At 58.1% G+C, this 68,996-nt stretch overlaps 2 protein-coding genes across 3 annotated transcripts in view; one reads left to right on the top strand and one right to left on the bottom strand.

Annotated features, from left to right (window-relative positions):
• USP31 (ubiquitin specific peptidase 31) overlaps positions 1 to 10,450 on the top strand; it is a 37,548-nt gene extending 27,098 nt beyond the window's left edge. Inside the window, exons 16-17 of one of the 2 annotated variants that reach the window (XM_075104543.1) lie at positions 2,676 to 4,234; positions 9,153 to 10,450. In XM_075104543.1, the coding sequence (XP_074960644.1) occupies positions 2,676 to 4,219 (1,544 nt within the window). In that variant the 3' untranslated portion in view covers positions 4,220 to 4,234; positions 9,153 to 10,450. Of the gene's footprint in view, positions 1 to 2,675 lie in introns of both variants that reach the window. The other variant, XM_075104542.1, reaches the window with a different exon arrangement.
• Positions 10,451 to 46,563: 36,113 nt separating this feature from the next.
• On the bottom strand, positions 46,564 to 61,314 carry HS3ST2 (heparan sulfate-glucosamine 3-sulfotransferase 2). The gene is made up of 2 exons (XM_075104541.1): positions 60,596 to 61,314; positions 46,564 to 47,883 (listed from the first exon to the last, which is right to left on the bottom strand). Exons 1-2 carry the CDS (start codon positions 61,081 to 61,083, stop codon positions 47,265 to 47,267), a joined length of 1,107 nt encoding a protein of 368 aa, XP_074960642.1. The 5' UTR covers positions 61,084 to 61,314; the 3' UTR covers positions 46,564 to 47,264.
• Between the last annotated feature and the right edge of the window lie 7,682 nt (positions 61,315 to 68,996).

The raw sequence follows: 68,996 nt of genomic DNA, 5'->3' as shown, positions 1-68,996 counted from the left end.
AGCAAGGTCAGGCAAAATGGGAGGACTATAGGGATGCTGTTTGTCACTGCAGGGAGGAAACGGCTGCAGCCAAAGCTCAATTAGAGTAGAAGCTGACCAGTACTGAAAGGGACAATGAAAAGGGCTTTTTTAAATATGTTGATGGCAAAAGGCAGACCAGAAATAACATTGTTCTGTTACTTGATGAGCATGGTCACCTCACAAACAGGGACGCAGACAAAGCAGAGATGTTTAATGCTTTCTTTGCCTCAGTCTTCAACACCGATGATGGTGTTGAGAACCTAGAGAACCATGACTGTGGGAATGATAAACTCCTATTCAACCCCAAATGTGTGCAGGACTTGCTGCTCCAGCTGGATCCCTATAAGTTGATGGGGCCTGATGGGATTCGTCCAAGGGTACTTAAAGAGCTGGCTGATGTCGTAGCAAGACCTCTCTCAATGATTCAATGCTCCTGGGAATCTGGAGAGGTCCCGGTTGACTGGAAGATGGCAAATGTTGTCCCAATCTTCAAGAAGGGCAGCAGGGATGACCCCGGTAACTACAGGCCCGTAGTCTCACTTCTGTGCCTGGCAAAATTATGGAGAATATTATTCTGAGAGTTATTGAGAAACACCTGAGAGACAATGCAGTCATTGGTCCCAGCCAGCACGGGTTCATGAGGGGAAAGTCCTGCTTAGCAAACTTAACTTCTTTCTGTGACAAGGTCACCCACCTCGCTGACCAAGGGAAGGCGGTCAATGTGATCTTTTTGGATTTCGGTAAAGCTTTTGCTACTGTCTCTCAGGCTCCTCCTGGACAAAATGCCCAGCACACGGCTAGGTAAACACATAATGCAGGGGGTGAGCAATGGGCTGCGGGTCGGGCCCAGAGGGTCACAGTAAATGGGGTTACATGGGGCTGGTGGCCAGTCACCAGCGGGGTTCTGCAGGGATCCAGCTTAGGGCCAGTACTATTTAATGTCTTTGTAAATGACTTGGATGCAGGACTTGAAGGAATAGTAACCAAGTTTGCTGATGACACTCCCGAGGGCAGCGAGGCCCTGCCGAGGGATCCGGGCAGGCCGCAGAGCTGGGCAGTCACCAGCCGCACGGAGTTTAACAAGGGCAAGCGCCGGGTTTTGCCCCTGGGGCGCGGCAGCCCTGGCTGTACAGGCAGCCTGGGGCGCGAGGGGCTGGGGAGCAGCTCTGCAGGGACCCGGGGGCTCTGGTCAATGGCAGGTTGAACAGGAGCCACCAGCGTGCCCTGGCAGCCCAGAGGGCCAGCCGTGCCCTGGGGGACACCGAGCCCTGCATCGCAGCCGGGCGAGGGGGGGATTGTCCCGCTCTGCCCCGCGCTGGGGCGGCCTCACCTCGAGTGCTGTGGGCAGTGTTGGGCGCCGCAGGACATTGAGGGTATAAAGGTGCTGGAGAGTGTCCCGAGGGGGCCACGGAGTTGGGGAAGGGTTAGAGGGGAAACGGTACGAGGAGCGGCTGGAGTCCCTGGGTTTGTTCAGCTGGAGCAGAGGAGGCCGAGGGCAGCCCTCATGGCGCTCTGCAGCCCCCTCCCGAGGGGAGGAGGAGGGGCAGGGCTGGTCTCTGCTCTCTGGTGACCAACGCCAGGCCCCGAGGGAATGGCAGGGAGATGTGCCAGGGAAGGGTTAGGCTGGGCATTAGGGAAAGGCTCTTCCCCCCGAGGGTGGTGGAGCCCTGGCACAGGCTCCCCAGGGAGGCATCACGGCACCAGCCTGGCGATATTCCAGAAGCGCTTGGCCAAGGCCCTCAGAGACACGGTGTGAATTTGGGGTGTCCTGTGCAGGGACAGGAGCTGGACTCGATGGTCCCTGTGGGTCGCTCCCAGCTCAGGACATTTTGTGATTCTATGAACGAAAACTCTCAATCAAGAGCTTTTGGTGTTTGTGTTTCCTGGGTTTCGCTGCAGCACCTTTGCAGGGAGGCTGACGTGTTGGTACAGTTTAATGTAGGTACTCGTTGTCTGCTGCCATGCCGTAGCTGACTACTCCCAGAGAGGTGTGAAGACATGCGAATTCACTTGTGTGCGCGAATAACCCCTCAGTTCCTGGCTTTGCCTGGCTTCTCCACATAGCGCCTTATAATTCTTGAAAACGTGGAGTTTGGGGGATCAGTCAAAGCATTCTGAAGTGGGTATAGAGATGTCCCTGCAGAAGTGGTGTGGCAACGGTCAGATCTAGCCATGGTAGTCACATTTCTAAAATGTTTATTGTTGTACTTTGTGTTTGTAAAGACAAATTTTTTTACCTAAAGAGGTAGGAATCCTACTTTGCTTTTTACAGGATGGTATGGGAAAATAATCTTTCATCCAGAAAATGTATTTCTGGGAGTATAATCATAGTTGGTGAACTCATTGCTTCAAGGACTTCTAAGGTACAGAACCTGTGTTCGGTCTCTTGCTTGCGGGTGAGAAGAAAATCTGGATTTTCAGTCATAGGCTTCAGAGGGAGTTATTTCTGGGTGGCCACTAGCAAATAACAGTTGCTGAGTTCCTTATTCAGCTTTTATGCAGGAGGCTGTGCCTGCACCAGGCATGAAGAGATAGGCATCCAGCGTGGTGTAGGTGGGCTGCCTGACTCAGGGAAACAGCATCTGTGGAGGGGTGGAATAAACCGACTACAGGCTTGGCTTTCATACTGAGGCTGTCGCTTTCTTTCTCTGCAGGAGGATTTTCAACTCGCCCCTTTGTAAGGAGTGTCCAGCGTCAGAGCTTGTCATCTAGATCTTCTGTCACCAGCCCGCTGGCAGTGAGTGAAAATGGTGTCAGGCCCTCGTGGTCGCTTTCTGCAAAACTGAAGCTGCGCTCCAACTCTCCGTCGCGCTTCTCTGGAGATTCCCCTGTGCATACCTCTGCTTCCACTCTGGAGAAGATCGGGGAGGCTGCTGATGATAAAGTCTCCACCTCTTGCTTTGGCAGCCTGAGGAATCTCTCTAGCAGCTACTTGGAGCCCTGTGATAGTAGTCGGCGAGAGCACAGGACAGCTCGCAGAGCCCCCTTGGCTGTCATGGAAGGGGCATTCAGGGAAGAGTCTGTTGCAAGGACATCTAGCTCAGATCTTTCAGATGGGTATGGTAAAAGCTCTGGGCAGCCAGACAGGAGTCACCCTGCTTTGGACCCTTTTGATAACAACAATCAAATCGCCTTTGTTGATCAGAGTGATTCTGTGGACAGCTCTCCAGTCAAGGAGGTGAAAGCCCCCAGTGGGACAGGGCTGGCTGCAGAGAAGGCAGATGGTACCCCTAAGAAGGTTCACAGCTCCAAGGGAGTTACTGAGCCAGACAAAAGTTTGAGGAAGGGAAGGACAGTCTTATCTACCCAAGAGACCAAAGTCTCTCACTCTTCTCCTCCTCCACTAAAGAGTTCCCAGAAAGTTTCCCGGTCTAGAAGTAAGGCGGACTCCTCTAGGGCCAGTGGGAGACATGGGTCTCCTGCTCCCACTCAGGCTAGGAAGGACCATAGCACGAAGCCCCTTGAGGTGGCTGTCGCATCGGCTCAACAGAAGCAAAAGTCAGGTTCCTCTCCATCCTCCACAGCTGCCAAGAAAACCCCATCAGGCTCATTGACTAAGGGCTCTTCTGCTGGGAAGAGCCGGACTTCAGACCGAAGCCTCAGCAGAGAGGGCTCTAAGATAAGTCTGGGGTCGGACAAAACGAGCGTTACCAGCAGTTCAAGAACAAGCTCCCCGCGGATAAGCCACTCGAGGAGTGACAGTAGGGCAGTAGACAGCAAGCATGTGAGGAGTTCCTCTATGGCCAACCTGCGGTCTCCAAATGTTGGCATGCGTTCTGGTTTGAAGAGGGACAGCAAGTCAGAAGAGAAAGGATTGTCTTTCTTTAAATCAGCCTTAAGGCAGAAGGAGACTCGGAGGTCTGCAGACCTGGGAAAGACGACGATGCTCTCAAAAAAGACAGCAAGTGGCAGTTCCAAGTCAGGCAGTAAAATTGTGCTGGAAGACAAATCGGAGAAAGGTGTTGTCCCACCAGCCTCTCACACCAATGCCAACATTACTGCAAAAGAAAAACTTGCCCCAAAAGATGCCGCACCCAACAAACATTCTCTGCTATCCAGTCGCAAGTCCAAGTCTTCCCACCTAGATCCCGGAGTCCAGTCTCCTCCTTCCAGTGGCAAGCAGTCTGCTGACAAGCCGCTGAAAAAATTACCTTCCAGCATGCAGGTGTCTGTACGGCCTTCTCTGGAACCTCAGTGAAATGCTGCAATCCAGGTGTCTTTTCTGCTGAGAAGCTAACTTATTCTGAGCTTTTGTTTTTTTGTTTTGTTTTGTTTTTTTGTTCATGTGCCTAATGTATGTTTTGAGAAGTTAACTGCAAGTTGTTAAAGCGCCTTTTGATTCTGCCATCAAACCAAATAGCCACAGGCAGCCAGCACTGATGCAAGTAGTCTAGCTGGAGTCGTTGTTGAACACGAATGCAGCTGTCCCATAGCACTTGTACAGGAGTCTCTTTATAGAAAATGCAACAACTTCGTCAGATTCAAGGTTTGAAATCTGAAGCCCAGTTGTACTGACACTAGTGTGCTTTGTAGAGCTGTGAACTGATATTCCTTTGGTCTTGTTCTGAGCAGGCTGTGTCCACGCTGGTGTGTGGCCTTGTTCTGAGCTGTGGAGGATGCGAAGGAAACTGGAAAAGAGAGACTGCCGCTTCTTCATGCTCTCTCTCAACCCCCTCTCCTTGCTCCCCTCCATTTTTCAAGCTTTCTAAAGGGCAATATTTCAACACTAATGTTGTTTCTCAGGTATATACTCAGCCAGTATAGGAGGGACTAGCATTAGTGGATGGACAGAAATGTACCTGTGTGTCCGTGTGTACGCGTGTCTGTAACAGATTTTGTTGCGTTCCAACAGCAGAAAGGTTTGGGTTGGTTTTTTTTTTTTCCCCATGAAATGTAACGTGCATTTTTTTTGTTGCTGTGTCTATGAAGAGTTTTGTTCTGTCCATACCTAAGGTGACCTCTACCCTGTTCTCTTTAATTGCTTGCTTTCTTCTGAAACACTATACTAAGCAACAGAAGAAATCACTAAGCAGCAGCTGGTTGCCAGCTCGTGCCTGTGAAAGTGCTGGGCGGGAGATGGCTGCAGTGCCGTAGCAGAGCTGTCTTCATGCACCCGAACGGCAGCGATGCTGTCGGGACCCTGTTCAAACTCCCGAGAAGAAGCGTTTCCTAATGTGCTCAGATGCTTCATTGTAGTGGTGTGAATATAGCATCTGTTATTTATAGGAGTAATGTTTTAGATAAGCCAAGTGTCGTCTTGTCTGCTCTGCCTTCTCTGAGCATGCTTTGAACAAGCCTCTTCGTGCGGGTTGGAGGGGCTGTACCAAAATACGCGGGGCAGTTTTCACGCTCTCCGGAGCGCTGCTATGTTCCTCCCTTCAGCATGCTTGCCACCTTCCCCGGCGGGTCTGGCTAACACGCCTCTTAGCGAAGCGATCCCCGCTCTTGTTTGGGTGACAGTCTCTATCAGGGTTAAAACACTACATCTAGTGACGTCTTTGTTTACATGCCCTTCTTACAGGGGAGATTCCTCAAGGTCTTTAAGATTCCTCTTAAAAGGTGGATTCCTCAAGTCCTCTTACACACATGGTGTAATTTTTTTTTTAAATTTTATGTGTTTTTATTAATGTGCTGCTTATCCTTTGTGTACAGCAGCAATCTGTTGTGTAGGTCCCGACACGCAGCAGCTGGGCAGTGTGCTGGGCACGCTTGTCTTCTGAGTGCGGCCTTTGCCTGTCATACAGTTGTGTTTGGCAAAGCTTCTCCAGGCTTAGCTTGTGGACAGACCTATTTGTACGTCTCTTCTGTCACCGAAACAAACAGCCCTCAGAGAAGTCGTGACTTTGAACTAGTCTGTTCCGCTCCTCTCTTGAGCTGGTGTGTGACAACCCTGCGAGCAGCCTTGTCCCCACGTCTGCTGGGCACGTGGCTGCTCCGTGATCGCGTTTTGTGCTTGGCTCACCGCACATCTGCAGCAAGCTTTGGAGAGGAGTGTTTTGGGGATAGCTGACACCTTGGAGAAGAGGCAGCGTGTGTGTGGAGCTGAGCTGGGGGTGCCCCGGGGCTCTGGTCGGTGTGTGGCAGTGAGCCCACCTGCGGCGTAACCCTTGCTCTGTCCCCATGACGTTCTGCAGCGCTTACCTTCGTGCAACTCAGAAGCAATGCCAGTAGCCTGCTTTTTTTTTACAGTGTGCTGGACTCTGCGCCCTGGGCTATTTTTTAAGCGTGAACGCGACCGTCGTCTTGATGCATTTCTTCTCCTGGGTATTGTTTCAGTCTCATTTATTGCAGCAACAAGAAGGAAAGATTGCATTACTTGCTTCTTAAATACATGACTTGGATTATTCTTGGATTATTTTTTTTGTTACATCCAGCAGAGCAGATAAGACTTGCTTCACATTGTAGTACTTAAATTACTCCCTGAAATGTTGATGTTGAAGTATTTGTTTAAGGTTTTATCTGTATTAAGGTCTTGCACTGTGTTGGCTCTTCTCTTGTAACAGCTCTTCTAGCAAGAATGTAATTCTGGTAGCTAGCGCTAACTTGGTTTGGTATCTTTTAATAGACAGAACCTAGTTTTCTGTGCATTTTACCATGGGAAATTTGTGAAAGGTTATTTTTATCAAATGACATTTTCTTTTCATGCCATTGTTCGCTGAAGAAGTTTAAACTGGAAGCTGGTATATGGTTTTTGAGGTGTTTTTGCTCCTATACTGCATGCCTGGGCTGAAGGAAATTTGAAGCCATGTCCAAATTGGTATTTTAGTGAACGCCAGTTCAATATGTTGGTATTTGGGGCGTGAGAATGATCAATAGAGCTCCCATTTAGACAAAATGGGAGGTCCTGGTGCCAAGTGTTCCAGCAGCTGGTGTTAAAAGCAGTCGAATCTCTGCAATCCCATGATACGTAGACTAGCTCTCTTTCTGTCTATTCCCCGTAATTCCTGATGGAGGGTGCTGCCAGCTCCAGCACTATCTGCTCTGTGTATGCTGCCAAACGGGATTTCCTACCTGTCCCTCTGAAAAGAGCAGTTCTGGGGCACAGACTCCGCAGATGAGCGTGGGGTAGGCAGAAGGGGCTGTACCGACAGTGCCCTGTCTTAGGATGCTGCCCTGCTGCGGTGGGCTGCCAGCACATGGCGTGTGTTCTGGCTCAGGAGGGCTTGACTTAGGGTGTCCTCAAGCAAAATGTTTTGACTAACAAGGGTGCGCTGCAGTTCATGTTGAATATAAGGGACACTCCGGGCAAAACGTGCAAAGCAGGCCTGTGCAGGACCTGGGAAGTGCAGCCGCTGTTCCGTGGCCGCCTCGGTTCGGTAACAAAGCAGTTTGGAAAGCAGCTGTTTGCTGCCACTCTGCATCTACTTTTTGGTATCACAGATTTCCAGTAGTATATGAACTCCCTTGCACAGGAGAGGGCTGAAGGGTGTGGTTCCAGGAAACAACAATGTTTGTTATGAGTGTAAAGCCAAGCCTTGTTGCTGTTAAAATCATGGCTCCATCAGTGGCGTAGAGTAAATCTTTCTAAAAGTGAATGTAGGTTACTGCAGGCCCAGCTTAAAGTGATTTGGGGAAAAGAAACATCAGTCTTCTGTCCTTTAAAGCAGACTTATTTCTTAGCCCTTTCGTGCACGGGAATTCCTGTCCACATGTATCGCGTTGTCCAGATGTAAGGATGTGGCACGGTACTAGGGAACACACCAGAGTGGGATCCTCCAAGTCCTAGATGCCAGCACCACCTTGGCTTTGTGTATTGATCCCCGGAGCAGTGAAGGCTTGAGGCTGCTCTGAAGCAGCATCTGTACACGGTCACCTCTCTTCTTAAAATTCACATTTGGCTTCAGACGCGCTTGTGCCTGTGGAGGAGGTGGGCTCTGCCATCTTCCGAAGGTCACCGCTGGCTAGGGACGTCCACCTGCCCCTGGCTGGCGGCCCGTGGGGCCTGGAGGTCTTGTGGCTGGGCATCGGAGTGGGACGGGAGCGGCTGGTGCCTGGGTCTGCTTTGCCAGTCAGGCACGGCTGCGGTGCGTGGCCGCTGGCGGGGTGAGCTGTCCTGGCGTGCGGGCGGCGGAGTCTGGGACCCCGGCGCCGATGACCTGGAAGCAAAGGTTTCCAGGGCAGCCTCACGCGGGTGAGAAATGCCTTGAAAGGGGCAGGTCCAGCACTGTCCCTGCCCTCAGACAGCCGTGCGAGCTGCAAGGGAAAGCAGGCTTGGCGTCCTCTGAAGGGTTTTATGGTGTGTTTCCAATCGGCTGTGGGTTGAACTCACCTGCATCGGCCATGTAGCTCTTGTTTCACACCACATCTCCAGTCTGACACTTGCTCCTGTTCCTGGAATCAGCCCTCTGGGCGCAGGAAAGCAGTGCCTTCATTCCAGTGCTAGATTCCTGCTGGAGTCACCTAAAGAAATTATTTTTACCCTTTTTGGGCTGCGTCTTTTGGATAGTGTTTAGTAGTATACAAATTATAAGCACATTTTCAATGATGTGTATTGAAGAGGCACCTTTTATTTGTATTAATCACATTTGATAGACAATTTGGTGCCTGCAGTTCTCTGTAACTTGTAAGTGTCTCACTTTGGGTGTATAAATTGTTAACCCTTTCAAACTTATCAAATATGGCTAAATGAAAAAAAAAATAATGCTTAGGATAGAAAATTAGCAGCTTAATTACAGTACACTTATTCCACTGTAAGTGCCCTCATCCGTCTTACCTGCAGGGTTGTTTGCTTTCCAAAGCTGAAACTTGAGCATGATCAACCTTTTTTTCTCGGTAATAAAGGCAGTTTTGCATGGCAGTTCTCTCGCTGTACCCAAATGCATGCACTTACTAACTATGCAAGCATCTAATACAAACCATAGACCGTGCTTTCAGTATCAGAAGCTGCTAGGTAGGCTCTGGAGCGCTGCTTTGAGTCCGTACTTCTGTTTCTCGGTGCAGCTGCGTGTCAGCACATAGGAGCATGTCCCTGGGTTCCTGCTTTGTTTGCACATCTTTGATTCTTTCCTTTGCAGAATTCTGCATTACTGACAAGGCTGGAGTGTAGCATAACGTCAAAGGGATCTGAAATGTTGAAATGAGAACAAACTGGTTTTCTGTATCGTATTGTTTTTTCTTTTTTTTTTTAACAGGGAATACCTGATCAGTGTTCCGTATGTAGCCTGCCATTTTCCATGTAACTTTAATGACATGTTCTACGTTGTGAGAAGAGGCAGTCACCTGTAGCCGTACAAGCACTCAAAGAAAGAGATCTAGTTGAATTCCCGTGCTAGGGAACCGCCTCGCAGCACCCGTGCCCTGGCTGAGCGTGGCTGGGTGTCGGGCAGGTTCTTGGCCCTGCTCCCCCCGCGGGCTCCGTCCCGTCCCCTTGGTGAGCCAGCGCGGAGAGGGTTTGGAAGCGACATTCCAAATAATGTCACGGTTACCTTTTTTTATATCGTTGTCATTTGCCTACGAATCCAAAATAATTTGGCGGTATCTAATGTTACCTGTGGAGGGAACTGAAATTTAGTTTTAATCTGTGGTGAGATGAAAGTACTACACGGTTTTCTTAACAAAAGCACCGTAAAGCATTTACTATTAGGAGCTTTATTTTGTAAAATAAAAGTACCTGAAGACTTGTACAATATCTATATTAGGTCTAAAGGTTTAGGGAGTCTTCTATTTTTTTAAAGGCGATAGCACTCAATTTATCTGCAAATAGTGTTTTTTAAAAGACACAGATTAAAACTAAGTGTAAACACTAATTCCGTTTCACTCTAGGCCCTGCAGCACAAACGCGTTGCAAGAAAGTTAGTGTTAGGTTTGTGTGGCATTTGTGCAGTGCAATAAGAAACCCTTTTTAGGTGCTACATTGCCTTGGGTAGGGTGACGCAAGGGAATACAGGCTACAAGTGGCTAGATTATTTTCTTGTGGCCTTCCAAGTATTAATTTGTACAGATTTGCTCACCAACTGTGCCTCACCATTGGTTAAAATTGAATTTTAAGTCCTGTTGCAAGTGCAGTTTCTCTTCTGGACACAATGTCAGATTTTACACTGGAGTATCTACAGTTCTAAAAACTGCATGTCACATCACTGTACGCTGATACTGGGACGTGGGGCTTGCCCACACCTTTGATATTCTCTTCTGTATTTTAATGTTTTTGAACTGTACAGTAATCTGGAAAGCAGGCTGTCTTTACTTGGGGTTGAACATTGTACCATAAATTTTAAATTATTTGAGGACAAGTGCATGAGACTGTGTCAATGCCTTTTATTATTTATTTGTATGTTTTATTATTCAAGGTGTATGCACTTTTAATATGCAGAATTTATATTTTTATGTTAAAAATCATTTTCTTTCAGAAAGAAGAGTTTGAATATGAGGAATTGGAATTAAGTGCAAAAAGGGGAATATGTAATAAAATACAATAAATTTATTACTAGGCATGCTGCCTGAGCGAGTGTGTTTCCAGGTCTGCATCACCTCCCGAGAAGGTGGCAGCAGCTGTGCCCCACGTGCTCCCGCTCGGGGACGTGCCGCCGTGCTGCAGGAGCGGGGCGTCCCTCGGGGCAGGGTCGGTGCGTGGGGTGACGGCGGGGGGCTCCAGCGCTGCTTCTGCCCACCCGGCCGTGGCAGCTCTGCGTGGCACGGGAGCGGGGCAAGGGCTTCGTACCTTCCCGCTGCATCCTGAACCGGGCTCCTCTCGGGAGACAGAGCCCTGCTTTTGGGTGTAGACCTGTGTGCTGGGGAGGAGGAGACACGGGCTCCTGCCTTTGCCCCCCGCCCGCGGTGTTGTCCCCGATTCTCTCTCTGCAGACGGGCAGCCCAGGCCCTGCTGGGGCTCAGCTGGGGTTCCTGCTGCCGGCGCATCCCGAGAGCGGGGTGCAGGACCTGGATGGAGCCTTCTCCTGCTGGTGAGTTTGGTCCATGAGCCCCGTGGGCAGGGGGATGCCATCTGGCTCCTCCTTGGGGTTCGGGGGCTCATAGCTGGCCAGGCAGGGGTCTCCCCTGTCTGCCCGGCCATGCTTCGTGTCTGGGCTCAGCCTCCCTGTTCCTGCCCCTAAAGCCCTGCAGAAAGCTCAGGCCTCTGCTCGCAGGCGCTGCCCTGGCTCCTTTCTGTCCGTGGCGCTCTGATCTCCTCCCGTTGCTGCTGGCCCCGTGCCTGGGGGCGGCCAGGGCTGCGCCCCCCTCGCCAGTGGGTGCGAGGCTCTGGTGGGAGCGTCCCCCTGTCCCCTCGTGTGCAGCGCTGCTCCTTGTCCCCTGGCCGCTGTAGTGATGCAGCGCACGGCTCCGCTGCTTGGGGTTTGGTTCAATATTAGCCTTTTTTAATGGTTCTTTATTGAACTGAGGCTTAAACTGTCCAGGAGTGATAGTAACAGTGTGTTTAATTGCGTGCTCCTCTAGCTCTGTCCTAATTAAATATTGTTTTTCATTTAGCAGGGTGTGCGGCGGCGGCTCTCTGGCCTCGGAGGAGAGCGTGGGCTGCTGGGTGGGAATGCAAGCGGGCTGCTCCTGCGGCCCAGTGAGGAGGATGAGGAGGATGCAGCCAGGTGGGAGGAGGACAGGCGCTTGCTCCGGGACCTCTCTGCCTACGCGGGAGGCTGTGTCGTCCGCAGGGGCCACCCTGGGCTCGGTGAGCTGCTCCAGCGGCGGCTGCTGCAGGCATGGCTGGGCACCCGTCCCGGGACTGCTGGGCTGCCCGGCTCCGTCTGGGGAGGGTGGTTGGGTGTGAAATGCTTTAGCAACCCAGTGCGTTGTCTCAGCTGAAGAACAGGAGAGAAAAATGGAAGACATTGTGGTCGGAGCTGCCTGGGGCAGCTGCTGACTCTGATCCTCCTGCTTGAGTGAGCCATCAGACTGGTGTAGTAGGGGCTGGTGCTCGAGCTTCACAAACTTGCCTTGGAAAGTAAGTCTTGATCTTTAAGGGTTCCGCCCCCCCCCCCCCCCCCGCTCTCTCTTCCTCCTTCCTGAGTACGTATTTTTGTCTTCCCACTCTTTGAGACGGAGCATCACAGACATGCCCAAACCCACAGAAGCGGCACTCTAGCTGGAGAAGTGGGCTTGGAGCTGCTGGGGCTGCTTTGGTCTGGGTGGGCAGCGCCTGTCGGCCAAGAGCGTGGCCGGGAAAGGCAGTTTGGCGCACGCTCTGCCATCCAGGCTCCTGTCCCTGGCTGTGGGGCGCTCGCGGGGTTGCAGAGAGATGGCTCGGGTTGTGGACGCCTGCTGTGGGGTCGTGGCGGGCTGCTGCTGCTTGGTTGTCGCCCTTGCGGTATTGCTGGAGCAGATGTTCAGCTCTGCAGGGCGTGGGGTGGGATGGTCGGGCATTTCCCATGCGTTGGATTTGTTTGCAAGCTGCTGCTCGTGGGGTTGATCCGCTCCAGGAGTCGGCAAGGATGGGTGGGTGGGTGGGTGGGGATAAGGGGAAGAGTCTCTTCTGCTTCATTCCGGCCAGTTCTGGGGTGAGGTGGTTCTGCAATACACCGTTGGTGTGAAGAAGAGCCTCAGCCCAGCCTCCTTATGCCTGCAATAGCTCCTTTTCCCCCTATAAATCTTGTTGCCTTCCTGTGAGGGCTGTAGAACATCGTCACCTCTCCAGCGCTGGGGACAGCAGCGAGCTGCACCACGCTGCAGCGGAGCATGGATGATCTCCAGCTGTGTGGACAGAACAGGGAAAGGGGGGCTTTGCCCCGCAGCGCTGGCTGGAGGGTGTGGGGCTGCCGCCCTCTCAAACTCCAAACGAAGCCGGCAGGATCGTGCCACAGGGCCGGTCCCTGTCCTGCTGAGCTGGCGGGACCCTGCCGGGACCCCAGCACTGCCCCTGGTAGCAGAGCTCCAGCTAAACCGAAAAATACGCATACAAAGGACCACTCTGCCTTCCTCCTGACTGCACTGAGCTTTCTTAAATTGCAGCGCTGGCGCCTGTGATTGCCCTGGCCTTCCAGCAGCCAGTGCTAGAACCACAGCCCAGCTCCAGGAGCTGCAGAGCTGCAGCCGAGGGGTCCCTGGCTCCACAGCCCTGGGGTGTCTGGGCTCCCAGAGGGGGCTGGGGGTGCAGGCAGTCCATTTGCCCCTGGGCCTGCAGGGGAGGGTGCTGGGGGCTGCGGCTCCCACCCCAGTCTGGGGCAGAGGGATTCCTGGGGGGCTGTTACACCGGCTCTGCTACCCGCTGCAGCCTGGGACCTGCCTCTTCTCCCCGCTGGTGGGTCTCCCAGCTCGGGACGTGGGGGGTACGCTGCTCCCTGCCTGTCCGCCCTCCCCCGGGTCTGACCCAGCCCCAGTCTGGTTTCGGTGCCGCAGCCAGCCGGTGTCCCCAGCAGAGAGCACGGCAGCTCCTCGGGGGGACCCTGGCTTTTTCCTGGGGCAGAACTGGTCCCAGCATGGAGAAACCAGTTTGCCAGCCCCCCCGTGCTGCGGGCCCGGGGGTTGTGGCTGGGGCTCTGGGCTGCTTCTGGCCCATCCAGCAGCCGAGGGGCACAGCGCGGTGGGCAGGGTGCCATCGGCGTGGGGCACGGTTGCAGGCAGCTGTAAGCTTGGAAGCGACGAGCTGGCTGTTGGTGCGTGCTGGGGGCATCACCCATGAATCCCCCCGGTCCCCAGATCACGGATGTACCCCCAGCTGTTGCCCATCTCCCATCGCCCAGCTGCAGTTGTGGAAATATTGAAGTTTTACTTCTAGTGATACAAAAATCCGCGGATACTGTACTTCAAAGTCCGAACCTCCCCGTAAGAGGAAGCGGAGTATCCAGAAAGTTCCTGAAATAAAACTCAATAGCAACAGAGCCACTATTAAGCAGGCATCCTCTATTACAGCGCTGGGCAGCACTGGGGATTGATCCACCATGAGTGCTCCAGTGATTCTGTAAACTTCCAAAGATTATATGCTATAAAGTCATACATATTCATAAGGTTCCCGAGGATTCATTAACATATGTAAAAGCTCAAGCTGCATGCGTAGTTGTCTTTTTAGTGGTCTTTAGGGGTCCTCCAGTGGTCTCTGATGGTCTTCCTCACCTGTCCGCTGGTTGAACTTTGGGTTTCCTTTGCCCATATAGAGTCATTGAATTAGCTCCTCAGTCCTTTAGCCTTGGACTGTCACAAGGGGCTGATTTAAACTAGTTCCTCGAGTGCTTATCTCGGCACTGATGTCCCGAGTCTCTGTTATCAATGAATTTACGAGCTTATTCACAATCTTTTTTAATCCTATCTGGCACCAAGTTGCATTCTTCAAATCCCTGAAACTATCTTTGCAAGGGAGGAAACCACAAGAGAACGAGGATGCTTACAATAAGGACTAAGTCAAGGACTGTCAGGGGTTTAGTTCTTTCACTAGCTAGTTTACCAAAAGCTGTTACCCCTTGCCCTAGCCCGTCCCTGGGAGCTGGGGGGACGCGCGGGCACCACCAGCCCATCCTGGGGTCCGCTCACGCAGCTTTTGTCCCCGTTTCCGTCCATCCCGCTGGGAGTGGTGAGCTGGAGCCGGGCCTCCGGGGGCTGCCCACGGGCCTTGGGTGAAGGAGCTGGCGGCTACACGGGGCAGCCACAGCCTACGATTCCCGTCCTTTTATTGCATACCAGAGAGAGTAATTACTTCACGTCTTGTATGGAAATGGGGATGACAGTTGTCATATTAAATCAAAGGGTCATCACTTATTTATAGGTGATAATATTAAAGAGATATTAATATAGCCAAAGGCTTTGCAGAATTAGAGTTAATATATTTTTGTTTAGTATATTTGCCAATATTTCTTCAATCCAGCTGGGTTTTTATGGCTGCTTATTAAATAGAGAGCCCGCTGCAGTTCCCTGAACCTAGCTGGGATGGCGGCGAGAAGACGATTGGAAAACGCTTGAGAACTTTGATCTTTGAGTGATTAAATTTTACTGCCTCCTTGTTTATGAGGGCCTGATGGCAGGTGCTTTGCGCGCTGTGAAATGAAGCAAGGGCAGGTTAGGACTCGAGCGCTTATTAAATCTGGGTCAGCAGGGGAGGCTGCGTCTGGGCGTGGAGCTGGGCCTCGCAGATGTTCGGGGCCTCGGCTGGGATTACCGCTGTGCTAAACCAGGATTAGATTACTGCGAAGCGAGGGGCAGACTTCTGACACCCCGGGGAGGCGGGGGTGTCCCCGGGGAGCGCCAGCTGGGGGGGGCCAGCCTTTCTGCCTTGTCCCCGCACCCCGGGAGCCTGGTCTTGGGGCCGGCTCGGTGCCCGTCCCGCAGGGCTGCAGCTTGCCTGCTGCCGGCTCGGGGGGCACCGGCAGCCCCCCGGCACACGTGCAAAGCAGAGCCAAGAAAGCCACTGGCTGGGCTGGAGGACCTGGCCCGGCAGCGGCGGCTGGTTGTGCTGAGCGCGGGGGCCGGGGGCGCGGAGGATCGATGTGCGAGGAGCTGCCCGCTCGCTGCCTGCAGGCAGCTGCTGTCTGCTGGGATATTTATTAACACCCGGCTGCCTCTGAGAGCCAGAACAAAACCCAATCTTTGGAGGCCGTCAATAAATTATAACATATTAGGCACTGTCATCCGTACCCCTGGACTCTTAAATTTTGTTCTAATTAGAGTATCGCTTTTCCTTTCTCAGCACTTTTTCCCCTCTGCTGGGTATCGATCCTTTCTCTGTGGGGATCTGACCAACTGTTGACAATTTATGGTAACATAAAACTAGTACCTCTTATAGTAAAAACCCAGCTTTTAATAAAAACCGCTGACACCGGCCTCTCGCTGGCAGCCTAACCTGATTACCGAATGGATTTAGCAGTTAAGGCCGTGCCGATGCCCTGGTTGTTTTGCACATAGGGATTTTTACTGTAACGCTTAACAGGCTTTCAATGGTCATAATATTTCATAAATACATATGTACCTAATTGAAAGCTTTGAGGCCAATAGGAAATCCTGAGAGCGATCCTGAAGCCTCGCCCGGCCCGTGGGCGCCCGCAGCGTCTCTAGTGGGGGCCGGCGTAGGGCCACAGGGTTGTGTGGCCAAGGAAATCGCTCCTTCCGTCTGCTGGGGGAAACTTAGGTGCGGGGTTTTGTCATACGCAGAGAAGAGACTGGCAATATTTGGGAGCTGTGGTGACCTCCCCGCCCCCATTAGCCCCAGAGCATGGTGTTATGCTGATGAGAGACGCGCTCCTTGGCATGCCGGCCCCCGGGAGCTGCCGTGCCTTCGTGGCTGGTTTCGCACCTGCAAACCTGCGTAGAGGCTTTGCAAAGGCTGTAATGCCCCGGTCTTGGCTCTTCCCAGCGGAGGGCTGGCTGGCAGCTTGGAGCTGGTTGTGCTTACTTTCCCTGGAGCTGGGAGAGCTCGAGCACGCTGCAGGGCTCCCCAGCGATGAGTGGCACGCCGGGGTCTGCCCCGTGGTGCGGGGTGATGGCCGCAAACTTGGGGAGCAGAGGCTGGCCGCTGCCCCAACGCAGATGATTTCGTAGCTACTGGGGTTTGCTCGCCCGCTGAGGCCCTTGCCCGTCCCTCCCGGCTGGGAGCGCTGGTGCTCTTGGTGCTAGTCCTGCCCCCTCTCTTCTGGAGACGTTTAAACTGGGGAAACCAGCACATTGTTGGCTGCTGGAGCAATTTATCAAGGCACCGCATGGCCCTTTTTCCACATTAGTTTCATCCAGTGAAAAAATAATAAGAAACCACATGTCTAACATAATGGCCTGAATTTCTTAATAAACGAATGCAGTGTGGATGGTTGTATGTTTCCACTCGGTCTGAGCCAAACTGTGATAAATTGATCCTTCCTGAAGGTAATGAATATTTCTCAAACTATTCATCAGCCCCACAACAAATTCCTCTGTCGGCCCTAGCTGACATCCGATTTTAAACACTTCTTCCAGGCCCCTGTGCAGAGGAGTGGCTCCTTGGGAAGCAGGGACCTTATCATTTTTTAATGCACTGCAGTTCCTGGGCTTATGGAATATTTATAACGAGGTCGTTATTTACCAAACAAGCTGGAGTGTTTGCAGGAACCCCTGGTGGGGGGATAACCCGGGCATCTCCCGTGCCCCTCTCCTTGGTGGTGGGGGGTCCAGCTGGGGTGTCCTGGCCCCAAATGCCACAGGACCTGGGTCCCTGAGGTGCCCCTGGCTGCATGCCCCTGCCTGCAGCTCGGTCTCGTTCCTGGGGACGGCGAGGAGCTGGTGGCCAGCGGGCAGGGATGGGGATGGCAGGGCATGGGGGGTGCTGCTGCGAGCCGAGAGGTTTGATGCTGGGAGGCCTCCAAGCCCTTTCACTTGTCCATGATCCGGCTCCGCCGGCCCTTTTGCCGCTCTCTGCTGATGGATGCTGGTGGCTTTGGAGGTTGGAGCTGCTCGCGGAGTCCCGGACCCGTGGGTCGTCGTCCTGCTGCTGCTGCAAACCTGTGGGCTGGGCCGCGGCGTGGGTCCGGGGGGCAGGCGGCACGGCGACAGCCCAGCTCCTGCTCCGGGGCTGCGTCGCTCCCTGGGCATCCATCGCGCCCATCCCTCCCGCGCCTTCCCGCCCAGCCTGCGTCCGGGGCTGGCGGCGCCGTCGCGGCGTCGCACGGCGCCATCGGCTTGTTCTTCTGGGCGTCACCGATACTGTAACATCTGCTCTCCCTGCCGTTTGCCTCCACCTAATTCTTTTTTTATTGAAATGAGTTTAAATTGTCTGAGAATATATTAGATTACTCTTTCCCTGCGGTTAGCGCGCTTGTATGGATGCGAATAAACCGCACAGTTAGCCGCGCTTGCACGCGCTCTCGCTCCCTTTTTTAATCTAAAAGAAGCCGGCTCCCTGGAGAACTGGCGCGTTTCCTAACGACCTTAATGAGCTTCCATAGCTGGTGTCAGATTATCTAGAAAGGCTGTAACGGCGGGGCCGGGAGGTGGTTCTCTCTCTACCGCTGCGCCTCTCCGATAGCTTTGTACTCCAGACTGTAAATAAAGCAGAGTTTGATAGCTCAGCCTGGGTCCGCGATGAATACATTTTCTTCTTTAATGGCAGAAGTGTGTGTGTAGCAAAGCAATTCACGAAGCCCATATGACAGTCTTTAAGCATTTTAATATTTTGCAAATGATTTATCATTGGTAACGAGCAGATGATATACTCCACTTCAAGGGTATGGATTATCTATTAAAGTCCACACGTAAAAGGCATCTGCAAATGACATAGTGCCGCAGAAAACGGAAAGTACAACTTATCTTGTGTTTTACAGGAGGGGTCAACAGCTTCTGCCACAGCTCAGGAGATAACCGGCCTCCCCATTCGCCGCTTTAATGACGTCGGTAAATATCTGCCGTGGTGGGGTCCTGCGCCGTGCCGGCACCGATCCTGCCCCTGCGCTGCCTTTGGAGGCTTCGGCCCATTGAACCGGAGCTCATTTCGTGCCTGGTTAAGAGCGGAGGGTGGTGCTGGTTCACTCCCGCCGCTGGATGAGTTTATGGGCTGTGATACCATCTCTCAGGGCTCTCTCTGCTCCACGGAGTGCGGGAGATGTCTGCTTTATTTATTTATGAAGCAATTCGTACGGCGGGGCTGGTCGCACCGCGCGCTGCCGAGGCAGCTGCTCCGTCCCTGCCTGGGGGGCTGCGGGGGGGCTGCTCCCGTCGTGCTCTCGGCACACCGTGCTGGGGGGGAGCATGCATGTGTGTGCGTGTGCGCACACGCGTGTCTCGTTGCCACTGGTGGGTGCCTGTGTCCCGCGCTGCCCACACTACCTGCAGCTCCGGGCCCCCGGCGGTGCTGGCTGCATCCCTCGGGGACGCGCAGCGGGGCTGAGCAGCGTGCTGGGCCCTGGGTACCTGCAGCGGGTCTGCCCTGGGCTGGCAAAGCCACGGCCGGGGCTGGTGCCAGCCTGCCCTGGGGCCAGTGGACTGGCGGCTGGAAACGGCCTTGCTCTGCTGTTGCCAGGGGACACGGGGGTCTCACCGGTACGGTATGTGCGAGGACGGAGAGCTGCTACCCCGCCATTAGGGAAAGAACAGGCTGGGGCTTGAGGTCTTAAGGCTGACCCCGGGAGTCCCTTGGAGCCAAGAGCAGACCTGCGAGGGCGCAGCGAGGCGCTGTCGTGGTGCAATGCTGCACGGCATGACACACGGCGCGACGCTGCGCCCAGCCCTGCGTCCTGGCTCCTCCCTGCTGCAGAGGACCCACGGTGCAGAGCGTCCCCCATGGGTGCACAGGGCATGCCCTGGTCCCCCTGCAAAGCCAAAGTAGGAGAAGGAGCCGTGCCGCCAGGTTCTGCCCCCGTCCCTTCATGTCCCGTTGGGCTCAGCAGTCCCGAGGGAGGCGCCGGCTGCAGGACACGGAGCTCTTTGCACACCTCGGTGCCAAATTGACCCTCTTTCCTGCATTTTGCTGTCGGTGCTGCCCATCCCGAGCTCAGGGGCCAAGTGGGCGCTCATAGGCTCAGGGTGATGGTGGCAGCGGGCGCTGAGCACCTCCCACGTGCGCCCCTTGCTTTGCTGCATGGGCGGCCGCAGCGGCTCCGTGGTCGCAGGCGGAGGCGAGGCAGGACCCTCGCTGCTGTGGGGCGGCTGCTGTTGGTGTGGGGAGGGCGTGTATGCTGCCCCATTGCTATGCTGGCTTTGTCACGGTGAGATCACAGAATCACACAGAATCCCAGACTGGCAGGGGTTGGCAGGGCCCTCTGGAGCTCACCCCGTCCCACCCCCTGCTGGAGCAGGCACCCCCAGAGCAGGGGCACAGGGCCGCGTCCAGGCGGGATGTGAATGTCTTCAGGGAAGGGACCCCACAGCCGCCCTGGGCAGCCTGTGCCCCTGCTCTGGCACCCGCACAGGGAAGGGGTTTGTCCTCATGTCCAGGTAGAACTTCCCGTGTTCCAGCTTGTGCCCAAATTGGAGAGAGATTAATGCTGGTTATTGGGTTGGGAGTTTTATCACCTGAATGTTTCCTCTTAGCTCCTGAAACCAACTTTCAGCCCAGATTTATTACCTAGCAAATAAATAAAAGTGCAGGTTTATTTTGCCTCCTTGTTCGTCAGAAAGGAATGAAAATGTAAGCAAAATATTAAAAATAAAATAGACTCAGTTTTACTTTAATTGACCTTTGATTTTTAACTTAATACCTTCCCCATGTTGCTGCTGCAACCTTTAATTTCTTTTGGTGAAGTGGCTGTGTTCAATGATTCATTCTGTCCCGAGGCAAAGCACACACTGTAATTGGTTTTTAACTTCCTGGAATGTCAAAGCCAGGATTGAAATTTTACGTATCACACCACCAATTCAATACTGGCTTTAATAATAATGTTGCAGAAAGGAAGGCAGATTTACAGCTGTAGAAAAATGTAATCAAATTTTGAGCCAGAATGCAATAAGTCCAAATGCTAGTTTTCATTTGGAAGCTTGTTAGATAAATGTGGTATCACCTGAGCAGTTCCCAGATCGGTTCTGCCGCTCCCCGCCACATCGAGCGTCGCCGGTGGATGTGGAATTGCTGCTGGAGCTGCTGCCTGCGGCGCTGCTCTGGGCCGGGGCAAGATGTGGCCCCGGGTGCGGGACGTGTGTTGGGCACGGGGCACCCGGGCACATGGCGTGGGTATGGGGTGCCCCCCGCGGCCCCCCGTCCTGCAGCCCAGGACGTGCTGGCGGGAAGCGTGTGGACAGGAGCCACTCGCGACGGCATCGCCCCCGGGACAGGGCTGTGCTGCAGCCGGGGTCGCCAGCCCGTGCCCGGGCGATGCCATGGTGCCGGCTGCGGAGCTGCTGCCACCCTTCTGCTCTGCCGGCCGGGGTGCTTCTGTGGGGGGAACACCCCTAATACACTGCAAATGCCAAATAAGCAATCGATTTTGGCCAATTAATGTCTGATAAAAACTAATAACCCTTCTCTCCCTTTCTTATTACCGAATGACCTCCAGCAATCCATTAGTTTAACAAATGATATGCGAGGGTTCAGCATGGCTAATGACTCTGGATTAAACCCAGTGACACCTAATTCATCAGCGTGCTCCTGCGCCGCAGTGCCCATTACGCCTTGCTCTCGTCCATCACCACCAGTTTCTCACGCCACCAGCCGGCGTGCTCCTGGCACCCTGGCAGGGGGGCAGCCCTGGGGACGCAGCGTGCCTGGCGCTGTGCCCCCTCGCCCTCTGCTTGCTCTGGCTGAAGCCACCAGCGCCTGTGCTGGACTTGGCCCTCCTTCACCCGGCAGTCTGCCCCGCGCTGCCTTCAGGGGCCGGGACTTCAGGGAAAGCCGCCTCGGGGGTCAGGGACCCCACAGCCCCACGGTGGCTTGTGCTGGCATGGCCGAGCAGCCCGGTGCCACGTGCCCGTGGGCTGCGTGCGTCTCCCCGCTCCACCGCCCGCGCCGCTGCTTGCGGCTCCGCTGTCCCTGCTCTCTACTTATGCTGTCCTAAAAAGCTAACTAAGCTGAAATTATTTTCTTTCCTTAGAAGAGCCTTTAAATAATGTATTGCACTCACTTGCTGTTACTGAATGTTTTAAAAATCCAAGGGACATTTCCTTCGCACTTGTGCGTTTGCATCTCTTTGTGCGGGGCCATGACTTACCCTTGGCAGGGGTCATTAGCAATTCCCTCTCGAGGCCGCCGCCCTGGCAGCCGCACCGCAGCCGGCGTGCCGGGACAATGGGCACCGCCGGCGCTGCGGCGGGAGGAGGGTGCAGAGCGGCGCTGGGCAGGTGGGCAAGCAGCAGCCTGGCCGCCTTGGCGCTGGCAAGAGCCCTGAGCCCGCAGCTCGCTGCTGGCCCGAGGGGCTGGGCACTGGCATCTGGCACCCGCCGTCCCTCGCACATCCAGCTGTGGGGCGTGCGGTGCGTCACCGCAGAGCAGCGACAGCTTCGGGGGCGCCCACGTGCTGCACGTTCATGTGCAGCTGTACCTGAAGTGTCTCACCGCCGTGCTGCCAGGGGTCTGCTCAGTGGGCTTGTGATCCCCAGCTGGAGCTTGTGGTGCCCCAGCTGGAGCTGCTGGCCATCAGCTCAGTTTTGATGTTGCACGTCATGGTTTATTTCCCACGGCAAAGTGGCTAAGCGCAGCACTGACCCAGTCTGGAGCAGGGACCTCCATGCCCCAGGTGGGAGAGTGGCTGTGGGAGGGTGGCATCCCCGGTGTTAGCAAGGGGGTCACCGGCACGGCTGCGACGGGGGTGGCAGGGTCCCTGTCTCTTCCCCTTGCCTCTCTGAAGGCAGATGGATGCTGGATGACCGCTGGCGAGGGCAGTGCCTGGAGCCCCCAGCCCACCCCCTGAGACATGCCGCAGCGGGGCTTGGGGGGTGGCCAAGGGCACAACTGTGGCTGCTGCCCCCCAGGTGCATCCCCCTGGGGAGCAAGAGCCTCCAGAGGAGCCATTTCCCTCCCAGCCGGGTGCCCACGGTCCTGGCTGGCCACGCACCTCTCTGTCCTGCGTTCAGGTGACAGCAAATTGCAATTAAATTCGAACCACTGGGAAAAGAGCCCCTAAAAACATCCTCCGAAGAACTGCACCTCCTGGGAAATGGTGATAAGAAGTTGCTGAAAGAAGGATAATTAAATTAGGGGAACTGTCAGCAAAGCAAAGATGTCCTGTCCGGAGTGGCGAGGAAAATGTTTTCCTTTCTGTGCCAGCGTCAGGCAGATTTTTGTGTACTCTGCGAGGTTTTAAATATTCTAATCAAAATTAATCCAGCATTTATTAGCCTGTCAGGGATCCAGTGCTCACATCCCATTACATGGTGATCCTGCAGGCCAGTGCTCTTGGTCAGTTGGAGGGAGTTCACTTATTTGAGCCACATTCCCGCCTGGCTGAGCAGCCAAATGCATTTGCAACCTGAATTTCACAGGAAATTAAGCTCTCCCAAAAGGGCTGAAGAAGATATGAAACTGGGTAAATGTTAAACCTGCTAGAAATTCCTCCCATAAAGTTTCTTCCATTCCCCTTTTCCCTGAAGTGGCAGTATTTTTGAATCATGTTTCCATAAAGCACGAGCCCTCCCGGGGGAGGCTGCCCAAGCGGCGCAGTCAGCCCCTGCCACAGCAGCGGGGTCCCCCGAGGAGCCGTGCAGCGTGAGCTGCCGCTCCGTCCGGCTTTGAGACCCTGCACGGGTCGGGGCAGGACCCAGCAGCACTTTGGGGACTGCAGTGCCTGAGCTGGGGTTGGGCACAGGGTCCCCAGGGATTTGGGGAGAGGGCCGGGGGGTGGGTTATCCCTGCCGGCACGTCGGGAGCCAGCACGGTGTGCCGCCACACCAAACGCCGAGATGAGGCACTGTATAAATATTACATCAAACTCCCCAGGTTGCTTTACATGTCGGACCACCGCCTTCCAGCTGAGCCTGTTGGCTGCACTATTAGGGTACAGGCGGAGCAATTACGCGGGGTGGCACAGGGCTGCAGAGCGGAGGGGCGGCCGGGCAGGGGGAGATGCGCGAGGTCCTGCCTGCTCCCTGCAGGTGAGGAAGCCTCTCCCCGCTGCCGCCCCAGGGCTGCTGTGCAGGGCAGCAGCGTTTTCGGAGCGACAGGAGCTGTTGGGGTGCACGATGCCCCTGCGGCTCGTGGCCCTGCTGCTCCGCACCGGCACCCACAGCGCAGGTACCGCGGGGCAGAGGTCGGCAAAGCGTTGCTGCCCAGGCCTGACACCAGGGTGGTGGGTGCCTGGAGCAAGCCAGCGGGATGGTGTGCGCCGCTCGGCATCGTACTGTGCCGGCACAGGCTGTCCTCACAGCTGTGCCGTCGTACCTGTGCACTGGTGGGACCCGGCTCCCCCCGGCCTCCTGGGTCCCGGCCGGCCGCTTGGCACCGGGGCCTTCCAGCGTGGCAATGGCTGAGAGCCTTTCCATCAGCCTTCGCCCAGAAGCGCTGGCCCTGGGGGCAACGGCTATTGCCCAAGAGCTGCTGCGGGAAGGCAGGACCAGGTGGGGCCACGGGCCGTGGAAACTGAGGGGGAATAAATGCAAAGAGGTCGGTGTGAAGCAGTGCACAGCGTTCCCAGGACAGCCGGTGACAGGCTGGGGATGGGAGGCGGCTACAGGAGGATATTCCTTGCTGCAGGACAGGCTCTCCTCTCTGCGTGGCGTTTCTCGCGGTCCCGGTGAAGTGTGTGACCCTGCTGGAAGGCGACACGGCACGCAGGGCTGGTGTTTCGTGCGCCAGCGGTGAATCGCAAGGAGAGTTTCTCAGCCTTCAATTAGCCTTGGCTTGAAATCCCTGACCCTCTCCATGGCTGTCTCCTGAGCTGGCGGAAGGGGACCCCAGGGGCGGCTCTGCCCAGCAGGACACCGCAGGCGCCGGTGCTGGTGGGGCCGGGCGGTGGGAGATGCCAGCTTGGGCAGGGAGCGAGGGCTGGGACTGGGCGCTGCCGCCCCTTCCCACCAGCATCGCTGCCCCTGATTCTGCCAGGGGGAGTTGGGGAGGCCCCAGCGGGGTGATGACATTTTCTGGGGGACTTATGGCCCCCTAAGCTGGAGAGTAGGAGCGTCTTGCCGCTTGCTGGGGCTGGGGCCGGCTCGGGCACTGGCTTTTTCTGCCAGCCTGGTGCTTTCTCCAGCTGCTGCTGCTGTTCAGGCTGGGAATACAATAAAGAACAGTGTAATATATGGAAATGAATCCCCAAACTCATACTGTGTCTGTTTTGCATGATTGGTTTCTATTAAATTACTGCTGTGCAAACACGCTGGCAGAGCCCGGTGGGTTTGTGCGTTCTTGAGAGCGGGAGTCTCCGCGCCAGCTGCTCCGAGACACATCTCCTGCGAAGAGCTGCTCGCATGATTGTCCTCTTGTTCCCTCCTTCGCAGTGTATTATGTTCTGTGATGATTCAGCTTCGAGCCTCTCATTCGCTTTAAGGGATTGTTTAATATTTAAATACTTGTCACCAGAGCTGGAGTGAAGCGCAGTCGGTGAGGGTTCTCCTCCTCCTGCCAGCCCCCGTTACGCCGACGGAGCCGCGCATGGGCACCGGCAGGGGATGGGCCCCAGGCCCGGCCGGCCCCGCAACAGCAGCGAAAGCAGCATTCTTAATTACAGAAAGCCCATTTTCAATTCTGTTTCTTCTCCTGCTTCAACCTTTAATCCTAATTACAAATAATCTTAGATGTCAGTGTGAGGAGCAGAGGAGCTAATCCGATGTGACGGTCCCATCGCCTCCGCTGCTGCTCGTGGGTTTGGCTGTGCTTCGTGCCGGGAGTGGTGGGACCAGCTCTGGCCGGCGAGTCGTCCCTCCGCCGGCTGCCTGGGGGTGGCCGGGGCGTCCGTCCGGCAGAGGATGCGGCTGAGAGGGGGCCACGTTCCCGAGCGCAGCCCTGGTCTCCTGCAAGCCGATGCTGCTGTGCCCGTCAGCACCGGTGGGGCCGCGTTCACCAGGGGACTTGTGAGCCCTTGGGCAGCCCTGGAGGATGCGCAGCTTGACCAAGGGCCAGTGCGTCCCCGCAGTGCTCGTGGCCGAGGCGATGCTCCCAGTCCCGCTCCCCTCCCCGCTGTGAGGCCCCCCCAGCCCCGAGCCAAGCTGGGATCCCCTCGCTGAGCTGTGGGGCTCAGCTGGGGCGAAGTCCCCTCTCGGGGCATCCTTCCCTCGCCAGGACCCCAGCGCCCGCCCTGGGCCGCAGCGGCTGGCGGCGTGGCTCTGCCTGGCAGCGCTGCTGCGGCTGCGGCTGAAGGACGGGCACAGCCTGCTCCTGGGCAACTTCGCCAGGGCAGCCCCCCGGGCACACGGGTTCGGGATCGGGAGCCGAGCGGGATTTGCAGAGCAGCAGGGATGAGAAGGAAGGCAGGAGCTGCTCACGAGAATAATGTCTGTCCCCACCACACCGGTTTCTGTGCTCACAGAGTTAAGCAATTACAGCAAATGATCCTACTTCACAGAAATTGAGGAAAACGCCATTTTGAAAATATATTTTCATGAGGTTTGCAACATTCCATGTTGCTCTGATGCATTTCACCCAACCCTGCCCAAGACTGACCCACTGAAAAATAAACCCAATGTCTTTAGAAGGTAACAGCAAACAGCAGGGACTCGGCATGGCTCCCACACTTATGCCAGCGCCCGGCAGGGCAGGCAGGGCACTGGCCATAACCTGGTGGACATGGGCTAGTGCCACGGGGTCCTGCTGCGATGGGACTGGGGCTCCCGTGCAACCAGCTTGGCTTCTGGAGCAGAGGGCTTGGAGAGGTGGTGCCTGTTTGCAGGTGGGAGCCTGAGGGGCTGAGGGTAAAAGCTCCCAGCCCAATTTGCAGCAAAAAAAGCTGAACAGCTCCGAAGACTGTCAGGAGAAGGCCGAGGAGGGCTACTCAGTCTTGTAGGCTTCCATCTGCCACGTCCCGCCGCTTGCCGCATCCCCTGGCACGTGCCCGGCAGCTCCCGCTGCCGGCGCTGCTGCCCCTCGTGCCGGTGCTGCTGCCCCCCGTGCCGGCGCTGCAGTCTCTCGTGCCGGCGCTGCTGCCCCTCGTGCCGGCACTGCTGCCCCTCGTGCCGGCGCTGTAGCCCCTCGTGCCGGCGCTGCTGCCCCTCGTGCCGGTGCTCCTGCCCCTCGTGCCGGCGCTGCAGCCCCTCGTGCCGGTGCTCCTGCCCCTCGTGCCGGCGCTGCAGCCCCTCGTGCCGGCGCTCCTGCCCCTCGTGCCGGTGCTCCTGCCCCTCGTGCCGGCGCTGCAGCCCCTCGTGCCGGCGCTCCTGCCCCTCGTGCCGGCGCTCCTGCCCCTCGTGCCGGCGCTGCAGCCCCTCGTGCCGGCGCTCCTGCCCCTCGTGCCGGTGCTCCTGCCCCTCGTGCCGGCGCTGTAGCCCCTCGTGCCGGCGCTGCAGCCCCTCGTGCCAGCCACCGCACACCCCGCCGGGAAGAGCTCTCCGGGCTCGCGGCTCGTTCCTGCCGGCCAGCCGGCAGCGGGACTGCAGCAGCTCCTCTGGTTTCAGCAAAGCTCTTTCCTGCGAGAGTTTGTGAGAGGCCCCAGCCTAATTGGTGCTATTGCCGGCACTGCGGCTAATTCTGGTGTTTTGCAGCACGAGGGCTGTGTTTTCTATTGATTTCATAGGTTGCTAATGGTCTTTTTCATACAATAAGAGGCTTTTGTGGGAAGAACTTAATCCCGTCCTATCGCAGGGTGAAATTGCACACCTTACTGCTTAGATTTCCAGGATGTGATCTGCTTTAATAAGCAGGAGTTTTCTCTTATACATTTAATGCTCCAATATTTTTATGGCACGGTGGGTCCTAACTGTGCTGTGTTTCCGTACCGGGCATGCGGGAGGACGGGGCTCTGCCCTCTCTGGATGGGGGAAAGCTGCCGTGGCCCATGCGGACCTTTGCGGTGTGACCATCACCTTCACCAGCCGCTGTGCTGAGCCCCAGTGCTGCCACGAACATACGTTACTAGGGGGATCCTCCTGGCGATGGGGAGGCTGGTGCTGAAGATGAGAGTGCTGTGCAGACAAGTGGAACTTTATTTTCCCCAGGGCTTAATGTTTTTTTTTCTTTCCTCTCTCTGGCGTTGCTGCTCCTGCCGCTGCACGGTGAGCGCCGCTTGCTGTCGGACTGGGGCCCAGCGGGGCAGAGCCCTGTGCCAGGTCGGGGTGATAGGGGCTGGGGTGCTGGTGCACGGTGCCAGCAAGCAGCGCCAGCGTGACCACGGGGTGATGGGCACTTCTTGGGGCAAGGGGGCGCTGGGGACAGGTCCTGGGGACTGCAGGACACAACGCAGGAATTGCTCCGGGCAGGCAGGACGCGCTGGCGTCGCGATGCAGACGTGCTCTCCCCAGGATGCAGGATGTGCTCGTGCTCGCCTGTGGTGCAGGACATGCTCACCCCGCCGTGCAGGTCGGTGTGGGCTGACCCAGAGCTGTTTCAGCCACATTTGAAGCAGTTGTGCCCATCGTCTCCTGGGCTCACGGTGGCTGAGAGCAGAGCCCTGGGGGCAGCGCGCACAGAGGGGATGGGGCTGTGCTGCTGCCTTTGAATTAAGCACACAAGAGATATCCAAATGGATTGTGACGGCCAGGATTGAAGGTTAGGAAATTTCTCTGTGTATCTTATGTAAATGAGGACTAATGAGGTTTTCATGATTATCTTTAATTAGCTTTTCCACAAGTAGTGGTGATTTATACGGTGTGAGCCTGGACGGATGACACACACACATACACGCGCAGTGGAGCACCTTCATTAAAACTGTTTTTTAAAATGAATCTGCAATATGCAAATCACCTATTAAATGTTCAAGAAAAAGATTTTAAGGGGGAAAAAAGGCACAAGCAAAGCACCAGCTCCGCAAGACATCCGGGGTGCAGCGTGCCGGGGCGGCAGTCTGGGCTGTGCCGCGCCTGCCGGTTGCGCTGGGGGGACCCTGCTGCCCTCGTGGCCATCCCGCAGGGGTGAGTCCAGGGTGGTCCCGTATGGAGCAGCCTGTACCCTCCGTGGCGGGCCTGTGGTCCCAGGGGAATTCTGCAGAGGATGCTTGATCAGCCGTGGCCGTGGGTGCTGGGGTCCCCTCCTCCCCTGCCCGGCGTTGCTGGCAGCATCGTGCTCCTGCAGTGTCACCTCCGGCTCTGCTGCACGCCAGGGACGCAGCAGGTGCGGATGCTGAGCTGTCCCGAGCGCTGCAGTTACTGGCAGTGCTGGCGGTGCCCAGGCAGACCCTGCACCGCCGTGGCCTCCTCCAGCCTCAGCCTCTGGCCTGAGCCACCACCGCTGCCTCTCATCGGAAATGGGGCTGCAGGGCTGGCGTTCGTCAGGCAGCACCGTGACCTCCTGCTTTTCAAACTCACGCCAAATCGGGACATTTCCATTGCCAATGAAAAAAACCAAGGCTAATCGTTTCTTGTGGTTGCAGAGAGACGCTGGGAAACGATGCCTCCAGAAGCTGAAGCCTGTGCGGTAGGTGGTGTGAACGAAGGGCAACGTGCAGGGGCACATCTGGAGCTGTGCTTGGTGACCCAGGCTGGGACGGGTGCGCAGCAGCGGTGGGTGCTGAGCGCACAGCGAGCGTGCCGTGCGGGTACTATGGCAGCGTCCTGCGGCAGCCTGGCCGAGACCTGCGCAAGGGGCTTTTGGGGAGAAATGGATTTAAACCAGAGCCAGAAGTAGTTCTGCTTGGAGCTTTCCTGTCGATCCTGAAAAGCAGGAAAATAGTGTTGAGTGGGAGGAGAACACGTTGTACCAAGACACAGCAGAGGGAGTGAGATGGCTTGGACAACGGCGCCCAATTAGCCTGACACTAATCCTGGGAAAATGGGTAAAAAAACTAATGCAAGGTGCAATTAATGGGAGAATTAGAGCCTGGGAATATACATTCATGCCTGTCAACATGGTTGAAAAGTAGGTCCTGTCAAACCAGCCTGATCTCATCCTGCGATGAGACTGTGAGTTTGGTTGATGGAGGCAGCAGCACAGAAATAACAGGCTCTGGATGGTGTTTCACTCGGTGCCACGATGGCCTGGTTAAAAAGCTGGTGGAAAATGGATTAGAAAAGGAGGCCGAAGAACACGGGAGGGAATATTGCTGCTGCCACCGGTTTGCAGTTGGGCGGAGGTGGCAGGGGCCCCATCCTGGCTGGGGTCTCAGGGGCGCTGGTGTACGGTGCTGCAGTGCCGTGGTGCTGCGGGGCACTGGCACTCGGTGATGCAGTGGTGTGAACAGAGGAGAGAAGTGAGTAATATTCACGCTGCTCTGGGGCAGTAAAGTGCCTGGCTCGCACGGGTGCGTGCGTGCTGCCCGCCCTGAAGTTACGCACTGGCTCTCTGGGGAAAATGCATATCTGCGGAAAATGTCAAGTTTGCTTTATTTTCACAAACTGTTCTGTGAAGATGATTCAGTGTGTAGCAAAAGCAGCGGAAACTGTGCCCAAAGGAAGACCCAAATCCATCTGATTATGAATGGATTTAATTAACCGCCATATTCCCTTTTATCAGAGCTCTAGCAACAGACAGATTTATGCAGCTCTTGTCTCATCCCTCCTCGCCACTTCTGTGCCTATTTCAAGGTGAAGGGAGAGGTCCCTGGCTGTTGAAGCCGCGCTCTGCCCGGGTTGCTTTTGTCTCCAGCACCCTGATCCCTGGGCAGGGCCTCGTGCCCACAGCCCCTGTGCTGCAGCATCGGGTGCTGCCGAGCTCTGGGCGGTCACCGGTGCTGCCGGGCAGGCACTGCGACTGGGCTTGCCAGGGCGCACCACGTCTGGGGCAGCCGGCTCCTGCCCCTCTCACCGTGTCCGCGCTCCGGGCTCGGTTCCTCCTGCGGGAGTTTTCAGGCAGTTTTGGGACGTGCAGTCTCCCACCCGCTGTGCCAGGTGCTGGAGGACTGCCCAGCCCCACGCTCGCGGCCGTTCACCTTACCGGCTGCCGGAGCTGCGTGTGGGCACAGGCATGGTGCTCTCCAGCCGGTAACCCCTGAGATGATGCTAGGGGCCAGCTAGCTCCCTGCCTGTGAGAACACAGGGCCTGCTGAAGCCCTTCATTGCTGCTTTTTAAATACCACTATTTTCTTACAACCCAACGATTGCACAGCTGTGCTAGCCCTACTCACAGACAGGGACAAATTACACCCTGCGCTAGAGAGCCTGGCAGGGAGGAGGCAGCCAACAGCAGGAGAGCAGCGGGGACACACGCGTGTGCACGGCTGCCTGCCGTCCCTCCACGCGTCCTGCGGGTCCCGGGCCGGCCAGCACGACGTGCTCGCCGGGAGGGCTGAGCCGGGAGGGCCGTGCCGCGGCGGGGCTGCGGCTGTGCCATGGTGGGGCTGCGCTGCCCCGTGTGTGCTCTGCCCGCAGTAAACCTTACAGACCCCACGTGTCCTTCATGCACAAAGAACCCCATTAGGGTGCATTAGTAAGCCATGACTGATTGCCTTTCTTCTCTAAAATAGTACAACAGCTTTTCAAACACACCAGTAATGAAAATTTTATTGCAGCTGGCTTGATCTCCTGCAGGTCTGTTGTTTCAGATCAGCGCTGGCAGGTCGGAGCCCACCCAGGCCCCACAGCAGCTGTCATCAAATGCTGAGTGGCCGCGGGGAGCGGCTTGCTGAGCAGCGGGGACTGCGCTGGGGGTGCCGGCTGCTGCACTCCTGGCAGCTCCTGTCCCGGCGGCATCGTGGGCAGGCTGCCGTGGGCACTGTGCTGCTGCTGGGGCTCCTCTGCCAGGAGCTGCACCGGCAGCAGGAGAGGAAGGCTGCGCTCAGAGTGATGCATTTGGGGTGCTTTTTGCAATCCCCCCAGCTCCGGCAGCTTGGCTGGCAAGGCAGACCCCCGCTGTCGCCCTGCCCTGTCTTGTAAGCACCCCACCATGCCATGGGGCACATGCTCTCCCTGGCTCGCTTCTGGGGCCATTCCAGCCTGGTGTCCTTCTGTTTTTCAGTCTCTTGCTGGCTGACCCATCTTGCTGCCTGTCTGTGTACCCGCTTCCCTTGCACTGCCCTGGGCTCTCACATCTGGAGGCAACGGGTCCCCCCAGCTTCCAGGAGGCCGGAGTGAGAGCGGAGGAACGGGTTTGCATGCGTCGGCGGGATGCTCGCTGCCAGCGTGGTGCAGCGTGGTGGTGGGGCGTGCATGCTGCGGGGTGTGATGGTTGGGGCACATTCGGGTCGGCGCAGTGGCCTGGGGCAGAACCTGGCCAGTACAGTGGGGCCAGCAGCGCCCCAGGTACCCGCACGGGGTGGCACAGGGAGCCTGGTGTGGTGCTTGGGCGTGCGGTGAGTAACGGCCCAACTCCCATTTCCCTGGGCTGACTGAAATAAAGTGCAACGAAGCAGCACTGTGTGCTGGGGCTGCCCTGTCCGGGGCGATGCGCTCCCATGGTGCCGGTGGCATGTCACGGCCGGAGCGACTTGCTGCCCCGTGCCCGGCCACCCACCAGTGCCGCTCAGCTGCAGCGGCTGCAGGACGCTGCTGGTCCCACGCTCCCCAGGAGGAGGACAGGCAGCTGGGCTGGTGGCTGCCGAGCGCCCAGCAGCAGCTGCATGGCTCCGGCACTGCCACTAACTTTTCCAATTTCCCCCTGGAAATTGTTTCTGTCAATATTTTAATTTCATTTGGGCTGAGCAGGCAGAGTGCAGGCAGCGCATCCTAAGCAGATCATTTGTCTTCCACTTCGGATCTCTGCAGGGGCCCAGCATGTGAGATGATGCCGGTGGCTCCTCACTGGTGGAGCCAGGGAGCTGCTGGGCAGGACGAGCCGGGACAGGAGAGGACCTGAGCCCCACCGCCCCACTCACCCCGTGCCCTGCGGCAGGGCTGGGGCTCCAGGGCAGGACGCCGCCCAGTGGCCAGAGGCAGGTCTGGGGTGGGGGCAGGACAGCACGGGCAGGGACCCATTGGTCCTTCCCGTGGGGCCACCAGGCTCCCCCAGCACCGGCTGAGCCCCAGCAAGGCTGGGGCCCAGCTCTGCAAAGCCGTGAGCAGCAAAAATCCCAGCAGGCTGGTGCATCGTACGCACGGCAGGGCGGGAGAGACCCTTGTTGTCTCCTCTGATTCTCCATGTGTCTGCAGATGCCATTTCTGCCAATAAGGTACGTTTATCTGGGGGAAAGAAACGAGGTCTTAACCAGATGGTGGGGCTAATAAATTGCTCAGGAAAGGCAAGCTAGTACATGCAGCCTGCGCCTCCTCTGCGTATCTATTGCAAAGTGCCAAAAGAAATCTGTCTCAGGAATTATTTCAGAGAGGGTAATTTCTGTTTCGCAGTTGCTGTCATACATTAGAAATATCTGAAATGCCTCCAGTTGGTTACCAGTGGTGAGGAGCAGCCAGGGGCTGCCATGGATGAGAAGCACTAAAAGAAAATAAATTAGCCTCTTGCACTCAGCCCTTCCCTCAGCTGCTGAACCACAAGTGACGAGCGGCTGTTGCTTAAGTAATGACCAGAATAATGAGGAGAACAAGATCCGCAAGGGAATATTAACTATGAGAAACAATATTTTCTCCCCCTTTTGAAGTTTGGCCCCTGCAGCCCCCGTCCTGGCGTGGAGGGGAGCTATGTCCCACCGGAGGCGGCACGGAGGGGTGCTGGCCCTGTGGCTGTCCCGCAGCATCCTCTGCCCCACATCTCCAGTGCCGGCGCTCTCCCCGTCCTTTCCCGTCATTGATCCCGAGCCAGGCGTAACCCCCCCCGTGCCTCCCGTAACCACCCAAAACGAGTCGCCTGCAACCAGGGGAACCATCACCGCCGATGCTGGTCATACGCAGCACTGCTCCCACTCACACACGCTCAGACACAGACCATACCAGCCCTGGCTCAGGGTAAGAGCCCAAGGAGATGGGAAACGGCCAGATTGGACTATGCAGCTAAACCACAGGTTTCCAAGCAGGCTGGACCAAATTAATTTCAGCAAGTAGCTGGAGCGGCCAGAAGCTCATTAATGGCCATGTCTGAGCCCTCACTTCCAGGTGACATGGGTGAGGGGAGCCCACTGCTAACGAGCAGCACGGGCAGGAGCTGCAGTGCCGGGGACCGACCGCCCTGCTGGCAGTCGCGGGGTGTTTCCAGGAACTGCAGCCAAGCTGACAAACAAGGAAATGGCTTGTGAGCACCTACGAGTAAACAAGGACATGAGGAACAGCCAACATAGGTCTGCCACGAGCAAATCATCTCACCCAATCTAATTTCCCTCGGACAGGGACCGCTCTGGCTGCAGTGCCTGGGCCTGGCAGGGGCAGGTGTGGGTGATGCAGCATTGGCTGTTTGTGCCCGCGAGCAGCATCCCAGTGGGACTCGCTGCTGGGTGAGCCCCGGGGCGTCCTCCCGGCCAGGCACCTCCTGCCCCTCCTGAGCCCCTGCAAAGCCGTGGGCGTTTGCTGCGGGTGTTGGCGCACGCAGCAGCAGAGGAGCATGCAGATGGTGACACCTGCCCCTGCTCTCACACTGTCTACAGGAGAAGTGGCAGTGGGACTCATGTAAGCCTGGTGTGACTGTTGGCACAGGGCTGGTGCCACGGCACTCTTTGCAGGTGGAGTAGCCAGGGCAGCTAGCAGAAAAATTAGATTTCCACCAAAAGGTGCTGATGTTTCCTGCCCAGGGCCATGCAGTGGGCTTATTCTGCAGAATCTGAAGTGCAGGTCCTCTGTGCAGCCGGTATAATACAGCCCCATGTTTTCCATGACTTCTGCAGTTTGTCTCTTTACAGCACTGGGCAATCTCTGCTTTGGGTGCAGCCTGGCTGACCCGGGGCAGCCAACAGCACTTCTGCTGCCAGGACGTGGCTGGCAGTGCACGCACTCCTGTTATTTGGCGACATGAAATGTCTTAATCATGGGCTCGGTAACGTGCACCCTGAGCATTGGCAATCTGTCCCCTCCTATTTCTCCGCTCACGGCTCATGTTGCTCTAGCTGCTGGTTTCACTAATTCCAGTGAATGAGCCGCTGCGCAGGGACCACGGTGGCTCCGGTGCTCTGGCAGAGCTGAGTGACCCAGGCAGGGACAGGGCTGGGCTGGGGGAAATGACAGGAGTCTGAGAATGGTGTCTCACACTACTTTGGGTCTGCTTTATTGGCAATATGAGATGCTGTTGTTCTGCGCAGCAGCTTGGGCACCCTGCTAGCACCTGGGAATTGTAGCGGTGTGGTCCCATCCCCAGGCTCTCCCCACACCCTCGGTGACGCTGCCCCATCGCCTCCAGTTCCGCCGCTTTCATGTCCTGAGTCCGTTCCTCTGGCAAGCGTTCTCTGAAAATTAGGCCCCATGGAAACGGCTTCAAGCTGAGCACCCAGAGCTGCTAATCGCTCCTGAAAGCACAGGCACGCTGTGCCAGCTGCCTGGGGAACAGCCTAGCCCCGCTCGCTCCTCGGCGTTTCCTCATTATAAACAACCATTAAGGTGTGAAACGTTCTGCTCCAGGTGACGGTAACGTCCGCACCGCAACCGCGGCAGCTGGAGATGCACGTGAGCGCCTGGGCTCGGTGCCGGTAAAGCTCCAGGCCAGACACTCTCCTGGGGGCACCGAGCACCCCAGTGACAGCCCCGGGGTCGAGGGGAAGCAAAGTCAACCCCGGGGCTCACTGGGGCCCCTTTGCTCCAGCCGGAGCCACCAGCACCGAGCTCCGCTGCGGCAGCTCCGCGGTCACCGTGTGCCCGGCCGCCCTCCCGGGCTCGTCTTGCTGTTATTTCATATTTCACAAAGCCAAGCAAGTGCATTTGTCCAGTTCTTTAAAGGAATGAGCTGGTCTTGAGCCCTGCTGTGGGAAATGTGAGCTTTTCAAGGAAGTTCATCCCTCTGACAGTGTAAACCAGGAGCACTCCTGAATTTCAATTCCTTTATCTCCTCTGGCTGTCTGAGTCATCTGGGGAACATTACCCTGACTTACTGCTCCTTGTTCGTATCCACTAACAATTATATGGGGGTGCAATTTTGAGAACTACCTCATTTCACAGTGTGTGATTAATGATGAAAATCTTCTTTCCCATTTAGCAGTTTGTTAGGTACCTGTTGCAGATGCAGCTATCCCCAGGAGGACGAGTGTTCACTTAATGTGTCATCACAGGGAACACAAGGCGTTCTTCTACTAAAAAAAGGCAATGAAACAAACCTAAATGGGGCCATAAGTTTTGTCTTGTTTCCCTCCAACACCCTTTTCTATCCATCCCACACACACGAGCAACAGGGAAGAAGTCATTTCACTGTGTGCTCTCCCCAAGGGAAATACTGGGCTGTCTTAATCTTAGACTTTCCCATGGCTGTAATGAATCCACTGAGCGGTTGGTGCTGTAGGGCCGTGCTGCCCACCTCTGCAGTGCTGGGGCCACCGCGGGCAGAGTGGCAGCCGCTGCCTTGGCCTGCCAGCGCAGTGCGTCTTGCCCCGGGTGGTAACGATCACTGTGGGGGCCTGCAGGGACGGGTTTTGCAGTGCTTGGCTGGTCGGAGGGACGTAACCACCCGGGCAGCGTGTTGGCGTGCCTCCCACTGCTCCCGCGGGGCTGCAGGGCCACAGGTGGGATGATCCCTCTAGCTGCTCCCATGGCTGAGCCGCGGTGGGCAGCGGGGGTGGCTGGTGCACTAATATTGCAGACATGCATTTCTGCCAGGCCTTCCCCATCAGGTGTCCTTGGATTCACGTCAAGATAAGATTTTCTTCCTCCTAATCCTCCAGGGTCAATGCAGTGCAGAGGAATCTGCCATAGCTGCCTTGGCTCGTAGCGGGATCGTCACCTGCCTGCGGGCTGGGGTGGGAGCCTGGCACCCCGGGGGTGGACATGGGCTGCCCACATCTGGGGTCAGACCCCACTTCCCAGGGTGCGGGCAGGTCCTCGGTGGGAGCTGGAGGGGCTCTCGGCTCCTGCCATCACCAGGGACATGTGCACTGCTGCTCTGCCAGGAGCCACATGGCTCTGACATCTCCCCTGCTGAGCTCCATAAATGCAGGGCTGGCTCTGAAAAACAAGGAGTATTTTGCAGCTGCTGCCTTTTGGGATGGAAGCAGGGCGTGCAGAGCATGCAAAGCCCGTGGGGAGCGCACCGCATGGCCCCATTGAGTTGGTGGGAGCAGGAAGGGTCTCTAAGATGGGCTTGTTGTGGCTGGGCTGGCACACCCGATGCAGAGGGGGAGTTGTGCCATGCCGCGGTGCCCGTGCGTGGCCTGGGCGTGTGCCGTGGCCGAGCCAGGGCGGTGATGGCATGGCATGTCGGGCAGGTGCAGGGCTGCCAGCTGCCGCAGTGGCTGCTGGTTCCAGGGGAGGCAGCTCTTGGCAGCATCTCTGCCTTGGCAGGCTGCGGCCACAGGAGCAATGGCATTAAAATGCTTGTGTTGATCTGGCAGAAGCAGCTCTGGGACATCAACAGGCGATGTTTTGCTGGGAAAAAGGAAAATGACAATACTCTCCATCAAAATTATTACAGTGCTGTCCCTTAGAGTCAACAGTCTGAGAGCTGTGAGGGAGGATTTCTTTTTTGCTTTTTTTCCTGAGAAGGAGAGTTTTAATGGCACTTAGCGCAGCTCCGGCCACAAGGCACCTCGGCACCGAGCCAGCCAGCGTGCGGCAGTTTGTGCTAATTGCACCAAAGCACATGGCACTGCTGAAACCACGCTCGCGGACTGGGGCTGGGGGCGGCGTGAGGAACCCTCCCTGCTCCGCTTATTTCTACAGAGGCGCACATCTGAATGAGCTTGTCAAGTGAAATTTTCTGTCTGGTTAGAAATGGATTTTCGAGCTCCTCGCTCACATGTAAACATTTTTAGCGGTCCCCAGCCAAAGCAGGAACAGCGAAAGCAGACATCAGCCTGAGCAAACCCAGTCCCTGCAGGGAAATCATCGGCCACAGAAGGAAACAAAATGCATGATGGCTTCAAAAGACATCCATTAAACTGTGTGCTGAAGTGATTCATGGTGCTGGTAGTTAGACTTTAATTAGATCTTAATCACATAATTTTATCTTTGTTTTAGAAATTAGAGCTTAATGACTGTATTGCTCTCATAACAGCGCTGTGACTAAATACAGTAATATCACATGGCAGCACTGCAGTGGGCAGAGGTGGGACAGAGATTATCTGCTGGTCTCGGATCATTATTTCTTAAATAAAGAAATGTATTTGAAATACACAAATCCAGCAGGACCTGTCGGCACTCCAGGAAGGTGGGAGAGAGGAGGAGCTGCGTAAAGAGGAGGGGTATGGGCTGAAACCCCTGTCTCCTGAGACCAGCAATGCCCTTTCCCATGGGGACAGGCACCTCTGCCCTCTCCCTCCCTGGGAGCCCCCCAGCCCTGACAGACCAAGCCCTGCGGGGGCTGAGCAAGGGCCCGGGGCTGCCCATGCGGGGCTCCTGCGCCAGGGCAAGGTCTGCTGTGGGACCCCCTTGTCACCCCCTCAGCCCTTGCGCCTTCTGCTCGCCACCTTGCCACGCTGCGTCTCTCCAGCACTGAACAATTAATGAGCAAACGAGGCTGCCCAGAGTGGGGGCTGCAGCTCTCCCAGCTTCTCACCCGCATCCACTGCGGGTCCAGGGCTGGACCGCTGCGGGGGGAGCGGGCGGCTGGGGACAGCTGCTCTGAGGGGGTGGATCACCCTCAGCCAGCCTTGAGGGGGCCTCAGACCCCTCACCCTCCTCGGTGCCAGCCACGGAGCCGGGGTGTGAGCCCAGGCGCTGGCAGCCCGCTGCCCAGAGCATGGCATGGCAGTGAGGGGAAAACGGTGTGTGTGATAACGAGAGATGGATTGTGGGCTTTCACTTCAGCTGGCAGGTCGGATCCTTCATGGAATTAGCAGCAGAGTAATTAATCTCCATCACTCCTGGGCACTTTTCCCTTGTGTTGCCTTGTAGGGCATCAACCTGCTTTCAGATTTCCCCACCCCGCCGAGCGGAGCTGCCATGCCCAGTGGTGCGTGGGGACGGACATGCGCCGACCGGCAATGGCAGCGCGGGCCGTGCACTTTGCAAACTCACACAGATCCTGGACACGTCTCCCAGGAGGGAATTTCCTCCCTTGTTAGCTGTGGGGATGTGTCAATAACAGCCGCAGGACAATAAGCTCTATCCCTTGCATCCTACTCTTTATCTATTTTATTTTAGTTGAGCCACGTGAAGTCAATTGAAGTTTGTCGGGTGAGTCAATATGGCAGGTGAGACCAGGATGATGCTGCCGAGCCGCAGCGTGGCTTTGCGGGGGTGCAGAGCCCAGCTGGGCCCCCAGGGCTGCCCCGTGGAGCCACGATTCACCCCATGCCCGGCACGAGGGCTGTGCCGTGCAGCACATCCCTCACAGCAATGCCTGGCTGGGGAAGCCACGGTTTCGCTTGGGTCCCAGATTCTTCTTTGCCTTTCTGAGCTCAGTGAGCTGTCCCTGGACCCTGCCCAGGGTTCCCCCTTGACATGCTGCTCGGGGAGGTGAAGTGAGGGCTTCGTGTCCCGCTGCCGTGGTGCTGCTGCGGCGGCAGCTCCCTGAAGCTGAGTGACTCCACTGTCCTTGAGCCCTGCCCTGCCCTCACTGCGGATGGCAGCAGGCCCCTTCCCACCTTCCCTTTCCTGCTTATTATGCCACATGAGCCACTTGAACTCATTACTGCGGCAGATTATAGGTCCCCAGGTAATAATGCGTATTCAGATAATTACTAACAGATCCTCTAATAGGAATGAACTCAGTTGAATCCATTCAATCACTGGGTAAATATTTATACCTAAGCCATCCTTATCGCCAGCCGCCGGAGCGTGCAGGAGCCGGGGCTGCTGTCCTCACGCTGCGCTCACTGCAGGAGCTGGCTGCGGCAAGCAGGGAGCTGCGCCGGCCCCGCGGGTGCCAACATGAAGCAGCCTCGCGCCGTGGCTCAGCACCGGCCAGGGCACAGCACTACGTGGTGCGAGCCAGCACCAGCTTTCCGCTCCCTGCTCGGAGCCGGCGGCCGCCCCAGGCCAGCAGCAGCAGTCCCGTGGCCAGCCTGCCCGCTGCTGCTCACCGTGGCCGCAGCTGCCAGCCTCTGCCGGGCGAACTGGAGACCGACCCGTGGCCAGGAAGGGCTCTGCACCGGCAGGCAGTGCTGCCTGCGTGCCCTGGTGAGATGTGCCCTTCCCTGGGGCACCTGGCACGCTCCCCCCACCGTTTCACACCACCCCGTGCCATCGGGGCCCTCGGGGCTGCTGCAGGAATCAGCGTTCTTGCAGGGATGTGAGGAGCATCATCCCCCAGTCAGTGCTAAGGTGCTTTTGACAGGCGCTTTCGCAGCCATCGCTGTGCCACCATCTGTTGGCAGCGGTTTCACATGGCAGCTGACATCCTCGTGGGCCCTGCGAACCACCGGCACGGCCGCCTGCATGCCAGCGAGCGTCAGGCTCCCCCGCCCCATGCCCTGAGCCCTGGCTCCAGAGAAGTCACCCTAATTGGACCAGCCGGCTAATTAGCTGTCAGGTAATGAATTATGCAGTGATGCCTGGACTTCAGTGCAGTATTGATACCATCAGCTCCTCTCATTTCTACATGCTCCTGTTCGCTGGAGCGCTGAGCAGAGCTTGTAGAAGTACTTGGAAAACTTTCAAAGCAAATTAAACGTGTTAATCAGTTGTGCGCGGTGGCAAGTCACCGGGAGAGCAGGCGGGCAGGCTGGCACCAGCAGCTTGGCTGGCAGCCTCAGGGACAGCCGTCAGCTCCTCCTGTGCACAGCTTTCCACCCGCCTTGTGCTCGGGGCTGGCGGGGGGCCCGTGGGCAGCTGCCTGTCCTCCTCTGAGCGCCTGTGGGCAGGACAGCGGGGCCCGGAGGAAGGAAAGCGTGTTCGGGGGTTGGAGGATGGAGGCTCCTGCGAGCTCGGTGGAGACGCCTTTGCTGGGAGAGGCTGGAGTTTTCCCGCTGGGGGAGGGGAGGACGGGCAGCGGGGCGCAGCTCCCAGAGCCCGTGCGTGGGACCCGTGCTGCAGAGGGATGCCTGTGGGCCCCAGGGTCACTGCGGGTGCGGAGCTGGCACCCCAGGCAGCCCGCGTGTTGTGTCTGCGCTGTCTCTGCGCTGCCCAGGCAGGCGGGTGCTGGCATCGCTGGGAGACACCATGGCTGTACCCGTCCTGGGCAGCGGTGGCAGAGCCTGGGGGTTCAGCTGGCAGCATGTTTCTGTCCCTTGCTGCAGCCTGATACAATAATAGGAGGAAACTTGACCTACTTGAATACATCAGCATCCCAGCTCTTCCTGAGCATTAATCATTTCCAGGGGGTTAGAGGTTTCTTTTAATGATCGTATTTATTTGCTCCCCAGCTCCAAGTTGGGTGGAGGGAGAAGTTGTGTTAGGAATGTGTGTAGCTCTGTGCACAAGCACGGCCACAGGGGGGGTTGTAACAGCCAACACCAGCCGGGGGTCCGGCTCCCGAGCGTCGTGGCACAGGGACAGGGCTGGGGGGCCTGCTGGAGGGCTGCCCCCACCCACGGCTCCCAGGCCCTCTCTTGCATTCCCCATCCCAGCTGCCGCAGATACACCTGGAGCCAGCAGTGCAACTGAATCATATTAATTAATAAGTTAATCAAATTTCCTCTGTGCTCACGGCACTATGATCCCACCTTGGTCTGAGAGATGAAACTTGTGCAACTTAAAACACTCAGGCTTAATTTAACATGCCGGCCCAGCACCCAGCTCCGGCTCGCTGGCGGGGAGTGTGCCGCTAAGCCAGCTCCTCCTGGCTGGGGCCGCCGGGCAATTGCCTGCTGATAATTCATAGCTGCAGTGCTCCCAGGGCGGCTCACGCCTGGGGCCGGGGTCTCCTCATCAGGAGACAGGGAAGGTAAGTACCTAACGGAGACGCTAAGTCGGAGTTAATGTCTCTGACTGGGGGCCCCGGGGTGGTCCCACTGGGGAGGGGGTGTTCAGGGCCATTTTGGGGATAAGTGGCTGCTGCTGGGCAGGAGCGGTGCCACGGCTCCCGGGGATGTGCTGGCTGCTCCACTCTCTGTGGGGCCGGGCAGGGCACTGCCAGCCATGTAGATGGGCCCTGGGAAGGTCTCCCTTGACTCAGCGCATCTCAAGAGCTCTTCAGTGTGAACAGGATCAGGGACCACTTAAGTCGCATTCATTATGTTTAAGTATTTATGAGCTGATAAATATTAAACAGCTGCTCTCTGGAGTTCAAGTCTGAGCGAACCGATCAAAACACCGTGCACGCAATGGCTGTGGCCGTGCCGCTGGGGCCATGGGATGCACTGCACCACGGATGGCTTCGCATGGGTGCCTGCAGCCTCCTGCTGATCGGCGGCGGGTGTCTCCTGGCACCTCCCAGCATCCTGTGCCTGTGCTGCCAGCTTCACTGCAGGGGCACAAATCCTGTGGGTCACCCCATGGCTGCTGCAGGCTTGCTTTGTGTGGGCACAGCCAGCATCTGTCCCTCCACGCTCCACTGTGATGCTGCAGCTGGGTTAGAAAAGCGCAGCTGAAGCTGGTGGCATTTACCTGGCAGCGGGACGAGGGTTTGTGCAGAGACCGTCCGTTCCCAGGCGATTATGTGTCAAGGAGGTGAGCGCCCTGCCTGCCCCTGCACTGCTGGGGGAGACAGTCAGAAGCCCAAGGTCCCTGGCTGTACTGGAGCCCTCTGCCGCTCCTGGTTTTGGGGTTCCACGGCTGTCTGGGTGCTGAGACTGGTCTCTGCATCCCACAGCACCCCGTGGCTGCGGCTCCTCGGGGCCCTGCCCGTGCCTGCAGGAGGAGCAGCTTATGAGGGGTTTGCTCACCGTGGGCAAGCTGTGGTGTGCAAGCTGTGGTGTGCAAGCCACAGCTGCTTCCCGGGCATGCCAAGCACTCCTGCCAGAGGTGCGGGCTGGGGCTTTCCCCTGGGAGGGAGGGCTGTGGGGCTGGGATGGTCCCTCTGCACTGCATTCTTCCCGTGGCTCGTGGGGCGTTCACGCAGGTGATGGGCGGCTCAGGCCCCTTTGCCAGCACGGCGGCTGCAGGGCAGCACTGTGTCCCTGACTCCCAGCTCCAGTTCTGGCATCCTGTTACTGCCGCCCAGCCCTCCTCCGTGGGTGAACTGGGTTCAGCACGTTGAACCTGGCACACATGTTAATCAGGTCAGCAAGAGGTCCTCTTGTCCTCCTGTCTTTGGACTCTTCACGGCTTTGCAGTATGCTCTGGCGAGGCTCTCTGTCATCCTTTACAGAGAAATAGTTGCCTTAAGTCACATACCTTCCGGCCCAGTAAAAATTATACAGCGGTCGTTACAATTTACATGCTGGCTTATAAAATTTGCACTTAAGAAAGCATTTTCCTCCCGACTGTTACAGCTGTTTAATGGTGTGGGAGCCGCTCAGGGCAGCAGCTGGACAACGCAGGACACGCTTTGCACAAAGCCAGTTCCTTGTGGTTGCACTGTGGGAGTCCCTCCTGCTCAGGGCCTTACCGAACATCTTGTGAGCGGATGCGAATGGTCACAGACTGCCTGATGGAGGGCCCCAACGCGCACCCCTTGACATCCCCGCTCCTCCAGGGATGCGGGCACAGCACTGGGACCCTCCTGCTCCCTGGAGGTGAGGGTGGCAATGCCAGCACGCCAAGCACTGCTGCTAACTGCTGCCCGGCTGGGGAGGCTGTGCCAGAGCCCCCCTCCCTGGGCGGCTGGACACACTCCTCTGCTTTAGGTGTTGCCAAACACACTATGGCTGGACCTTGAGCCAGCCCCATGCTTTCACGCAACAGCTCTCCCCTCTTCCTGACCGCGGCCCTCTTGCCTTGGCTGGATCTCACAGTGCTGCAAAGCCAGAGCTCTGAGCAGATTTAGCCACTGGGAGTGGATTAGTCCAGCTAAGCTGGCCTGCTTGAAATCACACCATTGTGTCTGGTGGGACCAACTGACATTTCGGGGTCCTTGAGGGGAAGAGGGGGCCAGTGATACACCGTGGTGCTCACAGAGACCCTCCATGCTTGGGAAGCCGTGGCTGGAGCAGGACCCGTGCTCAGGAGATGTGGTGCTTTTTCGCAGTGTGGATGTGGGTGACTGTCCTGGGAGCAAGGGAAGCACCCCAGCCCTGCCCGCTGGCTCTGCCTGCCCCTCGGCTTGCAGGTCAGGGACGCATAGAATCTATGAGGTTGGAAAAGACCTGTAAGAACATCAAGCCCAACCATCAACCCAACACCACCAGGCCTCCTAAACCGTAACCATAAGGTAGCCCAGGCTGCTTCCCAGGAGCCCCTGCCTGCACAGAGTCCGGGGCAGCAAGGCAGGGGTGGTGTGTGGCTTGCAGGAGCTGGCAAGAGGTGTTCTGGGGCCCCTGGGCCCCTGAGCTGGCTCTTGTGTTCAGAGCAGTGGCTCTGGCCCCCCACATTCCCTGGGCTGGGGGCATTCATGGCAGGGAGGACCCACACTGGCTGAGCCAGGCGAGCTCTATTTGGCAGCCCCTCTGCTCGGTGTCGGTGTCACCGAACCACCACCGCTCCAAGTCCTTACCAAACCCCCTGCCCTGCCTCTTTGGAATGCAGATCGTCTACTCCAAGGCTTTTTAAGCCTCGGTTTAAGAGCTCCTAATGTGATAAGCATTTTCAGTACAGCCCTTCCTGAGCCCTCATTTGCTTACCCTTTGGAAATCTAATACTTGATTTAAGCACATTTCTGCTCCTTCCATTTGTAAGGACAAATGTAAAGTAATTGTTTGATATTGCAGCGGTTTCCTCAGGCTCCAGCTCTAATTTCCCACTAATACAGTATTGTCAGGGGGATCAATCTAACCCAGCACCTTCTGCCTCCTTGGAGTGGATTGGAAATGACTTTTCTACTGCAAGGCTGAGATTTGTGAGCCTTGCTGTGAATGTTTTTCTTCTTTAAAGGAAAAAATCATACAAGAAAATATCCCATCTTCTTGCAGATGGCCATTAGTCCCCTGCTCTCCCTCTGCCTGTCCCCAGCTGGCTCTGGGTACCCTCACTGCGGGGTCCCCCCGCAGCTCCTGTGGCTGCTGCTGGATGATAGCAGAAGAGATGCAGATAGGGCTCTATTAGATGCCCATTAGTTACCTCCAATTTTTTCCTGTTCAAGCCTGTTGGACAGTAATCACTTCTAGTAAGGCCTGTTAAGCTGGTCCGGGGTTGTGTCGCATCCCCGCATGCCCACCGGGCATTGCTCCGAAGCATCCCCCAGCCCTGTCCAGAGGACAGAGGGTGTCTGGGGCCGTGGCTCCCTGCACTCACCTGGTCCTTGGTCCTGCTGGCACAGGGCTCTGGACACATGGACAGATCGCCTGGGGTCTCCAGCAGCCCCGCGGCTGACCCCTCCCCAGGGAAGCCTGCGGTGCATATGGGGAGCACTGAGGGCGAGGTGGGGAGAGCAGCCTTGTCCTAGACTGAGCCCCCCCAGTCCCGCCCAGCCATGCCCCCCTTCTGGGCACTCGTCACAGCCCCCGCGCCAGCGTGTCCCAGGGCGTGTGGACCCAAGTGGCTGCTCGGGTGGGCTCAGGCCGATCTCCCCGTTTGCCTTGTGCAGCCCCAGCAGAAAGCACAGGTTTCAGAGAGAAACGTGTCCAAAAGCCTGCCTCTGTGACCCACCAGCTCTGGTGGTGCCTGTCCCCCACACTGCAGGGTCACACTGCGCCCTCCTGGGTGACAGCCACCCTGAGGGAAACCGCCCCCCCCCTTCTTTTGCCGCTCTCCCAAGGCACTTTCCCTGTGGCCCTGGTGCTGCCGGAGGATGAGGTTCAGTGGGGCTGGCTGGGAATCACCCTTGCTGTGCCCAGTTCCACGCTGGCAGCAGGCAGAGGGGGCCTGGGAAGGGGTTTTTGTCCCTCTCCTGTCATACCCTGGGCTGTTCTGCCACCGAGCACGTGGGGATCTAGCAGCTGCCAGCGCCCCGAGCGTCAGTGCTGCTGCAGCACCCATGCTGCGCCAGCAAATGTGGTGGGAGCCTCCCAGCCCGTCCAGCTGCAAAACAGCACCGACACCAGCTTGCGCAGGTGTGGGGGAGAGGCTGAAGGGTCGGGCTGAGATTTAGATGCTAGTGGTAAATTGCAACCTTTGACAGAAATGCCTGAGATTTACTACGAAAATCAATAGATGATTCAAACAGTCCAGCACTCAGAAAGGCAAATAACACCGCTCCAACAAGAGCCTTTATTGATATTCATGAACAGTGGTGCTCATTACAGGGCCTGCTAACAGGTTTGTAAGATGGATTGCTGCAGGATGGGATGGAGCTACGTGTGTGCATCCACAGAGCGGGCACTCTCCTGGCAGGCTGGGACACTGCCTGGCCATGATCAGTAGCTCATCCCTGTGGCTGAGCCCCGCAGGAGCGGTCTGGGCCCCCGGCTGCCCACGACATGCTGAGCCGGGAGCACGGTGATGCTGTGCCTGGCTCCGAGCGCCCAAGGATGCAGCCCATCAATCTCAGCTCCGGGCAGAATGCTGAGCTGGGAGAATTCCCCATCCCCGAACGTGCCGGCAGTCAGAGGGCGGCTGCGCCCGGGATCAGCTCAGCACGGTGTGGGGAGGTGTGGTGCTCACAGGAGGGGCAGCGACGGGCCTTGGCGGGGTTCGGGGACCAGCGGCTGGGCTGGCGCTGAGGGTGCACCCGCAGGGAGCAGGGCTGGGGTGCAGCAGGGGGGTGGGGGGCCCTGCTCCAGCCCTGCTTGGAGAAGGTGCGGCAGCTCCCAGCTGGCACTGTCATGCTGTGGCTGGGCGAGACCGCGTCGGAGCTGCCCGGGGCACATGCACCTTGAGGCACATCCCCAACGCCCGGCCGTGGGTGCTGCGGCTGCTGCTCTGCTCTGTGCAGCTGAGGCAGGGCAGGAGGGAGCTCCTGCAGAGCCTGCCCATGGTGCAGCACCTCCACCGCGGCTGGCTGCAGCCGCTGGGGAGGTAAATCAAAGGACAACCGTGACTAATGCAACGGAGGTGTGCACAGGCCGGGGGGCCATCCAGCAAAGTGGGCAGCACTTGACATTTCAGTGTAATTGTGGGCTCCTATAGAACAGCCCATTAAGTTCAACCATAAATTACTGCTGCTTGCGTCTAATGCAGTGCCCACCCCGCCGGCGCCTGGCAGGAGGCGGCATTAACCCCGGCCTCTTCCAGCACTCCGGAGCAGTGCTGCCACCCCTGTGCAGGGCTGTGCCACAGGTGGCCCCCTCGCTGCGCTGGGCTGATCTGCTGCCCTGCGCTGAGCACCGTGCCCGCCGCCTCGCCTGACCCGCCGGTGCAGTGAGCGGGGCTCTGCACAGCCCCCGGCAGCACCGCACGGGCAGCGGTGCAGCACGGGGCTGCCCAGCCTTGCCCCAAGAAAAGCCCATGCATACGGACCAGTGGAAGCCACTTTTATTTACACAAAGGGATCACATGCTGAACAAGGAAACTAGTGCCACTAAAGTACCCGTAACAGCAGGATTCTGTGCTTTATTCACAGGACAAAATATCAGTACAACATTTTTCATAGACTTCTTTTTCAAGCAGATACATCTCACAGTCCTTATGGTTCACACTGCGCTTAAGTGACGAAAGGCAAAGCGGAGCAGCCGGAGCTCTGCCCGCCCCAGCACCGCAGCAGGACACGGCCCCGCGGGGACAGTCCCACGGCTGCTGCTCACATTTAGGGGGTGCCCGGGAGTGCTGGTTTCCTTCAAGACACAGAGGAGGGATGTGCCTTGGAGCAGCCTGTAAATGGGCTGCAAGATGGGGCTATCACCATGGCCCCAGGGACCTCACAGTGGTAAAAGCAAATGGGACCCCACGGCGTGATCTACGGCACCGCTGACCCGCTGGGATGGGCAGTGCCTGCCGGGCACTCACCCCCCGGTGGCTGCAGCACGACTCTGTGTCTTCCCCTTCTCGGCTTGCCCTGGAGCATCCCAGCCTCCCGAGGGCTGGGGGAGCCCCTTGCCTGCCTCTGCTCACGGATTCTGTGCTTCAGCAGGACGGGCTGGCCAGGGCGTCCTGGCTCCAGCCCCCCTGGGTCCCCCTCATGGAAGACTGCAGCCTCACGTCACTGCGGCTCGGCTCCCAGATGCTTATTCCCACCTGAAGTCCTGCCCAACTGTTTCATAGAATTTGATATTATAAGGTCTATAAAAGTCCCGAAGCTGCTCGATCACCTCGGGATCTATCTGCACGTGAGTCCTGCCTTTGGACTTGCCCAGGCAGCGAGGCAAGCCGCTGCTCTCTGACTTTTTCAGGCAAGGAAAACCTTTTGTCTTGTTGAAGTAGAAGTGCTTGTCTGTGATAACCCGTTTGATGCCCAGGAAGTCCTGGACTTTGCCCATCTCCCCAGCTGGGTCCGTGATCAGCTTCTCCCCGCTGACAAAGTGGATCTGGGAGAGGGGGAAGTACTGGAGCCAGCTCTCCAGGTGCACGGCGTACATCCCAATGCGGATGGCATTCCAGGACGTGTCCACCAGCCCCAGGCTGCGGTTGCGGAAGGAAAGCCCCTCGAAGGTGGGGATGTCCGGCTTCTTGGAGAGTGTCTGCGTGTAGTCAGAGATGGCCCGGGTGACCGGGTTCCTCACCACCACAATCAGCTTTGTGTCCCGGGACATGTTGAAGATTCGTCGTGGTGCCTCCTTGGTGACGAAGTAGCTGGGGGTCTTCTCCACTGTGATCTGGCTGTCGAGTGTTCGCGGCATCAGGCTCCTGCAAGCGAAGCAGAGGGTGATGGTGAGGAAGGAGCTGGGCAAGGCACGGCGCTGGGAGGTAGTGTCCGCAGTGTGGGGCTGGCGTGGTGTCCCCTCCTGGCAGGGACAAGGCAGGCACAGCTCCCTCCTGCAGTGCTGCAGAGGGCCCCTGGCCATGACCATCTCCCGGGTCCATCCCAGCCCAGCCCCAGGGGACCCTCCATGCAGGCAATGGGGGCACCGGCAGCCCCGCTGGCAGAGCAGCCAGTGGAGATGCTAAGCTCCCGGGGAGGGCAGAGCCAGGCAGGATGGAGGGCAAGGGTATGGCCAGACTGCTGGGGACCCCACGGTTAGTAAAATATCAATGTAAGGAAAGTGCCAGCGCTCAGTCTGCAGCCGGGAGGGGAGCAGGTCCTGCGACCCGCCCCAGTCCTAGCCCAGACACGTTACCCAGCAGACAGTCTCTGCTAGTGTCTGTGCTCAGCCCTTGATGCCTGTTCCTACACCAGCTGCCATTTGCAAAAGAAATTACAGCGGCTCCTTCCGGAGTTACTGCAATTACCCAGCGTCTCTCCTCCCCAAATGCATTACAGGGCACCCCTGGGCCACCGGCACTGCCGCGAGCACCGTGCCAGGGGCAGAGGACGGCGCCATCCCAGGGGTGTGCTGGCCTCCAGCACCCATCCAGAGCACAGTCCCCTCGTCCTTCTGCCCTCGTCCTGGAGGCAGACAGGCAATCAGCGCTGCCTGCACGCAACCCTTACGCCCAGTGACGGCAAAGGCTGCTGACACAGGAGCGCGGTGGCTGTGTGATGCCACCACAAGAAGCTGTGGGGAGTGATGGCTGCGTCCCTGGGTGCGGTGCTGCTCCTCTGGCGGGACCTGGGAGCAAGGGGCTGCCCAGGGACACGGGGCTTGTGCCCACGAGGGTACTGCCCACCCTGCCAGGGGCTTGGCCAGGCCCAGTGGCTCTGAGATGGGGTCCTGCATGCACCCGGCTGTTCCTAGCACAGAGAGCTGGGCTGCAAGGCCAGGGAGGGAGCACCAGGCTAGGGGAAAAATGTAGTGTCCCTGCAGCCCAGATAGCATTAATTAAATAATTTGCTTTGACATGTGAACATCCAAATCAAATAAAAACTAATGGGATGGAAAGATTTATAAATTGTTCTTGTATTACTACAGTAAACTATCAAATCCATCTCAGCCAGATTCACGGCGCCGTGGGTCCCCTGGATGGAGCGGGCAGGGAGCAGGCAGGGATCACCGGCAGCCAGGACAAGGCCAGCGCCCTGCAGGTACCGACTGGCACCAGCACCCACAGCGGGAGCGTGCTGCTGCCACGACAGCTCTGGGCACGCAGGAGCCCTCCCAGCAGCAGCGCTGCAGCAAGCTGAGCGCCTGCCCTGGGGCTGCTGCCCTCCCGCCCCAGCCCCTTGGCGAGAGGCGCAGGCTAGAAGGGCACCTTCTAGTGCAATTTGTTCATTGCTCGGAAGCATCTGCTACTTTTCCCACGTTGCAGTACAAGTTGGTGGCTCGTGTTCATAAATTGGGCTGGTTTGCAATCAGCTGTGCAGCAGAACACAGGCTGAGACGCAGGCAGGCACTGCCTGGGGAGAGCTTTATGGGGAACTGTGAAAAGTGTCTCCAGGAGTGGGGTTTTTTAAATTATTTTTTTTTAAACAGAGCCTGTATATTGAAGGTGAGGCATCCACACGTGCCCAGCACAGAGCAGCACACTGGCTGCTGGGAGCCTAGGGGCAGCCCGGCCACAGGGACTCCAGGGAGCAGAAGGGGTGTCCCTGGGTCTGTCACCTCCCGCTGCACCTTTCTGGGGGCACAGCAGGGCTCTTCCAAGAGGAAGGGGTGAGCACAGCCTGCTCACTCCCCGTCACAGGCCCAGGGAGGTGCTCTGGTACACAGCAAGCACATCGCGGTGAGGGGGACCGGCAGCCCCGCGGCTCTGGCAGCAGCCGCGGTGCGAGCAGGCGCATCGTTAACTCCGCTCATGGGGCTCCTTGTGAGCCCCCCGCTCCCCCACAACGCACATCCCTGGGACCCGGGGAAGGAGGCTGGGGAGGAGCTGGTGACAACAGTCACTTTAATAGACCTGGATCTATGGATGTCTGGGTAACCCAGCGACGCCTCGGGACAGAAGCAGTCAGGGAAAGCAAACATCAGCAACCCTGTCTGCAGCAATTCAGCGGGAGAGAGCGAGGCACTGATTTATTCATGGGATAAACCCTGCACAACCGCCATGGCCATGCTGCCTCGCTGTCGTGCTGCAACGTGGGTGTTTCCGAGAGCTGCATCAGCCCAGTGACTGAAACCAGAAGTCATTGCAGGGTCCCTAAAGCACGGTCCACAGCCACCGGCTTTGGGGCTTGCTCTGTAGAAAGAAACCCGATGAAAGACATAATTGGGAGGAGACACAACAGCAGCCCACAACATCCTGCATGACAAGGGGGCTGTGGTGGAAGAGCCGGAGCATCGCAGGGGGCGGCAGCACGTGCCGGTGGCAGCGGGTCCCTGGTGGACCGCGACACTCCTCGTGAAGGTGACGTGGGGACAAGAAGAGACCGTGACCCAGGGGGACTGGATGAGCAGCTGGAAGAGACCTGTGCTGAGATACTACAGAGATCTGTGCCAGGCTGCCGGGGAGCTGCAGGAGATGATGGCCGAGGCTGTCCTCGTTGCCCCAGGCGCTGGCACAGGGACATGGTCCCCATGTGGCCCTGGAGCTGCTGCCCCCAGGCAAGGGGACGGGGGCTGCCTCTCCTGGGGCAGCATGGCAGCCAGCCTGTGCATCCTCATGTGTTCTAGACCAGTTTCTTCATTTAAAAGAGAACAAACTAATTCATTAGCATAAATTAACAGGGCTGTTTTACAGAGGTACCTGAGCACTGACGTGGCTTAATTGGCCTTTCCCACTGCTCCGCTTCAAACCCCATAAATCCCGATTACGGTTCCCATTGTTTAATGACTGTCAGGAAATGCTAATTTAGCGGCAGGCACCACGGCTTTATCTCCGTATCACAAACAAGTTTCATCATAAATCAGCGCGGGACAGCTTTATAAGTGATTCACTATTACAATATATTGGTGGAGAATCATAAAACTGCTGTTTCATTAATGGCTCATCTTCAGGCTTGTTAGACCTTCATTACGTGAGCTATTAGGTCCATGTATTCAAAAAATGAAATTACAGGTTCTAATCCATTATGAAAAACACAAAATCTCTGCATAGTAAATTACTGAAATGAGACAGGAGTTGTTGTTTTGTTTTTTTTTTAATGGACTCCCAGCGTTTGTTGCTCCTGAACAACAGAGACTGCTGAGACAACAAAACACAACCCAAATAGATAAATAAATCACCAGTGAAACCATGCAAGGGAGAGAAATGTCACCCAGGCATTCATCTTTACGTTACCGGCGGGATCCCCAGGGCTGCAAGAGCAGGGAAACGCATCGCAAACCTAATTACAGTTGTCTTTAAAATGATATTTTTGGACTTCTGCATTCACAGAGTTATTTGCATACAAATAGCATGTCACATAGTTTTAAGCCCAAGACTCGTGTGTTTAGGTGAAGGCTCTCGGTAGCTGGCTCGCGGTGCCGCGCAGCCAGGGCTCAGGCAGGAGCCGCTCCAGCTGCTTCGGGGACCTGTCCTGGGCGCCTGCGACTTTGCTAGAGATCCCCAGCCGGGCTCGGCAGCGGCTCCTGGCACACGCCGCACGAGCTGCCGCCAGAGCTGCCGCCAGCACGGTGCCGGTGATGCACTGGTGACACGGACGGGGAGGGGTGGCTGGAGCACTTGTGGGGTGCAGACACCCAACCTGCCGTTCCTGGGAGAGCTGCTGGGTGCTGAGGGATGGGCAGTGGCCGCCTCCTCCTGCACCAGGGACGAGGACGGTGCTGCTGGGATGGGGATGGCGTGGCTGCCCTTACGACCCCACTAGATAATGGGTCCCCCTTCTGCGGCGGTAGGGGCAGAGGGAGTGGCTTTGGTGGTCCAGGAGGGCAGCGTGAGGCTGCCTCCCTCGGCCCCCAGCCCTCCTCTCCAAGACCCCTCCAGTTTTCCCGCAGCGTGACAGCGCTGGTGTCACACCTCTCCCCATCAGCCTGGTCAGGCTGGAGAAAGACCGAGGCTTTCTCCACCCGGCAGCAGTGCACAAGCCATCCGCACTGTATCCCAGTGATGGGAATCTGTGATGTGGCAGAAACGGAGAAGGGCAAAAACACTGATGCTGAGCGAGTACCAGGGCAGCTCCGCACAGAGATCATTAGGGACGTAGTGGAGCAAACTCCACTTTCACCTTGCAGTGATGCCATGGGCTGGATTGCAGAGCAGCCTGTCCTGCCCCTGCACCCACCTCCCACCCACCACCTGGGAGAGAAAAACCACAAGGGAGGGTCACGAACACGCCCAGCGCCGGCCCAACGCCGCTGCTCTCTGCAGAGGATGCTGTGCTTTGCCCCAGCCCGGGATCCCTGCCCAGGTGAGAGCTGCTCCACTGCCCACACCCACCCGCAGCTGCAACACCAGAGACATGGCCTCGGCCCGTGGAGCATCGCTGCTGGGATGCGCAGGATGGGTCCCCTCCAAAGAGGGACAAGCCTCGGCGGGGGGTGTCGGAAGATCTTGCCAGCAGTAATGGTGGGACACAGCTCACCCCTCATCCCCCGCAGACGCTGTTCAGCAGCCACAGGCTTTTCACTTCATTTGCTTTTCATTGCTCTTGCCAAGAAGGCCGATGCTTTGACCAACAGAGGCATTGAATTATCAGGGGCGTCGCAGCTCTCCCCGGGATGGTCCGTCAGTCAGGGGCTGCAGGCACGTGTGCTGCAGGCACGTGTGCTCGACGGTGCCCCTACAAATACTCCTCTGGGGCCGGGGGCTCCCACGCAGCAGGACCTGCTGGGTGTACCAGGGGGAGTGGGGGACACCCCCGGCACCAGCCAAATCCCCGCTCAGTGCATTAGTCTGGCTGGAGAGACAGCGTTAATTCCTCTTGAATTGGAGATTATTTGCATTATAGTCACTTGCTTCTTAAAGCCCTTTAGTGCCATTTGATATGGGTATTAACGCTCCCTTCCAACCTGCAGATTTGGAGGCTGCGTTTGCTCGTGTTACTGGAGAGGGGACACGCATCAGGTACATCCAGCCACTGGCACGGTCCCAGGAGAGCGGCTGTCCCCTGACATGGCTGAGCCAGTGTCACTACACCCCACCGTGCCTGGGAGCTGGCATGTCCCTGGGCAGCCCCCATGGCCCCACAGCTGTGGGGCGGCAGCAGCAGGGAGCCCAGCCCCAGCTGCAGCAGTGCCAGTGCAAAGGCAGCACGTCGCTCTGAAGGAGTTAACTTTTCAGCAGCACCTTTCCTAGACCTGAATTATTAATTTTCTTATAATCTGCCTTTGGGCATCCCGCGGCCCCTACAACACTCCCACATTAAAGAAACATGTGCTCCCTTGATGGCTGCGCTGCTTTGATGTTGAACATGCGTGAAACACTCTCGAAGGGAGGAATTTGTACAAAAAAATCATCAGACGATTGAGATATTGCAGATAAGCGTGCGTGGCGACAGCGACCATCCGATAATCCTGTTACAGCACTGGCCCCTCCATCCAGCTTGCAGAGCGTGGAGGAGAGCGGGGCAGCTCCCGAGTAAATATGTGCCTGCTGCAGCTCGCCGCGTGCGAGGATGTGGCAGGCGCATCCTGGGATCTCCTTGGAGGCTAGAGACTGGCGTGTGTGCAATCCTGGACTCCATCCACTCAGCGGCATAAAAACAAACAGTTTAATTTGGCAAAAAAAAAAACCCAAGTGCTGGCTCTTGTGACGAGGGCTGTGCGCTTTCCCTCTTCCAGCTGACGTCGCAGGCTCAGCGGCTGCATCTGTGGATGCTGCCCACGCACAGACAGGGAGAGGGGAGCCCACCAGTCTGGGAGCCAAAACCCCCCAGCATAAGGGAGCACCCACTCGCCGCCCTCCCGGCAGGGCCGGACCAGCTGGGGCTGTCGGGGTGGTGGAGCAGCAGCGAGGGTCACTGCTCCCTGTGGCACCAGGGAGCTGGGAGAAGGGTGGGCTGTAAGCGTGCCTCCAGCTGCAGCTTGACATGCCGGAGATGGGCGCAGAACTCTTCCAAGAGCGCAGACTGGCATCAGGATGGTTCTGTGGGACTGCTCCACCTTGACCCGATGGCAGGTCCCCTCCCCATGCCACAGCCTGCCCCCCGCCCCCTCTGTGCGGGAGGGCTGCCTGCCGCACTGCCCCGGCAGGAGCAGGCACGGGCACAGGCAGAATCCCACCGGCAACGACGGAGCGAGCCCAGCTGCTGCACGGCAGTCAGCGCCTCAGCAGGAGCCCAGCCCAAGCTCCCTGCCCGCTGCCAAGGGGGCTCTGCCATGCCGTGCCACGCTGTGCCACTCTGCGGGGGCACCCAGCTGACAGCCACCACCGTCTCTCGGCTGGTGGCCCAGCACTGCCAGGCTCAGCACGACTGCGGATGGCGTCAGTAGATGAAAGCTCAAGCAAAGCTACATGGAGGTTTAAGCAAAACTGGGTCAAGCACGCGAGAAACTGAGGTGTGAGGAAGATAAAAAACTCTCCCTGGCTGAGTGACATTGCAGCGGACGTCTAGGGCACAGGGACGCCCCAGCTGAGAGCTGCACAGCTGGTCCTTTGCAGTGCACGACCCCCGCGAGGAGTTCACGGGGCTAACGGGAATCCCCTGGCCCGGGTCCCCCTGGCGCCGCTGCTGCATCCCCTTCCCTGACCCGCTAAGGCTGGCAGCACTACCACACCGGGGTTGGGGAGAGGGCTGGCCGCGGGAGCAGGGCTCCTGCCAGCGCTGCGCAGCATGGACTCGCTGTGTCCTCCCAGCCCGCACAGTCCAAGAGATGCACCACATCCGTGCCAGGGAAATGGCACCCTGAGGGACCATGGCCCAGGCATCCCCGCTGCCATCGCCCCACGCTACGGCAGCCTCGGATTTAATGATGGATCTCTGCCTTTAATAAATGTTTATGTTCAAAGAATTTACACCAGTGCTCACAGACAGCTAATGAGGGTCATTTCAATGCATAAAAGCAGTGTGAACACAGTAATTAACTTTGTTGCTGATTCATTTTTAATCACTTAAATGCTCCAGAGATTTGTGGTGTCCTTTAAGTCAACAAAATCTTTTCCAGAGGGCACGCTGCCGATGTACGTGAGCCGACACGTAACTCCCCTCTTCCTAAATAACTGTCCAGCACCCACTGAAGGTCCTACAAAGCCAAGCCCAGCACCGATAGGAGTGCACTGGGAAGCGGCAGAAGGCGAGGGCTTCCCAGCGCGGTGCTCACAGAGCCCAGCTCACCAGCCGCCGGGCCGGTGCAGGCAGCCCCCCAGCAAGTGCACGCACCCCAGCCCAGCGGGCGCCCAGCCGTTAGGTGAGGCCCCGTGGCTCAGGGAGAAAGGCTGGGGTCTCCCCCTCTCCCATTTCCAAGGCAACTCCTTCCATTAGTGAAACTTTAAAAATTAATATTAATTTTAAAAAATCACCTAATATTCCCCAGCTGCTGCAGTGATTCCCCAGCTAAAGGCTAGTGTCAGAGATACGTTGCCCACTTGGTGATCAGTGCAAATGGACAGGACAACGTGCCTGCACCAAGGACAAACCACACCGACCCAGCGGCGGGTCCTGGCGTCACACGCCAGCACAGAGAAAGAGCAACTCCAGCCCCGTCCTGCGTGCCTGCTGCCGGGGACGCACCTGGGACGCGGTCACCATGAGGAGGATCCAGGTGCTGCCGCCGCGTGCCTGGGTGGCTGCTGTGCCGCCAGAGGGTCTCGGGCACCGCCTGCCCTGGGAGCCTGCCCTGGTCCCTGCTCCCCGCCCCATGCAGCGGGTAGCGCACACGCCCCAGCCGTCCCCAGAGCACACACCGCACGCAGAGACCGCAGGCAGCGCCTGGCCCCGCCACGGACACCCCGAGTCACCAGGGACCGGCGCCCTTTGCTCATCAGCTTCATGACGCATCCGTGCCCACGACCATGCTGCGTTACGAGCTGGATTTTTGCTACCGAAGCTAAGGTTACAACAAATTGCCGCGTTTACAAACAAGGTCACGGAAGACGGAGCAATAACGCGCATCATTAATATTGAAGGCTTGGCACCCTGCGTGGATCTACCTCCCTGCGTTTCTCCCCAGCGCCTGAGCAGGGGAAGCCCTCCCGGGGCCTGAGTGAGGGTCTCCGCGGCACCGGGGCCCACCTGGAGGAGGGCAGGGCAGGGCAGGAGGGCTGCCTGCAGGCAGAGGTAGGCAAGGCAGCGACCAGGGAACATGCTGCCTGCAGGGCAGCTCCTCACACAAACGTCTTTGCCGGAGGTTTCATACCCATTCCTCAGAGCCAGGGCACCCTCTGAAGTCAAGGAAATTTCAAAGCATCCTTGAAGCTTGCTGCCTTCCTCTCTTCTTACTAATTAACTTTAGCAAAATGCACTGTCAGTCAAGCCCACAAAACAGTCCACGTCGCTGGGCAAAGCCTAATGGGCTCCCATTTGTGTGTGAGCCAACCTGGCCATTAGCAGTGAGCAATTAGCAAGGCGGAGTGCCGGAGCCGGGTTTGCCCGCTCCCTCCTTCCCCTCCCGCAGGCACAGGGACGTGGGGGCGGCGCAGCGATGCCCCCCGTCTGGCGGGGTCTGCGCCCCCAGGACAGCCGCAGTGCCCGCTGCTCAGAGGCCAGCAGTGCTCCTCATGCTGCTGCAGCCCCAGGAGCACCCCGAAACCAAACGCAGCATGGGGGGCATGGGGCAGAGCCCCAGCAGCGTGGGTGCTCCCAGGGACCTGTCGCACTGGCGTGTGGGGAAGCCCAGGCTTGGTCCAAGTGCCATCCTGGGACAGGACTCAGGCAGGTGGATCCACCAGATGGGGCTCACCCCCACGCCAGTGCCTGCCTCCTGCTCAGCTCCTGCCAACAGAGGCACAGCGGAGCCTGCCGGGGCAGGCGCCAGGCTCAGCCTGCAGCTGGACCTGCTAGGAAAAGCCTCACTCCGTGAAAACATTGCTGGAGCATCTGACAGGGTTACCAGGGAATCCTAGGGAGGAAAAGTGTACCCCGAGATGCTGTAATTACAGAGTCACCACTCAAAGTTAACTGCAAATTAAATGGCACCATCCTCCCTGTGTTCTGGAAAATATTGAAGGTTATTGGCACACGCTACCTGCAGCAGGAAAAGCTCTATATTGAACATTTAGTCCAGGATTGGTAATGAATCGATATTCCCCAGTAGCTGGCTGTTTGGTTTCAGTTGTCTTAAAACAGATCTTGCTATAAATACCTTTCCTGTAGTGTAACGGTAATGAGGTGGATTAGAGAGGCTGATGGGAATTGGAAACGGCATGGGTGTTTTGGGTCTGAAGCGGGCGAGCAGGCAGCTCCGGGGTGGAGGTCTGGGGCGGGGGAAAGCAGAGGGGTCTGGCTCTGCCCAGCATGCCATCTCCCAGAGCAGCAGGAGCCAAGGCTGCCTGGGGCGATGGCAGGAGCTGAGACAGGAGGCACCATGAAAACAGCAGCTGTGAGCAAGCACGACATTTGGAGCTGGCAAGGACAGGCAGATCAGGAGGAGATGTCCCCTCCTGCTGGTTCTGCCACCTCCACATCAGACCAACGCTGGGGCAGAGGAAAATGTGGAAAACAGGAACTGATGTTTTCAGAGCATCAGAGGGGCTCAGCTCTCACACTGCTCTCAACTGCATTGAAGACCTACTTGGTCCCTCTGCTCAGCTCCCCACTGGGGCTCAAAATGGGAAGGATGGAGCCGGACGGGGTGCTCGGCTGTCACAGCACCCAGGGGGTCCTGCAAGCGAAGTCTCTGCTCATGATGGGGGACGCCTTTGCCTTTCCACAGCATCTGTGTTCCAGGCTACCTGCAGAGACCCCGCTGCACCACGGTGCTCCCCAAGCATGGGAGCGTCACCTCGCCCTGCCAGGAGCAGCCTCCCTGGCCCGGGGTCCCGGCGGGGCAGCCCTTCAAAGCCAGCTGTTCGTGGTGTCAGCTCTGCCCTTCCCCAGGACACCAGCCATCAGCAGGACCCTGCTCTCCTGCTCCCTTGCGTCTTGGCAGAGCAACAGGAGCTCATCGTGCTGTGGGTTAGACCTGCTCCACATTTAATTGCTCCACTTGCAAGGAGGAAAATCAATTCCACATTTTATACATTAGCAGCCTCTGTGCTTAAGTTTTGGCACATTTGTGAGGTTAAAAAAAAAAAGTAATGAAACCAGGGAAGTGTCATTTAATTGTTTAAGCTGAACTAATTTGGAGGCTCCGCTGCTCCAGCGCGATCTCTCCATCGATCCAGACAAAAAGCCAGGCCCCAGGCAGCACACTGCTCGTCCGGCCACGCTCCCACTGCTGCCCCCGCTGCGCTCAGCAGCTGCCCATCGCCACCGCCACGCACTGTCACAGGCTGCGTCCCTCTGGTCACAGATGAGTCCCTTCACACAGAGGATCCCAGGCTGAACCACGGCTCGGGGCAGGGGGTGGGCTGCTCGGCGCTCACAGCCCCTCGGTGCCGAAGTGTGCACGGAAGGGGGGCACAGCTCCCGCCTCCTGGGCCAGCACCACGCTGGGTGCCCGCAGGTGCCCTTATGTGCCCCAGGCGGGCTCTGTCCTGGGGTGCAGCCCCTTCCCTTCGTTCAGATGGGCTCTGAGGCCCCGGCCCTCCTGCAAGGAGCCACGAGCACTTCTGCAGGAGCAGTGCCACGAAGTTTGGTCCTGCGCTGCCTGCGAGGCTCCCAGCCCCAGACTCCCCGCCCCGACCATGCACATGGGAAGCACAAGAGCCTGGAGAACTCATAGGGCTAAGGACTTCATGGGGGGACCCCAGCTCAGGATGGGGGGGGCTGCTTCTTGGCCAGGCGCTAGGCACACGCGGCTCCCCTCTGAGCAAGGGGCTCAGTCAGGACCCATGTCCTGCTCCATTGCTTGTCCTGCAACCCTGGATGCCCTTTAGAGAAACCGCTGCTGCTACTGTCCTTACAGGCCTGTATTGCAGGGCTGCTCCCAGCTGTTTGCTTTTACGTCATGCAGGATGGGTGAGGGTGTCTGCTGTCCAGGGCAGGGTGGGGGAATGACACAGACCTGCTGGGAGGCAAGAGCAGGCAAAGGACAGTGCTGCAGCTGCTCTCCAAAGGGCAGGAGGAACTGGGCATGCTGCAGGACAGCCTTAGGAGAGGGAAACAGCTCCAGTGAGCCCCACCCGTGCCTGTCCTGGCTCTCCTGTCAGCTGCCACCGGTACCACTGCAAAAGGAGCTGAACATTCCCAGATGCAGGGTCTGCTGTGACCGAGGTACAACACAGGGCAGCAGACCCGCCTGTGTCTGCAGACAGCCCTCCCTGTGCAGTGTCTGATCTACCTCCCTGGGCATGAACACCAACTGGGGCTGGAGCAGCAGCCCAGTGCCCACCAGGCAGGTGCTGCGCAGAGCAGCTCTGACCGGCTCACAGAAACCGGCATCCTCATGCCACAGGCACAACTCAAACCTGCGCAGCAAGGAGACAAACCAGGATGCCAGCAAAGCTGGGAGCAAGCACCACATCATGGTGCTTTCTGACCTGTTTGGCAGCTGATGAGCGCTGCCCTGCTCTGGAACGGGGGACAACTCCGCTGGGAAACCGCTACTGAGATGGAGCAACAAGCGAGCTCGTGCGTGGCCCTGCAGGCTGCCTCTGACCACGACGCTCCAACAACACCGACCGTGCCAGGCGTCCTTTCCCTTGTTGCAAGCTCACATGCACCCTGGGCCAGACCAAGCCCTCCTCTGCCTTCTGAGGCTGATGCCCAGCAAAAGCACCGCAGCCCTGCCCAAGAGCAGCCCAGAGCTCCTGCACCGCTCCACGACGGCACAGCAAACCACCGGTACACTGGGCCGGACACCATGGGGAGCAGGGGGTGAACCACCTGCAGCGCCGAGCATGGGGCCACGGGCAGGGGATGAGCCCATGGGCGCTGTGACCTCCGCACACACAGTACTCACTGCCGCTCCGTGAGCTCCTCGCAAAAGCCTTTACTGAAATTAAAATCCCACCATCTCCTGCTGGAGATGCACTCGCTGTTCTCTGCAAATTATAAGATCTCAGACCCACACTTATCCGAGTTCAGAGAGACGGATGGTGGAGGACAGGGACTGCCCCTCTCACAGTGCCAGAGATAAAACCCGATGGCAGAAGGATGCTGAGGGGCACAGACAGGGCTGCGGCGAGGGTGGCCGACCCGTGAGTTAGCCGTTCACTCGTGTTTCAGAGGCCCCTTCACGCAGGCAAGAGTCTCCTCAGACGGGATGGGAAACCTGTCACCGTCCCGGCTCCAGAGCCCATTCCGGGCAGGGCCCGGGCTCGCCGGGGACAGCCGCCGCGCCGCCGGGCGCTCCAGCAGCCACGTTCCCACGGCGGGAGGGGACGAGCCGCGCGGGGCCGGGGCACGGCTGCGCTGCGGGAGCCACGCCGTCCGCGACCGGGCCCGCAGCAGGACGAGGAAGAGGAGGAGGAGGGAAGACTTCCCGAGCGCGGCCGGGCGGCAGGCTCCGCCGGCAGCACAACGCCGCCCGCTCCCGCCCCGCCGATGCGCCCGGGGAGGCGGCAGCGCCCGCCGCCGGAGGGGAGGGGATGGGGGGGGGAGGGCCGGGGGGACCGGGCGGGGGACCGGGCGGGGCGGGGGCCGGTCCCGCAGCGCCGCCCTCACCTGTACCACTCCAGCCCGCGGTCGTAGTTCCTGTCGAAGAAGTGGGGCTCGGTGCCCAGGGCGCGCACGTCGGGGTGCACCCGGATGAACTCCAGCACGGCGCGGGTGCCGCCCTTCTTGACGCCCACCACGATGGCCTGCGGCAGGCGCTTGGCGCCCGGGCGGGCCGGTCCCGGGGGGCTGCGGGGCGGCGGCGCGGGGGGCTCCCGCGGGCGGCGGGCGGGCGCGGCGCTGCCCGGGGGCTCGGCGGGGGGCGGCCGCCCGCACGGCCGCGACTTCTGCAGAAGTTTCTTGGCGGCGGCGGCGCTGCGGGTGGGCGCGCAGCGGGCGCGGGGCGCGGCGGGGCCGCCGCAGCAGCAGAGGAGGCTGTAGCAGAGGTAGGAGCAGGAGAGAGACAGCGTGAAGAGAACGAGGACCCTCCGCGCCAGCCGCCGGGACGGAGCCGGAGCCGCAGCCGGGGCCCGCCCGCTCGGCGCCCTATGCGCCATGGCTCCATGGGGCCGCGCCGCCGGGCATGGCCCGGCCCGGCCCGGCGCGCCGCTGCCCCCGGGGCTCCGCGGCGGCGGCGCCCCGCACCCTGCGCGGCCGCTCCGGCATGTCCCGCGGCTACGCGGCGGCGCGGCCGGGCCGCCCCGGGGGGCTGCGCCCACCGCCCCGGCCCCTGCGCGCTCGCGGCCCCGCCGCCGCGGCTCCCATCCCCGGCGGCGCGGCTCGGCTCGGCTCGGCGCGGACGGCGGCGGCGGCTCCAACTCCGGCCTCCGCGGGAAGTGCCGGGGCAGAGGCGGCGGCGCTGCTATTTAAGGGGCCGCCTGACGTCAGCTCCTCCCGGAGCCCCCGCGATCGCTCGGCGGCCGCAGCCTCCCCCGGGCCGGGCCAGCGGCACCCGCCGCGCAGAGCCCTCCGCCCGGGAGGGGACGGGGCCGAGCCCGGCCCCGCTGAGCCCGGCCCCGCCGGCGCGGCCCCGGGGCGGGCATCCTGCCCCGCCGGTCTCCCGGGCCCTGCCGCGCCCCTGGGGGTGGAGGCCAGGTATGGGGACACCCGCCACCCTGCCCGGCCCCGCGGGCACCCCTGAACCCGCAGCAAGCCCTCAGCCGCCCAGAGCAGCGGTGCGGGGCCGGGAGCACCTGCGTCCGCCCCCGCAAGCCCCAGGCCGGGAACGCGAAGCGGCACCGAGCCGGGAGCCGGCCGCCGGGGCTCGGAGCGGCGCACGGGCACGGCTGGCAGCGGGCCGGGCAGCTGCTGCCAGCGAGGCAGCGTGCCCGGCCGGTCCCCGGGGATCCTCCTCGCCGGGTGCCGGAGCCGCCCTGCCCTGCAGCCAGCTTTCTCCGAGGGGGGGAACGGGGGGGCACGGAGGGGCCGCCCCGCACGGCAGCAGCGAGTTCTGGCCTCAGCAAGGGCAGGAAGAGCAGCCATTGCCGCTGCGGTGCCGCCGAGCAAGAAGGAAACGCTCGAAAAGGATGCAAGAATTAAATGTTTCTGCCGGGCTGGGGATGTGCAGCTTCGCCTGGGTGGTTTGGGATGCCCTACGAGCACGCTGACCCGGGAAAACCACAAGGCTGGTGCAGGGTATGGGTGCAGGTTGTTGCTCCATCCCTACCCCTCTGGCTCCCTCTGCTTGACACGGCTTCCTTCCCTCTCACACTGTGGCATCCCAGGCTCTGGCTTGGATGCTCGTGCTAAAGCCAAGGGGGTGTGTGCAGCACCACTTGCTTAAACATTAGCAGTCACGGTCGCTGCTTTCTCAGCACAGAAAGCTTCTTCGGCTGCAGAAAACTACTTGTCTTGTTACTTGGGAAGAAGGATGATAATAGAGACGGGCAAAAACACAAACAAGAATGCTGCAAGCTCCCTGGCAGCCAGTCCCAGGAGGAGATGAGGTTTCCTCTGTGCAGCACCCAGGAAAAACGTGGTGCAGATGTAAAGGATGGAAAAGACAGCTGAAAAAGCAGTGCTCTCCACAGCCTCTTCCACCTGCACTGGTGTGGGAGCAGTGGGATGGGACTTCCCTGGGAGTTTAAAAATACTTTCTTAAGGAAGAGTCTGCTGGCTCAGGAGAGCTCTGGAACTGGAGAACAGGGACAGTCCTCGTGGAGCCAACCTCATCATCCCGACATGCCAAAGCGACCCACAGGGGTTTTGCGTTTGGGACTTTCAGTACTGCGTTTGCTGCTCTGTGCACCCCTGTGCAGGTTGAGGCAGAGGGGCAGAGCCATACATCCAGTGTCAGCCTATTCCTGGCTGGTGTAAACTCACCCATGTCTGGTGCTTCCAGCGGGCCACACATCCCCCACCTGAGCCGGCGCAGCACCGAGCAGGGAGGTGGCACTGGCTGAGCCCACGGGGCATCAGCCCCTCGGCAAGGGCATGCTGCCCGGCCCCGGCAGTGATAGCAGGGAGTACGGGAGCGGGGGTACCTGAGGGGCTGGGCATCGGCAGGCTCCCCTTCCAGAGGCACGAGGTGTCCATCACTCAGTTCCGCTCCATGACAAACTGCCAAAGTAGATCTGCGGAAAAGTTGCTTTTTCCATTTTTAGCCGTTTTATTGCCTCCGTGTGGTGATCCAGCCTCGGCAGCAAACACATTGCTTGAGCATGAACATTAGAGGCGTCTGGATAAATAAAGCTGGTGTGGATGCCTAGACACCTCCAGGTTTCTCTGCTTGCAAGGGAGGAATGTTTTATAAAGCTGACAATTTTGCTTTTAGTCTTTGTATTTTTGCAGGGCATGTCTCTTCCATGACATGTTTGCTGTTTACACCCGATTCCACATAAACAGCAGCTTTCTGGCACTTTTGGCACACTCCCAGCCCTGCCACCTGTGCTAACAGGAGCCCCAGGAGTCAGCCCTGAGCGGGATCCCCCCGCGGGGGGGAGCCAGGCCCTGAGCCGCTGCCGGAGCTGCCCTGGCATAGTGGGAGCAAGGAGCCCTCCGAATCGCTGCAGGAGGTTCCCCTCTCATCAGCCAGCACCTCACAGCGCGGGGGCTGGAGGAACCACTGCTACGAGATCTGGAGAAGGTCCTGCCTCCCTTCTGCCCGCCCTTCACCCATTCCTGAGCTGAGCTGGTGCAGTGTTTTGCTGCCAGCCTTACACCTTCCTCTTTGTCTTCTTTTCTCCACTTCCGTTAGTCCCTTTTTCAGGCTCCCACCGGTGCCCCCCTCTCCTCCTCACCTCTCCTGGGTTCCTGGCTCTCTTCAAGTTGATCTTTCCCATCCTTCCTCCTTCATCTCTCCCAGGCTCTCCAGTCTCCCTGCTGGGGTGGGATTTACTAAAGTAGCTAGAGACCCCACTGCCTTGCCTGGTGTTATCCCTGAAGGCCCCTCACAGAGTCCTGTCCCTCCCAGGCCACTTGCAGCTCATTGCACGGTCCTGGATGTTGGTTTGCCCCAGGACAGTTTCTCTGAACACCCCCAGGAAGCCTCTCATGCTCCTCCTGTCCCACCCTGCCCAGAGCAGCACCCAGCCCACAGGGCAGCAGGGGCTGTGGCCAGACAGCACTCAACGCAGACACCATGGAAGGGATTTGGAGCCTGTCCCTGTCCCTCAGCCTCTTGCCTTGCTTGTCCCCCGAGGCACAGATCACCCCAGGCCCCAAACTGACAGCGGGCAAGAACTACTGCCAAAGGGCTCCCGGCTCGGTGGGTTTGCCAGGAAGGACCAAGTCCAAGGGCTCATCCCGAGCACAGGCAGCTGATAGGCAGGCAAAAAGAGAAAGGCTGCAGAAATGTAAGGATCATAAGATTATTACAGAAATACACAAAGAAAGTCTGTGTCAGGAGCACATGAAACCTGTAAAAAAAAAAAAGGGGGAAGCAATAAAACGCATACTGGAAATAGCAAATAAGATTAAAGGTGATATTCTACCCTTGATGTCTTCAGGTTGTAGGCAGAAGAGATCAAGGTTAGAATTTATTTCGAGAGCCAAAAAAAGCCCTGAGGGCCAAAGTGTCATTGTTAATCCAGTTTTCCATGTCTAATATGTATGTCATTAACCACCTTTTGATTCCAGGCTGACAAACTGCCACCTTTCTTTGTGCTGGGAATTGATGGCTGAGCAGCACAAGTACCTGGACAAGGGGATCTTCAGTGCCACAGGGCAGCTGGGGCTGAGCTGTTCCAGCCTCACAGCCCCATCAATGCCCTTGAATGTCTGCATGAAGCCTCCGCTGCAGGGTCTGCTGCTCTCGAGCATCTCCCAGTCCTCCCTGTCCTGGCAGGAAACTTGGAGCTGAAAAAGGACATTTCAGTGTTTTGCAGCCAGGAAGCGGAGGAGTAAGGGACGCAGCTCAGCCAGATCTGTGGGCAGCAGTGAGGTGCCAGGAGGGCGTGAGGACAGGGGTCAGGGCTGATGGTGCTCGGAGACCTGCTGCTTGTCCCCTGGGACTGCTGAGGGTGCTGCAATGGGGCACATGCCAGTGGAACCCACCACCCCCAGACGCTGGGATCCCCCTGGCACCGCATCCCCTCTCCCACTCCAGCCAGTGCCGAAGGCTCTGGCATCACTGCAGCAGCTGTCAGTGCACTGGCAGTTCTCCCTTCCTCCTCTTTGGTGCAGAACCTCGCACCATCCAGCCCTGGTGAGAGCCAGGAGCTTGGTGATGCAGAAGATGGAGGTGATATCGGCCCCGTCAGCTAACAGCCCTTCAGCTGCCCTGGCCTCAGAGCTGCTTCCAAAGGCTGATCCCATCTCCCACAGCCCCCTCAGCTCATCACCACCAAACCCAGTGCCGGCTGGCAGGTCTCCCAGATCTGAAGTGTGGGGTCTCCCCAGGGCAGCAGAGCCCAAAAGTGCCTGTCAGACCACAGGGTGGAAGCGGAGGCTTTCCAAGCTGACTTGAATTGAGTCTGAAACTCCTGTTAAGCCTCATTAATCAGTTGTAAATGCACTGTATTCCAATAAGGCCAGAAACAATAAATTTAATTTTGACTCTGACTCAAGCTACTTTGGTCCTAATTCTGAGCCTTTTGCCCAGCCGGAGCAGCCCGCCCTGGCCATGCTGCACAAACTCATTTGATTCTGAAATGCATTTTTAAGCAGGATGGAGCAGTGCTTAAAAGCTAAATGGCTTCCCCCAGCTGTAATCACTGCTAGCGGAGTCCTGGAATGAAAGGGATAAAGTCTGGGGGCGGAGGGAGGCTTTAATCTCACTGAGTAGATTACAGAGATTACTGCAATTTAATCCTTACATATCTGTCACTGACGCTGCAAAGACCATAACCGGAGGTGGGCAGGGGTGCACCCGCCAAGGCCCTGCCCCTCGTAGTGGGAGGCTGTGCCACAGCCCTGCTGCCCGCCACACCGGGAGGTAATCAGCGCTGCCGCCAGCGGGTGAGGATGCCGGGTCAGGCTGGCCCTCCGTCCCCAGCCGTGGATGACTGGGCAGAGGAGGCAGCCACCACGGGACCGTAGGCTGAATCCTGCCCATGGGGCTGGGCACATTCTGGCTGCAGCGGGGCTGGAGGTGCATGAAGGCCTGAGGATGAGCTCCTGCCATGAGGAGGGAAGGGAAAGGGCCTCAGGAGTAGTCAGTGCAAGGACGACCCACAGACTCCTCATGTCCTGGCCCCAGGGGCAGCTGGATCCTTCACCTCTCCACCACGAGCATCATTTCTACCCTTGAAGGTCTGTCAGCGTCTCGTGCCGCAGAGCCACTGTATGAACAGCACGGTGCAGAAAATGATGCAGTCGGCAGAGTTCATCTGCACACTGCAGCAGACGGGGACCCTGTAACCAGCCTCTGCTCCTCATCATTACACCATCACGCATGAAGCTCTCCCAGGCTCTCCGCAGTGGCTGCTTAGGCTAAATCTCATTATCATTCCTTGGGGATCACAGGGGCAGGAGCTCGTTCGCCAATAACTAGAAATATCTCTTTGGCTCACAGACCTTCACAATTATATTTAACTGCAAATGAGGAATCTGTACTCAAACACAAGCTGGTAATTTTTTTTTAAAGCTTGTTTCAGTGTTGCCTCATGTTCAGCCCAGCTCTTCTATAGCTTTGTAACCCCACCCTTGCCTTACATAAACTTTAAGGCAGAAAATAAGAAACAAGCTGCCCCATTCACGCTGAAGGGAGAGAAGTGGGCAATTCACACTCACCCCCAGCGCTGCTGTGTCCTCTGACACCATCACTGGCTGGAGGAAGGCCTGCCCTCTTCTTCCTCGCTGCACTGGGGAGACCTGCACATGCCAGGAGATGCCACAGGCAGGCTAAAAAGCCACACAAAGCCAGGGGAGCAGGGTGTGCTGGCAGAGGTCTCAGGCTGCAGGAAAGCCATTGCTCCAGGATGAGCAGCCCCCCCAGCCCAGGAGATGTCCCTGCAGGCACCCCAACACCCGCATCAACCCACCTGCACCCTCCCCTGGGGGGCTGCTAGACACCTGCAAGGGGTTCTCCTCTTCTGACCCCTCTGGGCAAGCAGCCTAGTGGCTCTGCTGCTGGGGGGCCCTGGGACCACCTGAGACTCACCCAAGCACCCTGCCCTGCTCACACAGGGGGGCCAGATAGCACCAACCCCACTCCAGGTATACCCACACTGCCAGAAGCTTTTAAAGCCTCACCCACTGCTGTTTAAATGTCCTGACTAATCACCTCCACGCTCCTCACCTGGGACTGCAGAGGGACCCAGAGGAGACCTGCACCCACAGGGTCTCTCTGTGGGGATGCTCTTTAGGGACCTGGTTGTTGGGCTCATTGGGCAGCCTGGTGAGGGATGGTGTGGCCACACCGGACACGAGAGGTTGTGACCAGCAGAACAGCAGAAGCTTCTCTGGCAGCTTTGCACTAAAATTAACTTATTTGATAGCAGTTTCTGGTGCATTTCCACGGAAGCCTAAGCTGTGAGCGAGCGAAGCACACGGGCGCGATCAAACAAGCGAAGCGCTCCCTGTCTCGGCGAGCTGCAGGCAGGGACGTGCGGCGTGTGCTGGCAGCGGCTGGGCAAAGTGTGCTGGCAGCGCAGAGCCTCGGATCGCTGCCAGCCCAGGTGGGCAGGAGGGGGCTGCAGGGCTGCATCCATCCTGCCCTGTGCAATGGGCCATGCCTGGAGCTGGGCTCCCTGCAGCTCGCGCTGCCTGTGCTCTCCTCCCTGCAAAACCTCCGGCACTGACACCCCTCTCTGGCTGTTGGGAAGGCGGGAGGAGAGTGCCTGCTGCAGGGGGGCTCCCAGCCCACGGTGCTCACAGGCTTCCCCAGCCCAGCAGCTCTGCTGGGTGGCACGGCCAGAGACCAAAAGCTCCCTTTGGCCCAGCCTCCCACGCTGCAGGTACTAATTCCCCTTGTGGCCCGCGCAAGCTCAGGTGAGTAGATGCACCTAAAGGAGAGGCTCCATCTGCTTTTTTATCAGTCGATTAGGCCAGTCCCTGCTGAGGGTTCCCAGGAGCACGGGCTCCCCTGCACCTCCTGCACTTGGGGAACCACAGCTTCACCGCACTGTGCCGCAAGGAGCCGGCAGCGGCTCGTGGTGGCCTGGCTGCTAAGGGTCGCTCGCCTGTCGGCACGGGGTGCAACGTGTGCTGGGGCGGCCGCCCTCCAGCTGCGCCATGGGGCATGGCCCCGAGCCCCGATGCTGGCGTTGCGAGGCTGACCCGGCTGCCAGGGCCCGGCCCGGCACGGCACAGCAGCACCGCACATGCAAGGCGCGGGAGGAGCTGCGTGGCCGTGGGGCTGGTGCTCTACCTGCCGGCACAGCTGCCAGCTGCAGAAGGCGCGTTTCCCAGTGAGCGTGTATCCTTCAGATCAGAAGCGATCTCCAGCAGGAGCACTTTGAAACTCCCTGCCTTCTATTTTTAATGGGATTGAAAAGAGAACAAAACCATTTAAGAACTTGAGGAATCAAAGCAAGTGTCCCCACGTCACACCCAGCGCTCACAGCTATATCCTGATTAATGACAAGAAAGAGAGGGGAAACAATATTTAATCACACCCTGTTTATACTGGAGCCAAAAATCAAAGCACTGCATTCCTCTTTCATGAGAAAAACGAGGTGGGCATTTCCCCTCTGGTGATTAAGTTTCCCACTACAAGCACATCAATTTCCATGATTTGGCACGGGGTCCTCTATCACACCACAAACGAGGGCTTCCTTAGCAACAAAATATTACAAACACCAAGCCAGATCCATACACAAGACACCAATGTACATCTATCATTTTGTCCAGATTATCTCAATATGCTTCTCCTTGGGGAGCTGGAGATAAAGCAGTTGCAGCCAAACCACTGTTAACAATTGGCACAGCTGCAGCAGCCCTCGGCTGAGGACACCACAGTGCTCCAGCCACCGTCCCTGCGTCCCGTGGGCATGAGGCCCCACGCGGGTGCTGCTGCCCACATGGGCATGGCCGCGCTTGTGTGGTGGCCGCGGCCCAGGCAGTGCAGGGCATGAAGGCTGCAGTGGGC

This window comes from Phalacrocorax aristotelis, chromosome 10 (assembly GCF_949628215.1).
Source record: "Phalacrocorax aristotelis chromosome 10, bGulAri2.1, whole genome shotgun sequence".
Lineage (NCBI taxonomy): Eukaryota > Metazoa > Chordata > Aves > Suliformes > Phalacrocoracidae > Phalacrocorax > Phalacrocorax aristotelis.
This window is presented reverse-complemented; position numbering and strand designations above follow the sequence as displayed.

Coding starts and splice junctions, on each gene's coding strand:
- HS3ST2 (XM_075104541.1), bottom strand. CDS start 61,083: ATGGCGCATAGGGCGCCGAGCGGGCGGGCCCCGGCTGCGGCTCCGGCT. Junction 47,884..60,595: donor CGCGGGCTGGAGTGGTACAG/GTGAGGGCGGCG, acceptor CTTCGCTTGCAG/GAGCCTGATGCCGCGAACAC.